This window comes from Micrasema longulum, unplaced genomic scaffold, assembly GCF_059751315.1.
Source record: "Micrasema longulum isolate JH-2025_06_02 unplaced genomic scaffold, ASM5975131v1 h1tg000500l, whole genome shotgun sequence".
In the NCBI taxonomy this organism is placed as follows: domain Eukaryota; kingdom Metazoa; phylum Arthropoda; class Insecta; order Trichoptera; family Brachycentridae; genus Micrasema; species Micrasema longulum.
Genome location: NW_028277697.1, coordinates 61,081 through 128,996, shown reverse-complemented (window position 1 = coordinate 128,996; position 67,916 = coordinate 61,081). Strand labels below are relative to the sequence as shown.

General features: G+C 31.7%; 3 protein-coding genes across 5 annotated transcripts; 1 reads left to right on the top strand and 2 right to left on the bottom strand.

Annotated features, from left to right (window-relative positions):
• The first annotated feature begins 11,712 nt into the window (after positions 1-11,712).
• LOC148281078 (zinc metalloproteinase nas-13-like) lies at positions 11,713-20,619 on the top strand. Its single transcript, XM_088227343.1, has 6 exons — positions 11,713-11,841; positions 14,469-14,663; positions 16,510-16,619; positions 17,394-17,583; positions 19,068-19,204; positions 20,593-20,619. The coding sequence occupies exons 1-6, from the start codon at positions 11,769-11,771 to the stop codon at positions 20,617-20,619; spliced, it is 732 nt and encodes a 243-aa protein (XP_088083469.1). The 5' UTR covers positions 11,713-11,768.
• A 12,638-nt stretch (positions 20,620-33,257) lies between these two features.
• Positions 33,258-51,404, bottom strand: LOC148281077 (zinc metalloproteinase nas-4-like). 3 transcript variants are annotated; one of them, XM_088227347.1, is made up of 8 exons: positions 50,949-51,404; positions 44,449-44,495; positions 41,527-41,666; positions 39,521-39,715; positions 36,908-37,014; positions 35,047-35,236; positions 34,638-34,774; positions 33,258-34,319 (listed from the first exon to the last, which is right to left on the bottom strand). In XM_088227347.1, exons 3-8 carry the CDS (start codon positions 41,657-41,659, stop codon positions 34,227-34,229), a joined length of 855 nt encoding a protein of 284 aa, XP_088083473.1. In that variant the 5' UTR covers positions 41,660-41,666; positions 44,449-44,495; positions 50,949-51,404; the 3' UTR covers positions 33,258-34,226. The 3 variants fall into 3 exon arrangements, with proteins under 3 accessions (XP_088083473.1, XP_088083472.1, XP_088083470.1); XM_088227346.1 differs by lacking the exons at positions 44,449-44,495; positions 50,949-51,404 and adding an exon at positions 43,151-43,246; XM_088227344.1 differs by lacking the exons at positions 44,449-44,495; positions 50,949-51,404 and adding an exon at positions 43,104-43,235.
• A 153-nt stretch (positions 51,405-51,557) lies between these two features.
• LOC148281076 (hatching enzyme 1.2-like) lies at positions 51,558-65,392 on the bottom strand. The gene is made up of 7 exons (XM_088227348.1): positions 65,276-65,392; positions 63,098-63,238; positions 60,542-60,736; positions 59,190-59,296; positions 55,708-55,897; positions 54,420-54,556; positions 51,558-52,683 (listed from the first exon to the last, which is right to left on the bottom strand). The coding sequence occupies exons 2-7, from the start codon at positions 63,228-63,230 to the stop codon at positions 52,591-52,593; spliced, it is 855 nt and encodes a 284-aa protein (XP_088083474.1). The 5' UTR covers positions 63,231-63,238; positions 65,276-65,392; the 3' UTR covers positions 51,558-52,590.
• Between the last annotated feature and the right edge of the window lie 2,524 nt (positions 65,393-67,916).

The window sequence follows — 67,916 nt, the reverse complement described above, 5'->3', positions numbered from 1 at the left end:
TAGAAGGTAATATAGAAATCTAGGCATTTACAAACAAACTAACAAGTACCTAAATTTTCAACTAGGTACTTGTTTGTGATTTAATTCCATAACTTAAAATTTTTTATATTAAACAAATATTGAATTTAAGTATTTTTATTTATTTATTTGACACTTTTAATACATATACAATATATATACATATAAGGGCGGGCATATTGCCCTAAGACAATTTTTTCCTATCTACCCAAACCGTTCAGTTTGAGAAAATTATAAATACACGGACATATTGAATCTTACAATTTTATACAAAAATTAAAAACAAAGATTAATTAAAGAATTAAAAATAAACACTTTACTGTGAAGAGGGGAGAGAGGTTGGGAAGGAAAGAAGAAGGATAAAGGAACAATTTAAATATTTGGATAGTGACTTTTTAATCTTGATTTAAATGTAAATAAAGAAGGTATGTACTTGTTTATGGTTAAATTCCAAAACATATATATATATTTTTTTTAATGTGACATTTTTTTTACAAACGTCAAGCTCCCCAAACAAAGGAGTGTACTTATATAAGAATACGATTTTTTTAAATATATTGAATTTAATATTTTTTTAGTGTTACTAAAAATCCAATAAAAATATATAAATGGGTAGAAATTATACGGAATTAAAGGAAAGAATCTGATTGAAATCTACAAAAAACCGAATGCTGTTTGTAATCATTCAAAAACAAACTTTTTTATACACAAAAAAACAACATCTTTTCATTTTTTTACAAATGCATTATCCTCAAATGCAACCCTGGTAGATCGATGAATACAACATTAATGCTCCTAACTTATCTAACTCCTTACATTTTCGATTGAAGATTTTAATATCTACGAATACGCACGGCGTAAAGATCAATATTTCTCAGAAAACCGCACGTAAATCGGTTAAGCCGTCTAGGAGGAGTACGGTGACATCACACGTACAGAGGAATTATATATATTAAGAAAAGAAACAAAATATAAAATATATATGGCTCAACAATATGGTTAACAACAAACTCAAACATTCGGAAAATCACAAATAAGTTCCGTACACAAATCCCTCCCACTAAGGAAAATCCAATCATCATCTCTTTTCCTGAAAACAGTATATTAAATGTTTTTAAATATTTTTTAATAAAACAATGCTTACTTCTCAAAATTCAATGAATGTCAATGGTACTCGTTGCTAAATTATACCATTTCTTATTTAGATAAAATATTTTTTTTTATTTCTGCATGCTCTTCCAATAAACAGAATATGTTTTTTTTTATTTACGGCCTCTTGATGTAATAATCAGCGTGTTCGCTTACTATGCAAGAGGTCTCGGGTTCGTTTCCCGACATGATTGACATGAAATATTTATTTAAAACGGTGTTTTCACTCCAGAATATTTCATAATGCCTGGACTGGTACCTGAAGCGTAAAACTGATCATCTCACCTTCATGTGACAAACATGATCAAGATACACTGTGATTCCAATGCAGTCCCCTATGCACTATTAGGTGCGGAAAGGTAATGATGTTGATAAAAAGTACATGTTCATTAGGGTGGGTCGATATTTTTTTTTCTGAATTTTTAAATGAAAGGGGTGTAAAAAGTTGCCTTTTGGATTACCCAGAATGCAAAAAATATTTTTTTAAATGTTTGATACTACTTTTGGCCTTCAACCATTGCTTGAAGTTTTTGAAAAAGTTAATTTTTTGCCCCAAACCGGCTGTCATTTCGTATTTAATTCAGATAATCCGTCCAATTATTTTTTTTAATGTGCATTAAACCTTATTAAATAAGCATCTAAGGGCGTGAGTTGCACTATGTTTTGTAATAAATAATCGGCGCTCAACGGAATCAGTTCCGCGGAGTGTAAACTTTTTGCGTTTCGGGAGTTTTAAAACGTTTTTAAATTGGTAATGTGATAGAGTTTTATTTTTACTAGCAAAAAAAAATATTTTATGAATGTAGATAATTAACAAAATATTCCTACAGTTATAAACTTAAAACCTCAGTTGGGGGCCAAACGTAGTATGGAATATTTTTTTAGATAATTTCTACGTTCAATAAGATCCAAAATGCAACTTTTTAGACCCTTTTCATTTTGATGTCTAAAAAAATAAAAAACTTAATACATCATCGGCCCATTCCAATGTTCATGGTGAGGAAATTTTTATCATATCCAAAATTGCAATAAAAAAATCTTCTCTTGTATATTATTGATTTTAACAAATGAAAAAAAATCTAAATCTTATACATATACGTTGATGGTTAAGAGCTTTTTTAGCACTGATCATGATCACCCTTAATTACGATTAGAACGCAGCGTGTTTTAGATAAATTTATTATTTACATTAATATTTTTGTCGATATAAAATAGTGCCATCCCTGTATAAAAGCGACCCTCATAAAGTTTTCAATGATTCTCGGATGACCTTAATACTGTGTACTTTCTATAATTTTTGTTTTTTTTATTTTGAAATTTCTATACACTGAAAATCTGTGAAAAAAGTTTTATTAATTAGGCAATAAAAATCACAATGACGAAACTAACCCGTTTTCGTAAAAATAAAATGATTTCAAAAAAGTATTTAATTTTTTTGAAACAGATTTTTTGGAAGTCTAGGCATTTACAGGGCCTATGACCACCTGTTATTTGCTTTTTTTTGTTTGTTTGTTAACGATAATTTGGTAAGTCCGAAATAAAATACTTTTATTGGATTAAATTCCACTTTGTTTTTTTTTTAATATACCAGGGGGTATAATGTGAAGTGTTTCGTCTTGTAAGGACATTATATCACTAAATTAAATATTTACAAAGTTTCCTTATATACTAACTATAATTCTGTTCAATGATATCATCATAATCATTCCCTTTCCGTTCCTAATGGTGCAAAGGGCATTGCATTGGAACACAAATCGCAGCGTATCTTTTTTGTCGTATCGTATTTATTGTTACACAAAGGTAAGTCGATTAGTCTTACGATTTAGGTACCAGTCTAGGGACTGTGAAATATTCTAGTAAAAAAACAAATTTTTCAATTGTATTTAACTAACCATGGCGGGAATTAAACCCGAGACCTCTTGCGTGGTAGGCAAATGCACTGACCGATACACCACGAGGCAGAAGTTTAATAATATATGTAGGTGCATAATAGTGTATTTAACAAGCATTGAGGATTTTTATATAGACCAAAAAATGTATATTTATTAAAATTAGTCCACTAGATATAGAGTTATTCAGTCAAAAATTAAATATAATAAAAACTTTAGCACAAAATAATGGTTTTAACAATAAAATTACTGATAATATATACGAAATTAATGTACATACAAAAACCTAAAATTAATTCTGTGTTGAGTTAAGTTGATTCTGTTTGAATATATTTTATTTATTCGTTCACTTATTTTCCCTTATATTATCAAAAACGAATTTACCCTAAAGATTCTAATAATTTAGATGAAAAATGAGGCTTTTTGATTATCTGGGAAAAGTTTCGAAAAAAAATGTAAAAATCTTCCGAAATAATAATACAAGCGTTGCCTTTAAAACAAATAATAACAGAGGGGAAAAAAATGAAAAATTCTATAGATGATATTAGTATTTTGGATAAAAGTGGAATTTACAAATTAACATGTGAGGAATGTGATGCCAGGCAGATCTTTTATTATTAGATTCTTCCATATTGATTTCCAAAATCAATATTGATATTGTAAAGAAATGTTTTTAAGCATAATATTTAGAATAAAATTGTTAAAAATAATGTCTCCACAAAAACGCAACATCTTTGGCTTTGACGTCAAGATTCGTGAGGATGCTATATTTGAATTTCAACGATCACAAACAAATTTCAAAATGTAACCGCATCGTGGCGTATTAAGGGCGTGGCCAACGCAATAAACATTTTGTTATTTTTTTCTGTTTATTAAGTTTTCTTTGGTAATTCTCAAATGTAAACACATTAAAAAAAAAGTATTTTGTTAAGTGACGAGAACGACGAAGAAAGACGTGGCATGATTAGATAAATCAAAATCTTGGTCATGTCAAAAGCAGGCAGAACCAAAGGGCATGTTTTGACAAGATATATGAATGTGGAAGAAGCTAGAAATGTATGTAGTAAAAAAACAAATATGGATTACGCATGAGTGGATCAGGCCAAATGGATAAAAAAATACGTACATATTTGTAATTTTTAACATGATTTTAATATGTTTCAAAATAATGTTAAACGATTCCCAAGGAAATAGACACCCCAATGAGACAATACTGTCATTCATGTCATAAAATATATTCTGTAAAATAATAAATAAATATTTTTACGAATAATTTCAATCGCCTTTTTGTTGCTACATGTCCCTAACCCTAAATGTCTCTACGAGACCCTAGCCAAATATGACAACCCTGTGCGTGAACTTTAAATATTTTCAAAAAAAAATACGAGCTCTTGGGCTTGAAGAGGAACAAACACTTTTGCTGATTGAAATAAACGATCAAGATTTTTGGTGAAAATTCATTGTGGGTTTCATCGTAATCGATTTAAGAAATTAAGGACAACTGATGCTCAAATCCTCAAAATCAAGGACGCCATCCTTATCTTTTTTTTCAATTATAAATTAATTAAACGTCATTGTTATCGTTTCCTCAACCGCATTTAATGGTGCATATGGCACTGCATGAAATAAACGCAGTGTTTTTTAATAATTTGTTTAATGTAGGTACACTTATGCTAATGAAATATTATAATACAAAATCGTCGCCTTAAACGATTGATTGGTCAGCTCAATACCTTTCAGGATTTGTACACTGATAATAGAAGGAATCGGTGGACTGCATAAAAATCGTACTCCCTTTTTAATTCTTCCGTTTGTTTATATAATGAAGCACTTCATTTTTACTATTGTACACATACCGGTATCGTGTAGATATTGATGAGAAGATGATGTGTCACTAATTACCCTTTGTCAAAAGTATGCAGATGCAGGTTTATGATAAAGATTTATCAGAGTATCACTTTTCACAATGAGACTTACTCTCAGGACGGTAGGACAAAAACTTTATTTTTTCATACTTATATTATTTACATATTTATTTATTTTTGCACCACAACAGGCCAGGAGGCCCAATTACAGTTGTGAATTACATCACAGAACACCCAGGCTTGAGAAAAATCACATTTTAATTTGTGTGTTCTCACCGGAAATCGAACCCGGAACCTTTCGTGTGTGAGTCAAGCGTCTTGACCACTACACCACGGAAGCCGCACATATTAATAGAATTACAAAAATACACTTTAGAAAATACATCTTAAAATTAAGCTATCACATAATTTGGAAAAAATGCCCACAAAGACTTAAGCGTCTAAGCGTGGGCCATTCTTTTTTTAATTATTAAAAAATTTACACCATATAAATATGGTATGTCATGAAAAGAAAAGAAAAGAAAAATAAAAGAAAAACTAAATTAACACATGCTGATTTATTTGCAGTATATTTTTAATTTTATTTTTTTTTTTTTTTTAAGAATGTAAAGAAGGATGTGGGTAGGATCGGAATATTTACAATCTTATGAGTTACAAGTATAAAAAATGTAAACTTAGTACTTATCAATTATCATTTTATGTAAACTTAAATAGTCAATTTCCTTTTCCGCACTTTAAGGCACTAGTTTTTTGCAGTCTCAATTTCAGGGCCCCGATTACAATGGAAAGTTAATGGAGTTATCTTCGCAAAGTCTAAGAACAATGGCGCGTGATAACTACTATTAATGACTATGTAAATATCTGCTAAGGATATTCTATCTTTTCTGCATTCTGCTTCAAGATTATGGCGTTGTAAACTAAATAACTGGCAGTGAAATAACATATGTTCTGATACTCTGTGAAGAAATATTATTGCATTGACAATTTAAACCTATTTGGGTAACTGCTCGTAGCTCCGTATCCGGTAAAGATTTAAGTCGTTTCGAAAGTACTTTGGTGATGACGACGGAAGTTTGCTGCATCAGCTTCATCAAACTTCGTCATTGGTGATGTGGTGACTTCAGGAAATTCTTCTAAAGCGTCACATCTCAAAGATCTGTAGTATTTTTCGATCTCTTTTGGTAAGACACTGTGTCTTACAGCCGTACATCAATATGTTCCGTACATATGTCTTGGCAAGTTGCTTACTAAGCTTTGGGTCTATGTCGTTTGATTGGAAAACCTTTTTTTGTTTAACGCAAGCCTTGCTTGATGTCTGTGGCTGTCGATTTCTCTTTTTGTTTTACCCTCCCGGGTGATCCTGCTTCCAAGGTACACAAACTCTTCGCGTTTTTTAATGTTGCTCTTTACATGACTAAATTCATTTGGTGCTCATCAGGGCCCATTTTCATTACTTAGGTTTTGTTTCTGTTGATTTTGAATACAAAATAAATACTGTGGCACAAAACAAATTTGAAAAAAGTGCAGATTGAAGAACAGATGAAAGAATTGTGAATGGTGAATGTTACACAGCGTGTAAAGTGGCCACTTAAACCAGCCATTTACAGGTAATAATCCCTGTAGATGCCTAGACTTCTTTATTACCTTCTTTTAAATGTTGCGTCTCATAAAACGAAATAATACGGACCAAAATGGAAACCGAGTCATTGGAACAAAAGGCATAATAGTACTACACACGTGCGTTTCCAGAAACTATCTACCAGCCAGCGGGCCACATGGCGACGATATCTACCTACTGTCTACAAAAGATTATCTTCGGACATCTATCTCCCTTTGTTAACCATGGAGTTGAAACAGTGTTTGATTTATTTAGTTTTTTATTGCTCACTTCTTGGCATGAACACTTGACCAATTTACTACTTTACTCTATTTTTTATAAATTTATTGATAATGTTTTAACTTTACTGGAATTCCTCTCGTCCATGCGCTTTGTAGCTGCACGATGATTGGTTATCTAGCTTTCATATATCAACTTAAAAATACCTAAATTTTGTAAACGGGGTCTAGAATTCTAATCGTCTATGCGCTTAGTAGCTGCAAGACGTGTTGTTATCTTACTTCTTTTTATTATTCATATTATTTTATTTTTTTTTAAACACTAAATTTATTTGTCAATTTTTAAAATGTGTAAATGGGGGCTAAATTTCTAACTGTCTATGCGCTCTGTAGCTGCAAGACGTCCTGTAATCTAGCTCCTATCTGTTATAATTTTTGATTGATCTTAATTGAAAACGAGGAACTAGAATCCCAACCGTAGCTGCAAGACGTACTGGGATATTTATTAATTGTACAGCGCCCTTGAGGTGATTTTCACAAAAATGGCGCTTTATAAATTATCCAACTATATATATTTATATATTAAATGTTCTTCACCTCTGTTGTTTTATGAGAATGCAGATTTATTTTGATTATCGAAAATTGTATTCCAGTGTGTACCCATTACTGGAACTTTTATTTTTCTAAACCTGGAACATCACTGCAGAAAATAAATTCGAGGCAGGCGCTTAATACTGAGAAACTCTCATTAAAATTTAGAAAATATTTTATTAATTTTCAGCCTGAAAAGATTAAACTGCATTATTTCCTTATTCAATAAATTTTCAATTTAGTATAAATACGATGAGTGGATCAACATTTTCATCATACCAGTTTGTTCTCCGGAAAAGTAAGTTATTTCTAATATTTTTTAATTTATTTGATTTAATCATTACCCTAAAAATTCACCTTTTAATGAGATTAATTTATTATTAACAGTAGTTACGGAAGGTTTTAAAAAGTCAAAGAATTATTGAAACAGTTTTCGCATGTTTTTCTTTGCTAAGAATTTTTGCAATTCAATTTATTTATTCAATTATTTCATTATTTTTCCTTTTATATTTTTCTGTTCATGGTTTCCCTTCTTAAATAAAAATAAATACAAAAAAAAATTCAACATTTTTTCTTAACATATATTCAATGTTTAAAATATATATTTAAGAACCAAAATTTATTTACAAGTAATTCAAATAGATCAAGTCAAAGAAGGAATCGTGTGTTAGAAATACCACCTTGTAAAATGAGGCTCGCACAGAGACATGTATATTTTATCGGCCCAAAAATTTTTAATTATTTTTTTACTGATAATATTTCATTGATTACAAACATAAAAAATTTTCCTTCTTTTAAAAAACAAGCACTATCCTGGATTCAAACTAAAGATATGAACTCTTTTTTTCTATGATTTATTTTGTTGCCCTTTAATAATAAGGAATATTTTTGTGTTTTTTTAATATTTTTTATTTCCTTTTTTAATTACAAAAAAAATACTATATGATCTTTTACATAATATTTTATTTCTTCTTTCTTATGTTACATAGAAATATTATAACTGTCCATTATTTATTATAGCAGCAAAAATTCATTGACATTTTCTTGTATACCCACGAACAGGCCATGCCTTAGTGGGATTTTTTTGTTGACTATTTTTACTATTAATATGTTTTTCATTGCTATGTAATTATACTTTATTTTTTTAATACTCTGTTTTATCACTGATGTTTATTGTAAAAAAATAATAAAAAAAGGCAAATACAAAGAAAATTAACAATACAATATTTGAATGTGAACAATCGTAGAACGCAAATATCAAATAGTTATATTAAAATCTAAAATGGAGTTATATCGTCTGAAGCGTTTGCAGAACGAAAGCTGTATCTTTATTTTCAACCACAAGAAATATGACCATGTATTACCTTTTCGTACCAAACTCAAGTAGCTTTGTTTTGAACGATGCATAAACTTTCAAATTTTAAACGTATTTGCGCACCAAAATATCTTGCTAAGAATATCATCAACTTTTCAGATCATTTCAGATCACATCTCTCTTCTCAAGAGAGGGCACTTTCTTTTCTTTGACATACCACATCATTTTTCAGCTTTTCCTTTTTTGTTCAAACTACCAGACATCAATAACACAATCACAAATAACTATTGACGTGCCAATAAACGACGTGATAACAATTTCTCACCATGGTTGTTTATCGTATTCGCGATCACAATGGAACATCCGTGAACACCTAATATTAAATGCCAAAATATTTACGTTTCGCGACTTACAATCCTGCTGCGCAATCACAAATTTGAATTTCACCGATGTAAATATGAAAAAAATTCCAAAACTTCTATTTTTATTTATTTATTCATTATTGATCATGCTATTTATTGCATTTACCTGGCGATTGGCAAGCCAAATGTTAAGAAAAGTAGTCGCCATAGTAATTAAAATTTAATTTTCACATTTTTGCATTAGATACTCCTTTTTATTACAAATACAATATATTGTATTATTTTTTATAGTAAACGCCGATTTTTTGCCAGAAAACTGTATTTATTTACGAGAATAACAAAAAACAAACCGACCCGAGCGTTGATTTAGAGGTTACACACGCGTCGACTTATGACTGCGAAACTTAAGCATGTTCATTATTTAAATTTATTTCAACAGAGAGGGAAAAAGTTTTCGAGAAGGCAATATGGAAGTCTAGGCATTTACAGGGCTTATGACCTGTCATTAGCTGGTTTAAGTGGCCACTTTACACACTGTGTAACATAAATTTAAATACGAACAACTCCCTAGGGAGGAAATCCAGCCAGTCTGCAAGCATTTGGACATAATCAAACATTGTTGAATTACTACCTGGTAAAAGAAGAAGTATAAAAATTGGAAAATTGTTTCCAGGCGTTGCCTAGTAGGTGATTTGGTTCAGCCGGATGAATCTCACCCACGTGATAAAGGTTTCAGCTCTTTTACTTCACAAAAGTCAACAGATGGAAGAGTTGAGGAAATGTGGGTGTTCAAACATGGGCAGAATGGTGAATGTTACACAGTGTGTAAAGTGGCCACTTAAACCAGCCAATGACAGGTCATAAGCCCTGTAAATGCCTAGACTTCCATATTCCCTTCTTGAAAACTTTTTCACACTTATGTATGGAAGTGAAACATGGAACTGGCAGAAGAAGGATGAAAGCCGAGTGAACGCGGTTGAAATGCGATCTCTTAGACGAATGTGTGGGCAATCAATGTATGACAGGGTTACGAATGATGAAATCAGGCGAGAGTGTAAATCTGAGACAAGTATAATTGATAAGATTAAGAAAGGGTCTCTGAGATGGTTTGGTCACGTAGAACGAATGGACGACGAGAGAATGGTAAAACAAGTATATATGGCAAAAATGAACGGCAACGTTAGACGAGGACGACCAAGGAAGACGTGGCATGATCAGATAAACCAAAATCTTAAGTCTGGTCATGTCAAAAGCAGACAGAACCGAAGGGCATGTATGACAAGATGTATGAATGTGGAAGAGGCTAGGAGTGTATGCCAGGATAGACGTGTGTGGCGGTCCATTCTCTCTGCCTACCCCTACGGGGAAATGGCGTGATGGTAGTAGTAGTAGTAGTAGTAGAAAACTTTTTCCCTCTCTGTTGAAATAAATTTAAATACGAACAACTCCCTAGGGAGGAAATCCAGCCAGTCTGCTAGCATTTGGACATAATAAAACATTGATGTTCATTATTGTTCATTGTGATCGCTCAAATGCTTAGCATGTTTAAACACGTTGATAGTTATTTGTGATTGAGCTACTAAATGAGTTACTTTTTCATATAAAAAATGCACATTCATTGTCCAATTTTTTAGAAATGCCTGCAACATTATTATACATTATTTTATCCTTAGAACTGCAGCTTCCTACATTTTTTTAATAACCGTTCTTTCCAGGATTCTCTTTCTGTCTCCTTCCAAACTCTTCATATAATTTGTATAATATAAGCAGTTGCATCGATAAGTTTACATGTTACTGATCTAGAAACTTCTGTAGGTAACTCAAAAATACTGATTTTAAGGTTACCTAGTTGAAGTCATGACCCCACGATATAACGCTGGTTAGACTGGTCAGATAGTCTTAAAATTTTCGATAGACGTTGATAGTGTTAATTAATCAAAACATTTTTTATTTTCAAATTATATTTAAATACTAGTGGACCCGACAGACGTTATCCTGCCCGACGTTAGCTTGCCTGCTATTATCTTAGAAAAATACTTTTCATTGATTAGTGGGTACCTAGGTACTTGTTTGTGATTAAATTCCAAAATTAAAAATTGTTAATATTCAAATGTTGAATTAAAGTAAGTAGCTAGGTTATGGGTTGAAATCCAAAACATAAAATATTTATTTTTTTAAATATGGCATACCTTTTTCGAATGTCAAACTCCAGTCTTCTCACCAACAGAGGGGTGTATTTATGTAGGAATACGATTTAAAAAAATGTATTGAATTTAATATTATTTTAGTACAACGAAAAATCCAGTAAAAAGAAATGTATGGGTAAAAATTATAAGGAATTTAAGGAAAGAATCTGACTGAGATTCACAAAAAACTAATTCTGTTTGTAAACATTCATTCAACAAAAAATAACAACTTTCCATTTTTTCGTGAATGTATTCTCTTCAAACGCAACCCTGGTAGATGGATGAATAAAACGTTTGTTTCTTACTTTTTTTTACAATTTAGATTGAAGATTTTAAGATCTACGAACACGCACAGCGCAAAGATCTATATTTTTCTGAAAACCGCAAATAAATCGGTTAAGCCGTTTAGGAGTACGGTGACATCACACGTACAGAATAATTATATATATGAAGATAAGTTTTTTTATAATAATTGCGATGTTTTCAGAAAATTCAGGATGTTTTGCCTAAGGTATTTGGTCGTTTTGTTGATTGGCGTATCCAGTGGGTTCGCAGCAATGCCAAACATAGGGGGGGATCCTGAGCTGTACAGGAACTTCTTGCTTTCCACAGTCAACGGAAAAGCTACTCGTAAGTTTTTCAATGTATTTATTAAGTTCCATGCTTAACATAGTATCATACAAAATTTACTTCTAAACTGATCATAACATTATTTATCACCATTGTACATCTATTACCCTTATTAATAATATTTAAACCTAACAGTTTAAAAAAAATATATTTATGAAATACTATAAAAGTAAAATATTTAACTGTGTACCGCCTTGTGATGTAGTGGTCAGCGCGTTTGCCTACCATGCAGAGGTCTTGGATTCGATTCCTAACATGATTGACATGAAATATTTATTTAAAATGGTGTTTTTTACGATATAATATTTCATAGTCCCTGGATTGGTACCAGAGACTATGTAATATTATATCACATCAACCATGTCGGGAATTGAACTCGAGACTTCTCGCACGCTAGGCAAATGCACTGACCATTACACGACGAGGCTGATGACGAAAATTATAACCAGTTATAAAATGACTCAAAAAATAATAATTTGATATTAGAAATACTTTGAGCCAGTAAAAAATAAAAACTAAGAAAACATCAAGTTTATATTTGAACACTAACTTTATGGTTATTCATTATAATAAAATAAATAAAACAACTTTGAATAACACTAAACGATAAAAAAAAAATATTACATGTAATAATACTTAGAAAAATAGTATATATTTATGTAAAAAAATATACAATGATATAAAAATTCTCAGATAAATCTATTCAGATACCTTATACAAGAGAGAGAGCACGAAGATAAAAATCATAACAAGGAAAACAGAGACGCTATTCTGTGGCGGGTGTTGTTTAAAACAGATTCAGTCTTCAGCCGGTTGATGACAGTTATCGGGGACGCACGCGCGTAATTTGAGCGGCGTATTTGTGATTTTTAATTTATTTTGCAATAACAGGGCTAAATTATATGTTTTTTTTGCATAAATTATGAATAAAGATTTATTATAAAGTATGTCATTATGGATTGTAGTAAATGGAGATAGTTTGAAACAGGTCGAAGAATTTGTATATCTGGGTAGTATGTTTACTAGAGATGGAAATATGGACAAGGATATTGAAAGGAGGGTTAGTGCCGGTAACAGAGTTAATGGTGCCTTAAAGTCTGTCGTAGCAAATAAGTGTCTATCGCAAGAGGCTAAATTAGCAGTTCATAATGGAGTTCTGGTACCAACCCTAATGTATGGAAGCGAAGCATGGAGTTGGAAGAAAAGGGACGAAAGTAGACTAAATGCTGTTGAAATGCGATCCCTCAGGCGAATGTGCGGAAAAATAATGTATGATATGTGCCCTAATGTCGAAATTAGAGCAGAATGCAAGGCTGAGTTAAGCATTATCGACAAAATTAAGAAAGGTCTTTTGCGATGGTTCGGTCATGTGGAGCGAATGAATGATGAAAGAACGGCTAAAAAGATTTATGATGCGAATGTGTCTGGTTGTAGAAGTCGAGGAAGGCCGAGAAAGACATGGCATGATCAAGTACAACAAATTCTTGAAAGTGGTCATGTGAAAAGTCGGAATAATCGACGTGCGTGCATGAGAAGATGTATGAATGTGAAGGAAGCAAAGGAAGTGTGCCAGGACAGAGTGGTGTGGCGTTCTATCCTCTCTGCCTACCCCTCTAGGGAAATGGCGTGATGGTTAGTTAGTTAGTTAGTTATGTCATTATGTATTTTTTTTTCAAATGTTTAAACTTTAGAATATTCCATCTTTTACTAGTGGTAACACGATGTTACAACACCGCGCGCAAAGGGTTTATTTACCACAGTCCTTTAAGAGTTAAAGCAAAATTGTGTAATTTCAATGATTATTTAAAATACAATGCTTAAAAAAATAAAAATCACAAAACATATATTGCTGGCGCAACGAATATGTGACAGATTCAAGTGTAACTGCACAGTTTATAAATATTTATTTAAATAATATATGTGTTGTTATCAATTTAGAAGCCTCTGACTCGAGCAAGCAGAAGAATTTGTGTATCTGTAAGCATGTTTTCAAGAGATGAAAGAGTAGAAAAAGATGTTGAAAGAAGAGTGAATGCGGGCAACAAAATGAACGGAGCACTAAGCACAGTAATTTCTAATAAAAATATGTCAATCGAAGCTAAACTGGCAGAGTTTCAGTCCCAACACTTATGTATGGAAGTGAAACATGGAACTGGCAGAGGAAGGATGAAAGCCCAGTGAACGCGGTTGAAATGCGATCTGTTAGACGAATGTGTGGGAAATCAATGTATGACAGGGTTACGAATGATGAAATCAGGCGAGAGTGTAAATCTGAGTCAAGTTTAATTGATAAGATTAAGAAAGGGTCTCTGAGATGGTTTAGTCACGTAGAACGAATGAACGACGAAAAAATGGTAAAACAAGTATATATGGCAAATATAAACGGCAACATGAGACGATGACGAGCAAGGAAGACGTGGCATGACCAGATAAACCAAAATCTTAAGTCTGGTCATGTCAAAAGCAGACAGAACCGGAGGGCTAGGATTTTATGCCAGCATAGACGTGTGTGGCGGTCCATTCTCTCTGCCTACCCCTACGGGAAATGGCGTGATGGTAGTAATAGTAGTAGTAGTAGTAGTGAGGGCATTTAAACGTAAAACTAAATAAATGATTTTTTGTTTTAGCACCGTTAAACAATTTCTTAGCGGAAAATCAAAATGTCTGGGAAAGGAGCGGGAAGTTTGAGGGAGACATCGTCTTAACCCCAGAGCAGATTCAGGCCAGAGTGGATAGTTTTTCTGGGATGAGAAACGCCATACTTAACACTGCTGGACTTTGGCCAAAAAAAAAAGTGTACTATACCGTTAGCAATACTTTCAGTAAGTTTAACAATTCAATGTTACCATTTAATTAATTATATTTGCATAGTATAGATCAGGAAAACAAATATAAAAAACGGAATATACGAGTTGACATGTAATTTATGGTCCTGGTTCATATTTAAGACAAAGTGGGAGAGAAATTAAATATAAACTGAATGTACATTTAGCTTCACGTGGATTAAATAACGATATATCAAACTATCCATTACAATGAAATGAATTAAAACATAATTTTGACGAATCAAAAGACAATATTTAACATGTAGGACTTAAAGGTCCAAAGTGAGATAAATTAGAAAATGAAGAAATTAGTAGGATAAAAAATAATTGCGATAGAATTTTAATTGAATGAGGTGACATTAATTTTCATGAAATTTTGAAAACATAGAATTTTTAGGTGATTTTACAGTTTTTTGTAAGAAAGCGGCTTGGCTATTTTAAGCAAAACATAGAATTGACCTGCTTGAACTTGATAACACCAATATTTCTATTTTTCGAATTTTTCGAACAGCGTTTATTTAATAATTAAAAAATACATATAAGAATTTGCTACCCACTAAGTCCAAAGACTTTTCGGTGGGACACATTTTTTTTATGACAGGTGGATATTACATTTATTTTATTTTTATTTTACAAATTCATTTATAAACAGGCACTATAAAGCATCTAGAAGATATTTCTTCAGTTCTTTTTTTTTCATTTGAAGATCTTTCATGTTAACGATGGTTTGTGGGAGATCATTGAACAATCTTGAAACAACGCAATTTAATGTTTGCTCTCCGAAGTAATTTGTAATTCGGGAACAAACAGGGAGCCCTTAGTTTTTAATCTAGTGTTGTGAGTATGGGACACTCTTTTTTTATATTCCGGATCAACAAAGTGATCTACAATCAATTTGTAGTCACAAAGTCGTTTTACCGGCAGGACATTAAAGAATTTAAAAAAAAAAAAAAAAAAAAAAAAATATACACCTTCGCCCATATGTTTCGCCTCACGAATTATGCTATCCGGTACAATCCCCCTCAACAGTCTCACCTGAATATCATAAATTTTATCCAGTTGAGACTGGAAAGGGAGACCCCAGACACGCACTCCGTAAGATATAATGGATTCAATGAGCGAGGTATATACGTGTCTTAATGTTTTGAAAGGTAGCATGCTTTTGATTTCATAAATCACCTTAAGCCAGTATCTTAATCTGTCGCAGATTCCATCAATATGAACACTCCAGCTAAATTTAGAATCAATAATTAATCCTAAATATTCATGATTATTTACAACATCTATAATAGGACAATTACGTTTATCTGGTTCGATATTTGAATTTGAATTAAGGAAAAAATTTATATGAGCTGGTATTTCTCTTTAAAATTCACATTTAGTAATATATGGTGAGGAGACATGTACAATTTAAGTTTAAGGTGAGGAGACATGTACAATTTATTACTATGCCGTAGCCATGCGCCTATTTAATGAGATTTGAAAAATCTTCTTGAAGTATTTTTTGGGCAGGTTTTACATTTAAATGGCGTATTACAAGGGCAGTATTGTCTGCGAATTGGAAGCAATTCAAAAATTTTACATGATTTTCCATTGAACCACAATATATTAAGTAATGAATCGGTCCGAAAGCTGATCCTTGAGCTGTTCCCATAGACACAACTCTTTCATTACTAAAATTTTCTCCAACTTTTACTTTCATGCCACGATTTGTGTTGCTTTCTGCAAAACTACGTTCAATTAAATGTTAGTTAGGAAATACATATTTAGGCAGTTGGAAATATTTGAACGGACTATAATAAGGATTAAGTTATATTTTTACAAATTTTATTTGTTCTTGTAGCATCTGCACAAAAAGCAGCCATCAAAGCAGCTTTGGACGATATTTCTAAAGTATCTTGTGTTAGATTCTATAAGAGGTGGTTCTGGAATCCCAACTATATCAACGTCATCGTAAGTTTTGTTTTTTTTTTTTAATTTACTATTTTAATTATAGTAACATCAAAAAATAATAAAGGTTATATCAAAAATATACCGTTGAAAAAAATACTTTTAAAAGTGTCCTCGGCACCGGTATGCCTGTATCAAAAAGCTTCATTAGCTTACACCCCGGGCGACGACAAACTGATGAAGCATTTACAGGTGTTAAAGCATCAAGAGCCTTACTTTTAAACCTGGTATAAAGTTACTAATTATGGTATTCCCATCTTTATTCTACTATTATGTCTAGGCGCAACTTCAAACCGAGTTTATAATTATTTAAAGTCCCTTAAAACTAACTACGTTACAACACAATTAAATAGTTATGTTCATGTGAACTTGTGGCGTTAAAAGTTATTCATTTTCAATAAAACCAATTTTTCATCTTTTAAGAAACTTTGCTGTAAAATTAATTGATTTAATTTTTACCGCGTCTGAAAAAAAAAAATCAAATTTCCCATAGCGCTAAACTTTTTCACTTTGGAAAATTGAATTTATCGCTGAACAGGCACCGTAGCGCAGTTGGTTAGACGGCCAACTGTGAAACTGGCGTCACGAGTTTGATTCCTGCCAGTTGCAAGAAGAAAATCCAAGAAATATTTTTTTCTCAATTTGTCTGTGTGTTGCGGTGTATTTTTTATTACCTCCTTCCATATCCCCTCTATGCCTCCAGCTGACAAGCCTCTAAATAAAATAAATTAATAAAAATTAGTACCTTTGATTTACCAAAAGCAAATTTGATTTTAGGGCAATAATTCAGGTTGCTATTCTTATATTGGAATGACCAAAGGAGCTCAGGTCCTCAATTTGGAAGCTGGTTGCTTCGTCCATGGAATCATTGTCCACGAGTTCTTGCATGCTCTCGGCTTCGTCCACATGCAGAGCACCCACAACAGAGACGACTGGGTTACCATCAACTGGCCTAAAATCATTCCAGGTACAACTATTAATATTTTTACATTTAAATTTAAAAACAAATTAGTGTGAAGTGAATAATTCCTGTTGAAGTACATCCTCAATGCATGCCACTTTTCCCACCGCGCTTCAAAAATGGAATTTGGAATTGGTTAACATATTGCAGTAAATATATTTATTAGTCTTGTATTTTAATTTGCTGCAAACAGAGGGAAAACATTTTCAAGAAGGGAAAACTCCCTAACAAGGAAATCAAGTCAGTCTGCAAGCATTGGGACATAGTCAAAACATTGTTGAATAAGCATTGTACACAATCAAGATAAAACAATAAGCAACTCCGATTTTAAAAAGGGAAAACACTGAACTTTACTTACTCTGATTGACAAAATTATGCTCTTTCCAACATGTGTAGATTAGTCAATTCGTCACAAAACTTGGAATTCTTCGAGATAGATCTTCCGGATTTTCGTAGATCTCTTTGCCTTTAAAATAGTGTGAGATAAATATAGATTGACATGGGTTGGCTCGAAGTCTTATATATGGATTGCGTTTTTTAATATATTGTAAACTTTAATTATTTTTCTGATTGCGTCACTTACCAGTTGGCAGATGAACGCTCGAATTGGCCCAGTTTGCGGAGTACGTTATCTTTATTTACTGTGCCACTGAACCCTAATACAATGAATGCAATTATCTACCTTGTGTTGGAGTTTTGGTACCTTGTTCGGAACTTCTCTGGTGGCAGGCAGGATCAGATCTTGTGGTCAGAAAGAGTGGCATTTGACGTGGTTTCTTGATTATGATATTGAATATTATATGCGATTACATGAAACAGAAACCGAAAATAAGTTACTGATCGCAAAAATTACTTATTCGTGATTGCAGTGAGGATATTAAGAACACATGCACACACCATTAAAGTTCAGTCGTTATTATTGGGTCGTGAGACAATGTTAACATCTTAACCAGGGTCCAGTAGGTAGCAAATAAATTTGAACGCCTCAGCATGGTAAATATGATACACACACATATAGTAAATGTGGCGAAACCGATTGCTCTTTTTTGTCTTTGCTACATAACTTTATGTTGATCACTGTTTTTAAGAAGACCAACAAAACCAGTAGCCAAATGCCTTTTTTTAAAGTTCGATTTGCACATTTAACTTAAAATGAATAATCCCACTGCCTCATGTTATACTACGGACAAGATGCGAATTTAACTCAATAGAAATATTACTTTTGCTGCTGGTTTTGTTGTTCTTTCCAAAAACAGTGATCATGGACAGTGGCGGTTTTGCATTTTATACGCGTTAGACATGACTAAGCGCATGAATTAAGTGTCATTATTTTTAAGGGCTCAGGACAATAATATGTCAATGTGTAAAGCATGTAATTTTTAATAAACCCGCCAAGTTTAAAGTATGAATGTTTTGATCTATTGTAAACGTTATTATGATGGTACTTGTTTAAAAATTAAAATCGTGTTTATTTAATCTTGTTTTTACAGGCAGGGAAAATAACTTCGTAAAATACACAACTGATCAAGTTACAAACTTCAATGTTACATACGACTACGGGAGTGTTCTTCACTATTCACAATACGCTTTTAGCGTTGATGGGTCTCCAACAATAACCCCATTGAAGGTAATTGATTTATTTATTTAATTTATTATTATTACTCTCACAGATAGGATTTAAATGGGTTTTTTTTAGTTTTGATGATAAATATTATTTTCTATATGAATATGTCATGTTAATTTTAAAATATATGACAAAAAAAATCAATTTATATTTTTTTTAATGTCCAAAAGTCCGCTAAGAGATTTTAAAAGATCGGATTTTTTAAAATCTACAGATTTTTTAGCCACTTCTATTGATTTCAATGCCCTAAATAGTCTTCATTTTCACCTTAGCAAGCAAAATATACATTCGCTCAAACTAATTAAAAGATTTGATCACTTTGGTGATGCAGATTAAGTGATACGTATCCTCTCAGTGACAGGGTTTTACCCACGTCTACTTTTCAATATGATTGACGTAGTTTCTTAGGTTAAATTTCTAAGTCGGAAATTGCTATCGTTATACGATCTGCATGCACCGATCAAAAAAGTGTATACTAAACACCCTCCAACCCCTTGGTTTACGCCAGTATTTTTTCATGTAGAAACAAAATAGGGCTCACATTGGGAAACCTACAGGACCCTGAGAAATAGATGAAATCAGATGTGTCGTAGTTGCAAACGTAGATTATTTCATGAATCCTGAATAACGCTGGTCCTCACGAATCCTGGAAGTTTTTAAAGAAACTAGGATTTTTAAAATCTAAAAATTCTTCAGATACTTCTATTTATTTAAATGTCTTAAATAGTCATTTTTCCAAGCCTCCTATCCAGCTCGATAGCCTTTTAAAGTCGACCACTTCAGCTCAAATAAAACCTCTCTCGCTACCTGATTGTCAACCATTTTCTTTCATTTGAGTCACGGAAACAGAAAAAAACAAAGTTCTTCCAATTCCAATTCTTGTGACTGTTACGCAATTAGTATTTCTATGATTAGCTTGATAATTGACTCTATTCTACCCGTTATTACTCACATCATCAACTACTGCTTGACTTTACAATTCATCTCGTCAAAAGTTTATGTATATATTTATGGTTTTTTAGCACAAAATTTTGACCAATCTCTTTTTTTTACCCGTCTGATTTTTGGTTGGCTGGAAGATATTATTTTTAGCAATAAGTCCGCCGAATTACTTATTCTTTATTCCTGAAGTTTAAAATACATAAATACAATAAATTAAACATTATTTCTGAAAAAAATGCAGCTTTAACGGGATACGCATCATTGTAAAAAATATAAAGAACTAGCAATACCAATTTTCGAATCTAACTTATTAACCCTGCGTTGCCAACCCTCATTAAGGAAAAATCAGTAGATTCTGAAAAATCTGAAGATTTTGGTAGGGAGAGTTTACATTATAAAACACCAAATATGTAGATGTATGTGTTCGTTTGTCCGTTTGTTCGTTACAGCATCTCCTCCAAAACGGCAAGTCGTAACGACGTGAAATTTGGGCACCTTATTAAGATCAAATTTTTAGATCAACTGAAATATTTTCTAGTCAAAATTGACTTGATTTTGAGTCGATTACGACTCAATTTTTTAACTGTAAGTTACAGAGACGTAAAATTTAGAACGAAAATATAAAATACCATTTTCAGGTCAACCTTGCTGTTTTTGAATCAAGTTTGTATTGGCCGTCCTCCCTATTATTTATTTTTATTTGAAATTCTTACTTTTTAACGGTCAGTCGTAGCGACGTGAAATTTAGAAACAGCACTTGAAATGCTATTTATAGATTGACAATACTATTTTCGATACTTAATTTACCCGGCCGTCCTCGCTTAACTCACCTTATAGACGGTGAGTTAAGACTCATCTCTAATAAATTTAGAACATAAATGTAAAATGCAATTTATAGATCAATCGCACTATTGCCATCAACCGCAAGCCAAGCAAGACCCTTCTCGATACAAACTCGATTTTTTAACTGATAAAATTTTTACTAGTTCTATATATATATAATTTAACTTAAAAATGTCTTTCTTGCTTACCGTAACACTTTATTTATTGTTTGCCTTACAGAATTTATTTCATTAGCTTATATCTTTGCATTTTTTGTTTATATGCTTACTGTTTTTTCTTGCATACCTTTGTTATTATTGTTTTTTTTTTTTTTTTACTTTGTAAAACTTTTTATCATATTCTTTCTAACTAATTTCACATATTTGTTCTGTATATTCTGTTTATTATTTAGTATGTTAGCATGTAATTCATTTTTATTTTTTGTAAATGCCTTTTGGGCGTTAATGAACAAAATAAATAAATAAAAATAAATAAATATCGGAATATGCATACCTACATGTCAATGTTTAAAAATCTGTAGAATTTCAATCGAATTCGGTAGATCGGTAGATTTCTTCAAAATGTGTAGATCTACCGAAAAGTTGGTAGGGCTGGCAACGCTGAATTAAGAAGTATTTTTTCAATTCACTTGTTTTAACTTTACTGCGTTGTGACTCCACTACATTCAATTTTAAGCCCGGCACTTTCGTTGAAACATTTGAAATTGGTCGTGGCATGAAATTGGAAATGAGATGAGTTGAGTTGGATTTTAAAAAATTAATAATCTTTATTTTTCAGCCCACAACTTTGACATTGGGTCAACGTGTTGCAATGAGTGCAGGAGACATTATGAAACTCAACATGCTGTACTCCTGCCCAGGGTTTGTCTAAAGAAGATATTATTATCAAAGTTATATCAAAATACATAATATACACATATATAAAGGATAAACAAAAAAACAAGTTCGCCAAATCCAACAAAAAAATAAGAATGCATTGTACACGACACTGTTAAAATTCAAACATCATACTGATTATCAAAATTCAAACTAGAAAAAAACACATGATCGTAAATATCTTTGTTTGAACTAGAAAAAATAATACATTGAACTGATTGTCAAAAGTGTACTGGTTGCCGAAATTTTGACTACGAAACGAATAAATTAAATGTACAAATTTTCAATAGAAAAATTATACATTCTACCTGTTGCAAAAATTCACGACGTTTTTATTACTTTCCAAAAAAATTTAAGTTTGTAAGTGAAAATTCTTGATAGAAGTTCATTGTAATTTAATATATAAATAAAAGACAAGTGATACTTTAATCTACTTCACTAAAAATTACTGCTAAAGGGCACTTAAAATAAAATACTTAAACTCATTAAACTAGCATTATATCAACTCATTAGTTACAAAAAATTAAATATTTTTGATAGTAATCCTTAAGATAAAAATAACTTTATTTAATTTACTTTCATTAAATTTTGAATTATCTATCCTTACCTCTGTATTGTATAAATACATTGAACTCCTCAATAAAGATACCAGTCTCGAAGATGTCGCGAAAGCGATGAAACCGGTCACGGGATATTCCAAATTTGTGGATTAAAGTATTAATATTTATACAATAAATTCCAAATAAATTTAATATCTTAAAAATAAATTTATTTGTATTCTGTCTTTTTTTCGTGATATACATAAAGATTCCAACGGACAAAGTAAAATTGTGTGTGAAAAAAAATTAACAAATATGAATGATGGTTATAAATTTCGAATGAATACAAAAATCTGATGAAACAATGCATTGATATGATGTTTTTTACACGATTTATTGTCTTTGTTATTTTTTGTTTGCATGTATGTTTTGAAATTTTGAAATATAACTGATTGTTAAAAAAAAAAGAACTTGCTTATTTATTTACTTTCGATATATTTTTGCGCATAGAAAAATTTGTTCAGGGTTGCAAAAGGTTGGACTGAAATCAAATCGGCGCGACACTGCCTTACCTGTGCATACAATAGGTAATATTATAAAGTATGGCAAAGAATTCAAAAAAAGACATTTAGTTACAAACTTTCGTTAAATCAAGTAAAATATATCACTATAGTGAAAACATTTTCAAAAGATCCTCCAAATAAACAAACTAAATGCGTGACCTTCGCGTGATCATTAGGAGCCAGTTTTTCAATCCCAATAATCTCAGAAAGTAAACATGAACAGAAAATATAAAAGGAAAAATAATGAAACCCACTAAACCGCGAAACCGGCTACAAATACAAAAACAATGTAAAAGATGCGAGAATATTAAATTACGTATTGATTTAAGTAAGTGAGTAGATACACGTACAATGCGTAATGTTTTAGATCATTAAATATACCATTCCAAAACAGAGATTCAATTCAATTTCAATTTTATTTTTTCATATACAAGTATATGTTCATTACAAAATAGAATATCTTAATTCATACATATAGAAATTATTGAAATAAATAATTGAAATTGGGTATATATAAAAAACGCATACATAATATCCAGAGAATAATATTGTTAAAAAAGTAAGAGAATCTAGTAACGAAAAACTCCCTCAGAGACGTGAAAAATGTCAATGTCCAAAGTAATATTGTTCAACACAGAGATAGCCCTTCCAACAGGTAAACCCATTGGCAGGCTGCTCCTATATATTGGAATGTGAAAGTCTATGCTGACGCAGTCTATGGTAATTTTCTGGAACATAAAAGCTAATGCTCCGCATAGTTTCATGATTGTCAATAATACCGCGCAACAATCGAAAGAAGTGCGTGGTTAAACACACGTTCCTTCTAGTTTTCAAACTGCTGTAACCAAGCATACCCTGGAGGAACTCAGTGGGATAAAGCCATGGATAATATCCGCACTCCCTCATGTAGAGAAACCGAAGAAATTTCTTCTGAACCTTCTCCATCATAAGAAGGTACTTCAACTCACACGGCTTCCAAATCATCGAGCCACTCTTCGTACCAACGAGTTATAAAGAATTCTCAGTACTCGTGTACTACCAAAAACCCTGGCAGTACGCAAGACGAATCCTAACATCTTCAACGAACTACTACAAACTGTTTCGATCTGAGCATGAAATGTCAGAGAACTCACAAAAGTGATGCCTAGTGATGATAAATCCTTATTTATTTATTTTGTTCATTAACGCCCAAAAGGCATTAACAAAAAATAAAAATAAGATACATGCTAACATACTAAATAATAAACAGAATATAAAGAAAAAATATAGGAAATTAGTTAGAAAGAATATGATAAAAAGTTTTACAAAGTAAAAAAAAAAAAAAAAAACAATAATAACAATGGTATGCAAGAAAAAACAGTAAGCATATAAACAAAAGATGCAAAGATATAAGCTTATGAAATAAATTATGTAAGGCAAACAATAAATAAAGTGTTACGGTAAGCAAGAAAGACATTTTTAAGTTAAATTAATAAACAAGCAAGCATATATTATCACGAAAAAATAAGAAATAAAAATATGCATCTATGAAATGCGTATTTGCCAATACTACAGTGCAATTTGATATAATGGCAAAAAATAAAAAACAAGTATAAGGTAATAAAAATAAACAAGTATTTTTTTTTAATTTATGAAATTGAATTGTCAATAATGGTTTGACGAGCAGCTACAAATAAACTTGACATTGTGGACTTATAAGATGGTAAAGAATTGGACAGAATGTCTGCAGCCGTTCCATAAGTGTTACCTAGCCTATGCAGTCTCGGTATCAATGAATTGTTTTGTTGGTTGGAAGAAGTACTGGAGCAATGAAACAATAAAGTACTCCTAGTGTTGACAGCAGGTACTCTAAAATTAATCAATTCAAGTATTTTTAGTGCGTCAAAAAGAGAGTTTACAATTTTATACAGTACGATGAGATCATTAATAGTTCTTCTTTCAGAAAGTGTTGTTAGGTTAAGCAGTGTTAATAAATAGTCGTAATTCAAATTTTGAATTGAAATGTTTAGTTATGGGTGAATTAATAAGGAGTGATATAAGTGAGTGATTTATTTTTCTATAAATACTATTAGAATAAATTATTAATATCGAGAATAAAATATAATAGTAAGCTGAGCATAATCGCTCATATGGACCATTCGCCATTGGATAGAAGCCCCGGGTTGAGTTCCTGGGATGGTCAACATGAAACAATTGTTTAATGGGTCGTATCACACGGTAATATTTAACCATTCCTAAACTAGCACCTGAAGCGTGAGTTCGATCGCCTTACTTTATAGTAAATAGATCAGCTGAATTTATTTTATCTTACAGCAGCTTAGGTTTTATCTGGGTACGTATTTTGATGAGAAATTAAAATTTATCTTCAATTTTATATACAAAGTAAAATTAGGTTTTCGGTATGAATTTTTTTTAAATTTTTTAATCTGAACATGTTCAATTACCGGTTATATAAGTTTATACCGTCTCAGTATATACCGATAAAGAAATCCGTTCATATTATAATAATCAGCCCAGATGCGGATAAGGCTTTGAATATGATAATTCTAGTAAAAAAATACGTTCAAAATCAACAGATTGCCGCTGATTTTTAATTTCAATTAAGTATATGTAGAAAAGATGCACGAATCATCATAATGATTATTCCTTTTCCACACCTAATGATACATAGGGCACTGCATTTGTACACTAATCGCAGCGTATCTTGAACGAGCGAATGCTGCATGAATACACAAAAAAAAAGCGGTGTGGCGTTCTATCCTCTGCCTACTCTTTCGTAGAAATAGCATAATGGGAATATCCTATATTTGTTGTAAGAGCCTTATTTTTAATAATATGTATTCGTAGGTATTATTAAATATTGTTTTTTTTTAATGATCAAAAATGTAGGTATGCAGTTATTGCACACAATGTTTTTGGGGAATAGGGTAATTGAACGAGTTTTAAAAGACGATATCTTCGTAAGTCGATTTTCGGAAAATGTTAAATTCTTTTTATGGTTAAGTTGTAAACTTCAGAGGAACGTTCTTTTCAAAATATTCTACCAAAGATTTTTTTTCAGTTTCCTCCTTGATCGACGGTTGTATTAATTACTTTTTTTGCAGCATCAGGGTGGAATATTTAGTAACTTTTTTATTTGTAACGGAAGGTAGAGAATAATGTTTATGTGCGTATAGTAACAGAGCTTTTACATAAAGTTGTTATATAGATTTTACATTAAGATTTTCGATATACCGAGGAAGCTAGTTCTGATAGGGACTCTTAAGATACATTTTATCAAAGCTTTTTGGGCAATTATTATTTGTTTAATTAGTGTATCATTTGCACATCCCCATCCAATTATTCCATATTCCAAAACTGATTAAGTTATTGCGTAAAAAGTAAATTTGCTTTTTCAATTTATTTTGAATATGTTCGATTTGATAAGTCCATCTTAAATTCCCATCTATATAAATGCCTTAATATTTCATTGAATCTACTCTGTCCAACGACTTACAAATGTCCAACCAACTGGTCCAAGAAGAAGTTTAAAAATTGAAAAATTATTTTCAGGCGTTGCCTAGTATTTGAAATAATTCAGTCAGATGAATCCCTACACAACAATAAAGGTTTCAGCTCTTTAACTTCACTAAAATCAACAAATGGAAGAATTGAAGAAATATGGATGTTTAAACATGACAAAATGGTGAATGTTGCACAGTGTGTAAAGTGGCCACTTAAACCAGCCAATGACAGGTCATAAACCCTGTAAATGCCTAGACTTCCAAATTCCCTTATTTTAGGTATTCTCCACCCCTGTTGTAATTTGTTAGACTTACAAATACATTTAATATTTGAAATTTGGATATTGTAATCACAGCTTTTTTTTTTATATAAAAAGAAATATTTGCGTTTTTATGATTTACCCAAATATTTAATTTTGAGGGCCATTTTCAACGAGTTGTAAATAACTCACTATTAGAAAATGGAATCAAGTTGGAGTAAAGTGGGATTCGAACCACAGACTTTTGGTCCGTGAGTCCGAGACACTAGCCACAGGACCACAACCCAATCGAACCCAATTTAAATAGTTAAGGAAAGATTTGGATTATAGAAAGTTTTATTATTAATTTTAAATATTATGTATTTTGTTTTCGAGTGATTTAGTGTTAGATAATTTGAGTCTAACCATTTTTTGACAAAGTTTAAGTCATTTTCAGCCTTTCCAAATACAATTTCCCATGAGTTTCCTTGAGATTTGAGCACAGTATTGTCAGCGAAGCTAATTATAAAGCCTATTTATAGATAAATTGCAAAGATCATTTATATAGATAAGAAACAAAATTGATCCAAGTATGCTTTCTTTACGCCACATGATATTTCAGTTACGTCACTAGATTTGCTAATAATCTTTACTATTTGCTTTCTGTTTTTCATATTACTTTGGAACAGTTCCAACTCCTTATTAAATTTTCCTATATTCCTAAGTTTTTCAAAAAGTGTGTCGTAATTAATAGTATCGAAAGCCTTGCATAAATCGAGGAAAATACCCATACATTTTTCTCCTTGGTCAAGTTTATCATTTATGTAGCTCGTTATTTTAGCTATTGCATCTGAAGTTGTGTTTTCTCTGAAGCCAAATTGTTTAGTAGATAATATGGAATTTTTTTCAAGATTGGTAATTAATTGTTGTTTTAAAACTTTTTACACTATTTTGGATAGGGTGTTTAATAAGGTTATTGGTCTATAATTTATTATTTAAATCTTATAACCCGCTTTGAATACTGGTACATTTGATCCTAGTTTTAGATTATCTAGGAATTTACCTTCTTTGATACATTTGTTTATTAAAAAGTTTATTAAAATATATCGCATATTTTAATGAAAAAATAAAATACGTAAATTTAGATACAACCGTATTTGACCAACGAACCGATGCGCACCGTCCTCGGAAAGGGGAAGCGAATTCGTAGAAGAGGAGTTTGTGGAAATAATATTTGTCCAAAAAAATCATAATTTACTCGATTTTTTTATTTGAATTTTTTTTTTTAAATCTTTGAAAAAATAAATTTTTGGAAAAATATTAGGTTTTTTAAAAACTTACTTTATGAGGAATGTGTTTATTATGATATAAAATCCCTAAGGGCGTTTATAAATACATAAATACCTATCTTAAGGCAAAATAATAAGCCTTACGCTTGAGGCGCCAGTCCAGGAATAAATAAATGCCTCATGTTTGACGAAAAAGTTGATTTCTAAAGCCACATCAACCAAATTACTTCTTAAAGTATGAAAACTTCGAGTTTCATTCTTACTTAGGATTTTGAATCAGTTAAAATAATGAAACTCTTGTATACACGGATTTTCATGGCAAGACTGCAAAATTTCAGAGGTACATTCCCCATGGTAAGCTTTAAAAATTTTTTTCTTAAAAGTCATTTAGAAAATAATAAAATAAAAATTGTGATCTCAAAATGTGGTAAATCCTTAATTTTTCGGACAAACAGTCCCTCCACAAACCCTTACCCATCTCCTACCCAGCCGCTTCTCTTGTCCGCGTCTGGCGCGTATCGTTTCGTTGGTCAAATACGTTTATATCGCCTTTTTTGTCAGGGAGGGGTAAGAGTTTGCGGAAGGGATGCTTGTCCGAGAAATTGTAGATTTACTCCATTTTGAAATCATAAATAAAAAAAATAAAATGACTTTTTGGAAAAATTTTATGATGAGGAACCATGAGGAATTTTCCTCTAAGGTTTCGCGGTCTTAGAAGGTTAGAAGGTTAGGTTAGGTCTTAGTTAGTTATAAGAGTACAACTCTACTTTATGGTCCCCTTTTTACAAAATTCATATAAATAATGTTGAAAGAGTCCAACGAAAAATTTTAAGATTCATTCACTGAATATTCCTATGGAACACATTAACTACATGTTTTCGTATTTTTTTTAAATATACCTTCTCTGGAGGATCACACGACAATAATTGACCTAATATTTTTGTATAAAATCATAAATTCTAAATTCGATTGTTGCAAACTCCTGGATGTAATAAATATTAATATACCAACACGTAGAGCTAGACAAAATACTTTATATTATTGTCACTCTTCTCAAACCAACTATCTTTGTCACTTCACCTATAACCTTTCCAGAAATTCTCCAGCAGCCTAGTGGACCACATGGTGACGATATCTACCTACTGTCTACAAAAGATTCTCTTCGGACATCTATCTCCCTTTGTTAACCATGGAGTTGATACAGTGCTTTATTTATTTAGTTTTTTATTGCTTAGTTCTTGGCATGAACACTTGACAAACTTACTACTATGCTCTATTTTTTATAAATTTATTGAAATCATTCTAACTTTGCTAGAATTCCACTCGACCATGCGCTTTGTAGCTGCACGATGATTGGTTATCTAGCTTTCATATACCAACTTAAAAATGCCTAAATTTTATAAATGGGGTCTAGAATTCCAATCGTCTATGCGCTTAGTAGCTGCAACTCCTTTTTATTATCATATAATTTTATTTTTTTTAGTATCATTAATACACTAAATTTATTTGTCAATTTTTTAAATGTGTAAATAGGGGCTAAATTTCTAACTGTCTATGCGCTCTGTAGCTGCAAGACGTCCTGTAATCTAGCTCCTATCTGTTATAATTTTTTATTGATCTTAATTGAAGACGAGGAACTAGAATCCCAACCGTCCATGCGCTCTGTAGCTGCAAGACGTACTGGGATATTTATTAATTGTACAGCGCCCTTGAGGTGATTTTCACAAAAATGGCGCTATATAAATTATCTAACTATATATATATAACGCATATACACAGACTAGGAAATGAACGTATCTCTCATATCGACATTTTTAACTCGAGTCTCTGTGAATTCAAACCATCCCTTCATAAATATTTTATGATGTTCTATAGTAACGATTAAGGATTTATTACAAAAGTTTCTTATGCCAACAACCTGGTGTTAACTCATTTTATATTCAAATAAACGGACTTTTTGAAATATCTTTTGTATGCTGACATACTTACTTTTATATGATGTAACAAAACGTTTTCAAAATTCTCGTCAAGGATTCTGGTTATATTTCAAACACAGAAATGCGTTATATATCCGCCCGGACAAGGATAAAATCATAAATAGGTTAAATCAGAATCGAGTTGTGGTCCCGTGGCTAGTTCTGTGGACTCGCGGATCATAGGTCCAAAATTCGAACCCGAACTTAATTTCCATTTTCTAATAGTGAGTTATTTACAACTCAAATGGCCTTAGAATTGAATTATTTGGGTGAATCACGAGGATGCGAATATTTTTTTTAATATGTAAAAATAATATAAAAACATATTTCATACGTTTAAGACATAAAAAAACATTTACAACGTAAATAAAAATATTAATATTAAAACCAATAAAATTGTCAATAAACTAATGAAATGCAAATCAAAATATATTATACGCAATAAAAGCTAATGAAAACGTGTATAATGTTATCGTAATATTTTCATTTTTTTTCTTTTAGGATTTTTATTTTTTTTTAATCATATAATTTGTATAAAAAATATGTTTTTTACGACCAAATTTAAACATTTGTACCAGCTCTATCTGCATACTAAGAAACAACTGAAATTTATTTCAACAGAGAGGGAAAACATTTGTGAGAAGGGAATATGGAATCTAGGCATTTACAGGGCTTAAGACCTGTCATTGGCTGGTTCAAGTGGTTACTTTTACACACTGTGTAACATTTACCACTTTGCCCATGTTTGAACATCCACATTTCCTTAACCCCTCCATCTGTTGACTTTTGAATGTTTTTGTATATTTGGATACGTGTATTTATGTGAATTGTTTGTGAAAATATTTTTTTTGAATAAAAAAAAACAGAGGCATTGAGGGGATCCTGAAGGGTGGGGACGACGTGTTGGCCTCTGTCCATACGTCCTCCTCCCCCTCCTTAATCTGCATAGAGTTTGTATTCCTTAGGAATATTTATAATAACTTTCCTCTAATCGCAGCTGACAGAGAGTCCCCCAGGACTCTATAACAGCTGCGGGTGGATGGTGGGCTTAAGGGTCTCCCCTCAATGTTGACTTTTGAAGTAAAAGAGCTCGACTTTCATGGCCTAGACGATCCTAGGCTTCCATATTCCCTTCTCTAAAATGTTTTCTCTCTGTGTCGAAATAAATTTAAATATAAATAACTCCCTAGGGGGGAAATCCAGCCAGTCTGCAAGCATTTGGACATAATTTTAGTAGAAATTATAACGGACTCAGTATTGATGTAGACATTTTTAACTGGACGTTGCATTTGTACAGAAAATTTCTTCGGGGTCGATTATTTGGGATAGTTGCTAAATGTGCATCTTGAGTGGTTTATGCTATGTATGTGTGCCGCATGTAATGTATATGTTTGTGTATGTTTTATATGTGCGTTCATGTGTGTGCGTGGATGGCTCGGAGTGTACATTCGGTATTTTTATTTATTTTAATTTATTACCTCCATGGAAAACGCAAATGTCAACAATTATTCTTTTCTCACTTAAAATTCTTATTTATTTTTTATTTTTTGTCACATTTAATGTTAATATCTTTTTAATTTATGAAAACTTAATTCGTATTTTTATGTTAAAAAAATAGTTTTAGTACTTGTTTTGTATGACTGTATGTTTTCTGAATAAAATAAAAAAAATAAAAAAATAAAAAAAATAATCAAACATTGTTGAATTTTTTAAAATTTAAATTAACCACGAATTTCGACTTATTATTCACCATTCACGAAAACCTAAGAACTGTAATTATTGTTCACCAATCTGTTTTTAGGCAAAATCCTGGTAAAATCCTTTAAATGCTTTTTTGCCTTTTCCAAATTCAACCAATTTAAATGATTCCTTTTTTATGTTTATTTTATTTAGGAAACCAACTGTTCCGCATACATATCATGCGCGGTCCGTCCATATAACAGATGGAACCAACGAATCGCTGAAAATTTGTAAAAAAAACTCCTAAACAATCAATATCAATTTTTTTTTATTTAATAAAATAAATAACTATAAAAATATTTTTTAATTGGTTTGTTGTTTTGATCGAAGCCATCTGAGATGGATTTGATGCTCATTCATCAATAACTTCCAAAAAATTGCGACAACCCCATCCCACAACCTTTCGACTGAGCGAACTTGTATAAAATACACCGCGCTCTGTCTGATTCTGGATTATGGAACTGCTTAAGTGTTTTAGTTTCTTTAAGGCGGGAATTTTACAAGTCCGCGCATGAGCAAATAGAGTTTTTTAATATCTGTGGAACCAATTCTAACAAACACATCCAAGTATATTTTCTATGTAATGTGACGGTTTAATAACAAATTTAGCATTTGAAATGGTTGACACGATGGTATTATAATATAAAAGTATGATATATGGCTATTGTTTTAATTATTTTATTTTTTAATTAATAATATTTATTTTAATTTCTCTGTTAGAAGTAGAAACTACGTATGTATGTACCTAGTGCTAAATAACTGCTTTCCTAATCGGAAACTTTATCGCACGCTCCTAATACATATTTATTTATTTATTTATTTACAGACATTGTCCATTTATACAAACAGTAAATATCAGATATTTATCATGGTAGATCGCACAAATAACAGGTTTCCACAAAAGGTAAATTTCAAAAATTAATTGTATATTCATAATGTCAACATGGACATTGAAAAATTTTTTTTTCATTAGTAATTTAAAAATTAAATTGTTGTGAAAACGCAATATATTTGAACTTGACAATTGTGACGTCAAGCTTTGTGACGACGTTCTGGTTAAATTTAAATGGTCACGAAAAAAGTCAAAATTCAACTGAATCGTGACGTACTTGAGGCCAATGCCATGAATTGAAAATCATAAATTTTAAAATGTTTATTTTGCTACTAAGAACAAAAAAATACTCGATGGTATTTCTTATTAATTTATAATTGTAAAAAAATCCAATTGTATTTCCCTATTGGCCTCGTGGTCTAATGGTCAGCGCGTTTGCCTACCATGCAAGAGGTCTCGGGTTCGATTCCCGACATGGTTGATATAAAGTATTTATTTAAAAGGTATTTTTACACTAGAATATTTCATAGTCCCTGGACTGGCACCTGAATCGTAAGCGGTAAAACTGATCATCTTACCTTCATGTAACAAAAATTATCAAGATACGCTGCAATTATTGCACCACTGCTGTGCTTTTTTGCACCATTAGGTGTGGAAAGGAAATGATGATGATAATCTCCTTCTTTTCCGTCATTTAAAAAACAATGAATTAATATTTCAAATATATTTATCATACTTTTAACAATACTGGCAAAAAAATTACATTTGATTACAAAAGACATATTTAAAAACGTACAAAAAATACGCAAGTAACAAAATAGGTAATACCCATTTTTGTTCGTCTGTACTTGTTCATAATGATATTGCTCACTAACGTTTTTCTCAATAGCATTTTTTTAAACATCGCTGTGAGATGTATTATTAAGAAATAATGCAACAAAATACATACGTATCTAACGATATATTACGTTTTTTTGTTCGTGTGTGTACACGAAGTGAACAAGTGTTTGTTCACGGTGGTATTAAACAAACGCATTTTATTTTTCTTTTTTAAAGTGAAGTTTATCTCAGTTGCTGAAAAATATTATATTTTAGAATTTTCGTAACATCGCAACATCTTCTAAAAAACATCATGTATCCAGGCGGCTAACGAATACAGTAAAAATCCTGAAAAGAAAATACAGTAAAGTTAAGTCTGCCTAGTAGTTTAGTGGTTGGTACATTCCCAGGTAAGGTCCCAGGTTTGATTCTTTGTAGGGTCGATAAGAAATACCGGGTATAAAAGTAATTTTTCACTGTTGCTGTCCTTGGACTGGCACTTAAAGCGTTATACTGATTATCTTATCTTCCGTGTAATTAAAATAATCAGAATACTCTATAGTTAGAGTGTTAATGCTGTGCGCTATGCAACACTGAGTGCGGACAGGAAAAATTGTTGTTATTACAAATTGTAAAAATGTTACATGTTTTTGTTCATGTACACTTCTTTATGATAGTATTTACTGCCTTGATCATCAATTTGATGTGATTTTTTCGTCTACTTTGTTTATTTTTGTGATTAGATAAACTCCATTTTAAGATCGTGATGTTTTCTGTTATCTCTTGTTTGTAGATCCATGACTTCTAAGTAATTTAGTTTTCCAGTATTTGTTCAATATAATATTTTCAAATGGTAGAAACCTCTTTACACATAGCCTTTACAAGAATACAGCTTGTTGAGTTTCATTTTGTCCCCTGCGCTCATTGCTACGCGCTGACCAATAGTTGCATTTGTTGCCTAAAAAAAACAAATATTACAGTTCAATGCAAGCAAATCCGTGGTGAAAAGTCAAGTTAGTACGTCGCGTCGATCATTCAGTTTATTAGTCAAATTTAAGTTGTGTATATTAAGGCTGTAGTTTGATTAAAGAATGGAAATCAAATGATTCTGCTATTTAAAACCCCGCCTATTAAAAATCGTGCAATTAAAAATCATTCTTAAAAGATTTATGTAGCTTTCGAAAATACATATAAAACCGAACCAAATATGCCAAATGTGAATAATTACCGAATATTCGGCGAATCTCTAGTGTAAAGCAAACGAAATAAATTTTACCTGGAGAGGGGTGATTGTTTTGTTTCCATCGATGCTGAAGGCGTATTGAGAATAATGAAGGACGCTACCATAGTCATATGTGACATTAAAGTTTGTAACTTCGTTCACCGAGTATTTGATGAAATTATTTTCCTTGCCTAAAAACACAATAATTTTAATATCTTTGTAAGTAGGAGCGTAGATTTTCACAGTGACTGTTTTTTTTTATTTTACTTTTACTGTTATCAATATGTGTCGTTTTTAGGTGATTCCATTTAAGTTGAATTCATTCCGACATTTCGGCTGCCATTGCAGGAGCCATCTTCTGGGTTAAGTGTATAATTTGTGCCGTGTCGCAATCGGCAGCAGACACAAACACCTAAATAACATAAACAATAACGACGGACTGAAATTAAACTCAATATGGTACCTGCTAAAATTTTTGCCCAATTGATCGAAACCCAGTCGTCTCGATTATGGGTGCTCTGCATGTGGTAAAAGCCGAGAGAGTGCAAGAGCTCGTGGACGATTATCCCATGAACAAAGCAACCAGCTTCTAAATTAAGAATCTGAGCTCCTTGGACCATTCCAATGGATGAATAACATCCTGTATTGTTTCCCTGCGAACATTTAGAAAAATAAATTCGTTGATAAATAAACTTATTGCATACCTATATTTTTTATTTTATTTAATTTTGTTCAGAAAACATACAGTCATACATAATAAGTATTAAAAACAAAAAAAAATTAACATGAAAAGGTCAATTCAGTTTTCATAAATTATGCAAAAGATATAAACATTAAATGTGACATAAAAATAAATAAATAAGAATTTTAAGTGAGAAAAGAATAATTGTTTACATTTGCGTTTTCAGTGGAGGTAATAAATAAAAATACATAAAAATACCGAATGCACACTCCGAGCCATCCACGCACACACACATGAACGCACATATAAAACACACTCAAACATATATACATTAAAATATTTGAGTTTGTCCAAATGTTCGTTGACAAAAGACTGGATTTCACCCCCTCTTCTTAGTTTCTCTCCCTGTTGTAATTTGTTGATCTTAATGACTCCCGAGGAACAAACTTCAAACATGGGAAAATGGTGAATGTTACACAGTGTGTAAAGTGGCCACTTAAACCAGCCAATGACAGGTCATAAGCCCTGTAAATGCCTAGACTTCCATATTCCCTTAGTTAAGGTATTCTCCATCCCTGTTGTAATTTGTTAAGTTTCATTAGGCCTAATGGGCCTGCCACCCACTCAACGAATGACATGGTAAGTAGCGAGGAAAGGAGGCAGAGACGTAGTGTGGCAACATTACTCGTCATGCCGCACGTCATGCTCCTTGTCGTGCCCACCGCCCCCAATTTTGTCGGTTTTTGAGCGCAAAACAAAGGACCGGCAATATGAGCGCAAGTGGCTGGCCACATAATTGCGCGGTTGCAGTGCGCATCGAGCGCTCACACAAGACGCAAGCGTCATTTTTAAACGATGTGTATCTCTTTGTATGACTTTTTTTTTTTACCATATACATAAGAGGTAAATCAGAGTATTAAAAAATAAAGGATAATAATATCAAAACGAAATACATATTAACAGTAAAAAAAGTAAACAAAAATCCACAAAGGCATGGCCTCTGTTCGTGGGTATACAAAAAATATTTATGAATTTTTGCTCCTATAATAAAAAAACAGATATCATATTTTTATGTAATATAATAGAAATAAATTTAAATACCATTGTGTCTTTCTACTTTGCTTTATAATAATTTTCTATGTAAACATACGTCCTCAAAATGCCCATTGGGCGTATAAATAAATAAATAAATAATAGATGTAATATATTATATATCTTACAATGCAATGGTTTAAAATGTGCATGTTTTGTAATCAAAAGGTTAATACCTGGGCCCTGATTACAATGAGAAGTTAACGTTTATCTTCAATTTTATCTACAAAGTAAAGTTAAGTTTTTAAAATGCCAATTGATCGTTTATACAAATGAATAAATAAATAACCAAACAACGACTGATAATTAAAGGTTGTTAAATGCTTATCTTTTCAGAAATAATATTGTTTAGATTAAGTGGTTTTCTGTGGATGGGTTAAGTTGTATTAGATAGGTATGTATTTAAGTTCGTATATGGAACTACCCACAGAGACTTGATATAGCGGAGAAAATTGTGTCTCGCGCTCTTACTGCAATTTGTCTTGGTAGACTAGCTTCTGAAATAGTATTCTTAATAGAAAAAAATACATAATAAAAGCATTATACTCACAACAATACTGATGTAATTTTTAGAAAATAACCTTTGACGAAATTTGACACAAGAGCTATTGGAGATATCGTTCATTGCTGCTTTGATCATTGTTTTTTGTGCTGCAGCTAAAAAAAAGTGTTTGGAAGTAACGTTCATAATGCTGTTATTATATCTTCAAAGACTGTGGTAAATATTCCCTTGTAACATCGTGTTACCACTAGTAAAAGAAAGATTATTCTATAGTTCAGACATTTAGAAGAAAAAAACACCGAGACAATCTGTTAAATAATTATTTTTACATAATTTGTGCGAATAAACATGTTATTTAGCCCTGTTATAGCAAAATAAATTAAAAATCACAACTACGCCGCTCATGTGACTGTCATCCACCAACTGAAGACTGAATCTGTTTTAGACAACACCCACCGCAGAACAGCGTCTCTGTCTTCTTTATTATGACTTATATCTTCATGCTCTCTCTTGTATAAGGTATATGTATAGATGTGTTGCTGAATTAGCGGACATTCATTCTTTGCGTAGCAAGGATAATTTTTTTTTAATTTTATTTATTTAACTTTTTGTACATAATGATTATTTGTACATTGGCGGGCTTATTGCCAAATGGCAATTTCTTCCAACCAACCAATAAAATAAAAGTTTAATTTTTATAATTCAAGTTACAGTACATATTCAATAGAAAAAAAAGATTAAAAATTTAAATATATATAAAAATAGAAATAAACGTATTTGTTTATAAATTACCTTAAATCGAAACTATTACTCAATGGGAAAAAGGAAAAAAGAGGAAAGAGGAAAGAGGAAAAAGGAAAGGAGGAGAGATTAAGGAAGAGAAAGGAGATGTTTCTTCAGACGTGATTTAAACAGAGATAATGTAGTAACATCTTTGATGGTGGATGGGAGATGATTCCACAGTCGAGCCGCATGGACACTATATGAGTTAGAGAAGAAAGAGGAATTGTGTATGGGTATTAAGAGAGCAAGATAATTACATAGTAAGAAGATAATTACATAGAATTAAGAATAGTCCAGAAACCGCATACGCACATCAAACAGAAGGCGACTCAACTACTCATAAATGAGTAGGTTTTCGTTTTGCCCCATTAGTTTCTTTGTAGACGTCGCTCAGTACGCAACACCTGATTTGAATTTGACTATGCCGTGTTGTGTCTTTTTAAAATGTAGAAATACTGCTAGGATCTTAAAGAAACAGGATGGCATTACATTTCATGTGTAATTAACAAACGAATGTTTAAGTAGCAAATGAATTACTTAAAAATCGAATTATTTTTCCATCTGTCAGATTGTCGAAGAAACAAAATGGAAATTTCGTTAGTATTGTCAGGGTAGAATTTTTTTTACCCTACTTTGCTCATTTAATAAAAAACCTAATGGAAATTAGACCTCGTATTAAACAACGCCGTGGGGGACATTTGAACGACATTATCTTTGTTACATCAAATATTATTTAACATTATCTAAAAATATCCGTTTTGTGTCAAATAAAATTTGTTTTATATTTTAAGTTCAATTTTCATAAATTCAATTGCTCTTATTAAATGACCCTTTATTTATCTAATATGTTGTGTCAATCAATGTTTCCGCATGCACAATAAAATTTAAGAGAAATTAACAGATTGTTTTTTTTTACCTTACATTTGTGTTATGATTAATTTTTTTTCCCATCAAGCAACATTTATTTATTTATTTATTTATGTATTTCACAGTTTTAAAATGTACAGAGTTTATTTGTTTCAGGTCTCAACTAGCTAGGAAATTCCTGTGTTTAGGAAGGACCTTTTTTTATGTGTTTTTTTTTATTTTTAATATCATTAAGTGATGCTTAATAAATTCAAAGAATAATGATAACATTAGAAAAAATCAATAAAAATATAAATTAGAAAACATGCAAGTAATAATAATAAAAATTGAATCATAAAAATAAATTTGAAAATATGCCATTAATAGTAAATACATGAGACATAATTACTATAAATTATAAAACATACCGATAATAATAAAAATTGAACCACAAATACACATTATAAAATATAAAATTAGTAATAAAAAAATTAATCAAAAATATAAATTGGAAAACATACCGATAATAATAAAAATTTAAGCTTAAATACAAATTTGAAAATATATCGTTAGTAATTAAAAATTGAAGAACAAAAATAAGTTACAGAATAAACCATTTATAATTTTAAAAAATTAAGATACGTGTAAAATACTAGTATTAAAAAGAAAAATTAATATTACATTACCCGGCGACTTAACGTATGCGCGCGGCGAAAGTGTGTCTAAGTGGGGGAATTATTGGACACAGTTCGATGTATTCAAATATGATTCTACGCTCCTTCAGGACTATTCTTAATTCTTGGATAAATATTTTTTTTGGATTAACATTTCGCAGAGTTATACAAATTTTACTTTCAAGAGAAATTAAATAATACGAATTCATAATTTTAAAAATAAAAGAGATATGTCAAGTCTTGTATCCTATGTCGACCAGTGTGACATCACAGCCACACAAGATTGTGATTTTGATTTTTTTAAATTAAAAATAGTGAAGCAATAAAATGAGAGAAGGTTATAAAATTTTTGACTTACTAAAACTTGAACTTATCACGTATCGAACCACCTTGTTAGTCCAAAGTCGGGCAGTATTAAGAATGGCATTATTCATTCCTGAAACATCGTTCACTCGGGATTCTATCTGCTCTGGAGTCAGAACAATGTCTCCTTCAAACTTTCCACTTCTTTCCCAAAGATTCTGCTTCTCAGCCAATACTTTGTTTAGCGGTGCTGGAAACATACAAAAAACGATCTTAATTAAAGTATTATGTCAATGAAGAAATTCAATGCTACGATAAATTGTATGAAAAAATGATTTCTGACATGCGATAAAAATTAAAGCATTTAATTGAATGCCGAAGTTTTGATAAAAATTCATTGCTTAAAAACGTCATAGGTTCTATCAAATAGTTGTTTAGGATAGCCAATCAATTATGCGTTGAACAATATTTTGGCCTCCGTGGTGTAGCGGTCAAGACTCACACACGGAAGGTTCCGGGTTCGATTCCCGGTGTGAACACAAAAAAAATAAAATGTGATTTTTCTCAAGCCTGGGTTTCTGTGATGTAATTCACCACTGTAATTAGGCCTCCTGGCCTGTTGTGGTGCAAATTTTTTTTTATATATTTTGAGTTTGTCCAAATTTTTGTAGACAAGGACGGGATTCAACTAAATCTAATGATTCAACTAAATCCACCTGTAGCTCAATCACAAATAATTATCGACGTGCTAATAAGCGACGCGATAACAATTTCTCACCATGGTTGTTTATCGTATTCACAATGGAACACAATGCAACATCCGTGAACACCTAATATTAAGTGTCGAAATATTTACGTTTCGCGACGTATAATCCTGCTGCGCAATCACATATTTTATTTTATTTAATTAACATAAATGGCAAATCTGCCTTTTACAAACATTTATAATATTAACATATTTTGCTTGATATTTATTTTTTAAAACATGAATTTTAAAAACAAGATTAAAAAAAAAAAAAAAACAAAAATTGTAAAAGATGTATATTTTTTAAAAAATAACCTAAAAATTATACAGCATATTCGGTAGAAAGTTTTAATAATAAAACATTATACTGTTAAACAACAAGAAAATCATAAGTACTGTTTCACACAGCTAGGCAAAGTGAACAAAAAACTGTAAATGAAATGCATGAATAAATAAATATAATTACCATCTTTGAAAAAGTTCAAAAGGTTTGTTCTATAGGAACAATACCCTACACTAAATATATCAGATACGTGGGAATAACTATTGCCGAGTTCATGAAGTATATTTAATACGGCATTACAAACATACACTGTCCATGAATTGTTGCTACAAAACGGTGGCACCTGTCTAGTCATTCTTCCAGGCACCCTAAAGTTGATGAGAGATAAAAGTTCAGGGCAATCACATATTGAATTTACAATTTTAAATAAATTTAAAACGTCTATAATTTTTCTTCTACATATTTCAATTTACCGGTGTAATTATGGAAAATATTCCAAAACTGCTATTTTTATTTATTTGTTTATTATTTATCACTTGCATTTTTGAAAAATTAATAAAATAAAATAAAATAAAATAAAAATAAAATATATGGTTATTTTTTTTTTTAAATTGATAAAAAAACAATAACAAATTTACAGATATGATTTAAAGCCGTAACGATCAGTAATACACTTGTAGGGGTTTAATTCGAAACCGCTACTATGCATGATCACTATTTAAGATCAACAAAATCACTAAAGAAATGAATTTTTCTTTTAAGTTCAATGTGCACATTCAACTTAAAATTATTAGTATTTTTGCGTCCTGTTATACCACGCACAAGGTACATATTGAACATAAAAGAAATTGTATTTTTGCTGGTTAAGTTGGTCTTCCGAAAAACAGTGATCATGGACAGTGGCGATTTTGCATTTAACTACAAGTGTATTACTGATCTTTCCGGCTTTTAATTACATCTATAAATTCATTGTTTTTTAAAATCTCAAACAACGTTATATAAGTTACGTTATTACTTCAAAAGGTTAACTTACGTGTGGCTTTTCCATTTACAGACGCAATCAAGAAATTTCGATAGCTTTCCGGATTCTTTGCTATATTAAGTTCTACAGGGTATACGCAAGATACCCCAAACAGCAGGAAGACAAAAACACTAAGGCAAGACATCTTTAATCTGAAAATAAAATAAACAGAACAATAAGGATATGTAAATAAAACTACTTAATAAAACTAGTCCGGGTAGCAGTATCAGCTTAACTAATTTATTCGGATTTGGATTTGATAATTGGAATTTGTTCCACGGTACACCAAATAAAAATGCCTTAAAAGGGAAATTTACCTTAACAATATGCATAAAAGAAATCATAGTGAAAGTAACAATTTTTTTTTAATCAACATATGTCAAAAGGTGGTTATTATTTTAATGGTCAGAAGGATGCAATTGATTTTAAGGAATAATTCTGTCAATACGCGGTTCTCAATTATATTACTTGGGTTTAAAATCTTGTCCTTATATTGCTTTTTCAAATTTAAAATACTACCTATACCTGTTATACTTTCTTTGTTTTCTGCTGCAACATGTCAATGTTTTTATACTTTTAAACTACTTTTAATTACTTATATTGTATATGTATATAAAATCAATATATTTCTGCTCTTACTATGTGTCATTAATTTTAAAGGTGTTTTTAAATTGACTTAAATTAATTTTCTTATTTAAAGATTCTTTAAAGATTCGTCTCATCGTTTCTTTGAATCCCTTAAAATATTTTTGTGTATATTTATGTTTTTCCTTATTAAAAAAATGTTATTCTTATTTTATTTTTACATCTGAGCATGTTTTTCATTCTTTATTTTAATTCATAACTTTTAATTACTTTTACAAATTTTCTTAATTTTTTTTACCTTAATTTTAATTTTGAAATAACTTCTATTTATGTTTTTTTTCCCCTCTTTTTAATTAATAACCTTACATTTAATTACTCTATAATATGGAAACTTCGCTGGTCCATAAGATTTAAGTCAAACTGTGTAAAATATAAAACTTAGTAACTGTACTGTATGTTTCCTAAATAAAAGAAAATAAAAAAAAAAATATATAAAAAAATAATAATAAAAATAATAAAAAAAATATTAAAAAAATATAAGAGTTTAGGCCAGAGCGTTCTTGATAATTTCACATCGATCGATAAGATGGTTGATAGTTTTCCTGATAGAGAAAGTTCGCATACTACGATTACAGATAAATATATGTGAAATGGATTTGCAAAAATTAGTTTTAGTTTCTAAACAAACATGGATATTGTGAATAAATGTTTTCATAAATAACTTCAAAAAATAAATTATAAAAAAATGTGTCCTCAGAAAAACACATGTTGTGCGGCATTGATAATTGAGACGTCAATATTCGTGACGATGATCTATAAAAAAATTAATGGTTTTAAAAGATTTGCAAAATTTACATGTATCGTGACGCCCTTTTTTGCGAGTTTTAAAAATTATATATTATTTTAAAAATGCTTCTAATAAGTAATAAAAAAAAAAATCTACTCGACAGTATTTCATGGATCCTAATTAAAAAATTTTAATTGTAAAAAAAAGTGAAATTTACCTATTATTATATTCACTACACATTGTCACATACATACTTATACTCACCCCCACATACACATAAACGCACACCTGTATACATTAATCTCTAAGATGAACTATAATATCACTGATACACTACTCAAACACTTAGCATAAATATTATTATGTTGCAATAAACGTTATACTCATAAACTCTATCCAGTGGCGTGCGTTCCATATAAGCTCATAAACAGTGCCTACCCTTCTAAAATTTTACTAAAACAATAACTGGCTATATTTCTTCCCTAGGGAGTTACTCATATTTACATTTATTTCAACAGAGAGGGAAAACATTTTTGAGAAGGGTATATGGAAGTCTAGGCATTTACAGGGCTTATGACTTGTCATTGATTGGTTTAAGTGACCACTTTACAAACATTGTTCAATTAACTACCTGGTAAAAGAAGAAGTTTAAAAATTGAAAAATGGTTTTCAGGCGTTGCCTAGTAGGTGATTTGGTTCAGCCGGATGAGTCACACCCGCGTGATAAAGGTTCCAGCTCTTTTAAATCACAAAAGTCAACAAATGGAAGAGTTGAGGAAATGTGGATGTTTAAACATGGACAGAATGGTGAATGTTACACAGTGTGTAAAGTGGCCACTTAAACCAGCCAACGACAGGTCATAAGCCCTGTCTAGACTTCCATATACCCTTCTCAAAAATGTTTTCCCTCTCTGTTAAAATAAATTTTTAAAAATAAAAAGTTAGATAAACGAATACAATTAAAACATGATATTCATCTTTTAGAATATTACACTACCATTAAAACATAATATTTATTTTTATTTGAAATGCAACAAATATGCAGGAGTCAATCAATTCTTAGTCTCAACTAACTTACCATCGTATTAAGGACACGCAGAAAAGAAATCACACATTCCTTGTATGTAAACAATTTATTATCAAATCATTCAATCGACTTATGAAAAACTGCTGATACGAGCGGATGTAAAATCGCTAAGTAACACGGAATTTGTACACAGCCTCAAAATCTTGTCAAGAAATAAAATGAACACTCGACAATAAATGAAAACATTCTCAGTTACAATATGCAGTTCATACGATGCAATTACAAAATAAAGTTTGGACAGAATAGTCAGTTCATTCAGTGAGTTCCAACATGTAGCCCAGTTCAGTGTTCAGTGATTCAATATAAAAAGTCAGTTTAGTAGGAATTGCTAATATTATATACAAACTTAAAAATTATTTTAAAAAGGTAATTTTACAAATATTTTTTCAAAATTTAACGAATAATAAAATTAAACTGTTATAAAATTATTGACCAAATATAATTTATTTTTCAAGTATTAAAATTATCGACTTACCTTTAGAACTGATGAAATATCTATGATTTTTGTAAAGCCGTTTCATCCTATTTATATACAAAAACACATGTTATATAAAAATAAAAAATGCTTTCAAAATATTTAACCTTTTCGTTCATAATTTGTTTATTGAAAATAATTTCACGAAAAATTCATTAGATAAGTTTGATATTGTTAATATTTTAAACATTAACTTTGTAGTCAAACATTTTACTTAATGTTATTAAATATTTGTATTTAACTACTTGCCGAATTTTCTATGTCTACCAGTTTCGAGACGTACCCGTCTCTTTATCAGGACACCAATTAAACCAACATGCAAACCCTCTTAACACCTTCTCCATATTTGTTACACAAAAAATATAAAACCAACACGACATGCATTTTAATAAGCACATGCACTGATAAGATAAACATGCACTGATTAAATTATGAAAATATTGTTTGAGAAATTTATATTTGTTTAATATGTTGTTTGAGACATAAATGAAAAAAGGTAGAGGGGATGGAGGGAGGGGGTGAACTTAATAGGTTTAGGGTGATCATTACAGTGGAACATCCTATAAATGACTATATTGAAGGTATGTTTGATTGTTGATCAAAGGAACATTATATTTCAAAGTTTTCCTAATTTAAAATATTTCCATATTATTTACTTTTAACCCTTCAGCCAATGATCATTGGCTACGAAGTTAGCTACAGATTACAGCAATACAATGGACCTTAGGTACTTGGGTTGAAAATTGCAAGCGAAACCGTCCGTCACACGTTTGCTGTTAAACTTATAACCAAAATAAAACAATAATAAAATTAAACGCTTTTGTTCTATGAAATAGAGCTTAAGGACTTAAAGAATTATTCTGAGGTTTATATACTTATTGTAATATAAGATAAATTAAGAATGAAATAAAAAATAATAATACTGTGGCGTTCGATTTTGGGGTAGGCTGCACGTAAAATATTAGTATTAGTAGTTTTAAAACGCAGTATTTTTTTTCTAGGGTGATCAACTTACCTTCTTTGCAAAAAATAAAACAAAATTTGCTGCAATAAGAGTGTAAATGCAGTTCCTTATGCGCCACTAGATGTGGATATGGAAACGATGATAATGTTTGTTAATATTATATAATTATTTTTTTTTGTAAATTTAGATCCCAGAGGGTTAAAAGGTAAGTAATTAAAAAAATATTTTTCCAAACTCATGATTTATGACTATTGGAGCAATATTGTATTATTTAGGGACATTTTTTACCATTCAAAATTGTTTAATTTATTGTTGACGTCTTTTACTAAAAAAACATGAAAAAGTTTATATGGGTCGTATAAAATGAATTTTTAAAATATTTTTTTGGACCTGTGCTATAACATACTGTTGACATCTTTTAAAAAAGAAATAAATATTTGTTGCAACAGAGAGGTAGAACATTTTTGAGAAGGGAATATAGAAGTCTAGGCATTTACAGTGCTTATTGGGCCTGCCACACACTCGACGAGTGGCATGGGAAGTAGCGAGGAAAGGAGGCAGAGACGTAGTGTGGCAACATAACTCAACATGCCGCACGTCATTCTCGTCGTCGTGCCCACCGCTACCTATTTTGTCAGTCGTTTGAGCGCGAGTCAAAGGACCGGCAATATGAGCGCGAGTGGCCAGCCACATAATCGCGCGGTCGCAGTACGCATCGAATGCTTACAAGAGACGCACGCGTCATTTTTGAAAAATGTATATTTTTTTGTATGACATTGATATAATTAGCTATACTTAAATCCATGGCGCGCACGCTGCCACAGTTTCATCGTTCATTGTAAAGAAAGACCAATGACAAGTGCAGAGCGGCGATTGATTGCGCGAGTAGAGCAGTGGGAGAGAGAGAATAGAGAGTGTGGGCAGAGAGAGCAACAGCGGGCAAGAGAACGGCAGCGCGAGGAGCAAAGTAATGAGCAGCGCAAAAAACATATAAGAAACATTGGCTGGTTTAAGTGGCCACTTTTCACACTGTGTAACATTCACCATTCTGCTTATATTTGAACAGCTACATTCCTTTGATTCTGTTTTGAAGTTACGACGTTTGTGAAGTTAAAGAGCTGAAACCTTTATTGTTGAGATTCTTTTGATTGAATTATATCACCTACATACTAGCGAATGACGTAAATGTCTAGACTTCCATATTCCCACCTAAATAAAAAATTACTTGTTTGTTACAACAAATTTAGATCAAAATAGAAAAGTTTATTTTCAAATCTGATTTAATGACGTGAAAAATAATGAAAACGAATACATTGTATCTATTTCTTATTAATGTTATTATTATTGTACTTCTATCTACACCCAATAGTGCATAGGGCACTGCAACACCAAACTACGCTAATCTCTATCATCAATTTCATAAAGGTGAGATTATCTTACGCAACTATGAAGTGTTACAACTTGCCTACCACATACCGTATCTAAGGACATAAGTCTCCTTGGCAGTGCCCACAAACACGGAAAATTTACTCGTTGTCGAACGAGAAAAGCTGCCCGAAGGAGCTCTCTGTAATTTGTAAACCTTTGCATCTTTGCGCTGAAAGAAATTAATCCAGAAGTACATTATATGTACTTCATTGGATGGAGAAAAGGGGAAAGTGAATTATTTACTATCTTTGATTAAATTGATTGGACATAATCAATTCGCCATAATGATTACAAAACTTTTTTTTTTCATTGAAATTATTTTTGGAAGCCCCCAGATCTGTGTATCCGACAAGATCCATAACAGGGCCACGGATAGTAGCGAGAAGCTCTTTTCAGTTATCATAAACAGGGGAAAAGGGACAAGACCACAGGATGTGTTTAGAAGATTGATTAGGATATCCGCAGCAGCACAAAGGGGAATCAACAATATTGAAAACAAATAATTTGTCATTAAATTTAGCATGACCTGACAAAAACTGGGTAGTCCAGTGATCAGGAATAACCCAAAAAGATTTAAAGAACTGACAGATTGGAGGAAAAAAAATAAAAGTAGCCCTCCCCGAAGGGAAGATTTCCATCGCAATTGCCAAGCATCAAGAATAGCATTTAAAGACATTTTTTAATATTCGATTGAGTCATTCCTTCAGTTAGGAGTAGGCGGACGCCACAAATAATAGAAGAACGCTTTCTTTTTAGGTGAAAATTTGCAGATCGTCGCTGAACCTCCAGATCCAAAGGAAACAAGCCCGTTAGAACCAGGAGAGCATCCGTCGAGCATGTCCTATATGGTCTAGCAAGAGCCAGAAGAGGTTGCCTTTGTCCGCCTAAAATAATTCACATCGGTGTGACCAACAGCTAGCTGCATAGCATACGATGCCTAAGAAAATGGATTTATGAAGTGTTACAGCAAAAAAACATATTTTAGAAAATGAATCAACAATAACGCAATTTTTTTTCTGGGTTTTCATGCCGTGTGTCATTTGTACCCTTTTCTAAGGTATACATCAGGCAGACTGATAGAAAAAAAATCCTTAGTTCGTAAAGATCACAAAAAGACAGATTGTGCAAAAGTCATTGGAGGGGAAGGGGGTAGCACAAGATTTTTAAAAATCTGGGAAAAAACTCTCCCCCGGACGCCAGTTAGCCCGCGACCCACATGTTGTAAAGCACTGGCCTGTTCAAATAAACCAACCTTAATAATTAACGCTGAAATGCGGTCAAAAACGTTGGATTAGAAAACGAACGACACACGGCATAATAACTCAGAAAAACTCATTGTGCAAACAACACTCTAAAAGTTGGGTGTCATAATTTCGCAGAATCTCACCATCATCAATAAAGGTTTTGGGGTACGAAAATTCACAGATTTTTATTATATTTCTGCATACCCTTTATCAGTCACGTTTTTTTTATAGTCAGCGCGTTTGCCTACCATCAATTTTTTTTATTCTATGGTAGGCGAATCAGGAACTTCTCAGTATTTGGTCCAGTGAAGAGGAAATCACTTAAAACTCTTCAGCAGAAGCCGGCCTTTTGACAGTCATCAAAAGGCTTTCCGTTCCACTAGAAGAGTGTTCGGCAGTTTATTTATTTATTTAAAACTTCAAGAACAAATAATAAGTACTTTTGCGGACTTATTGCTAAAAGCAATATCTTCCAGCCAACCAAAAAACAGATTGGTTGAAAGAAGAGATTGGTCAAAATTTCGTACTAAAAAACCATAAATATATATCAAAAGATGCATACATGTGTTAAAAAAAAAAAAAAACCTGATTAATTAAAAATTACAGCATTTTTTTAATTGGGAGCTAAAACTCTCACATATTAGCATGAATAAAAAAAATTAAAGTACACACCAGTTTGACATAAACTACTTGACTAAAATTGAGACCTTAAAAATTGTGCACAAAATAACACTGGGAAACATACAAGACGACGACATAATATTAGTCAAAAATGCTGACATACATAAATATAACGGCGGCCTCCGTGGTGTAGTGGTCAAGACGCTTGACTCACGCACGGAAGGTTCCGGGTTCGATTCCCGGTGAGAACGCAAAAATTAAAATGTGATTTTTCTCAAGCCTGGGTGCTCTGTGATGTAATTCACCACTGTAATTAGGCCTCCTGGCCTGTTGTGGTGCAAAAAAAAAATGTAAAAAAATGTAAAAAAAATGTAAAAATAACACCAGACAACAAAAACACTATCATATTGAAAAAGCAAAGACAAACACAGGACAGTCAAAAATACTACATAATGGACTTAAACACTACAACGACCTACCTTACTACTTGAAACTACTTTTACTGGAGACAAATTTAAAATCAATCTGGAAAAGCACATGATGACTGAACTAACTAGACTAGACGAGACATAAAATGACTAGACAATATTAAATTTCTAATGTAACCCTAACGGGTTTTTAAAAATTATGAATAAATAAAAAAAAGTAAAAAAAAAAATGTTACACATATTAATAATTAGGAATGAGGGATCGGATTATCAGTTTGGAAGGAGAGAGAAAGAGGAACCAATGAAAAGAAAAAAGGGATAAAAAATTGTATTTGAGAAAAAAAAAGCAGTAATAACTCAGGAAGTTCAGGATTCTGGGCATATATAGAAGGTGCATTTTTTATATGAAGAGGTAGCTCATTCTAAAGTCTAGCAGGTGGGGCGGAAAAAAAATAGCGGAAAAATGATGTGCTATGTCAAGGAATGGAAAGTGTTCACTCCTGAGAAGAGCGAAGCTAAAGACAATGATCAGAAAGGTAAATTAAATTCGCAGCAAGATATATTTTGGAGCGCAAGCGTAGTAAAGAATATTACAAAGAAGTGAGAGAGATTGAAAGTTTATGCGCTGATAAAAATGAATAAGTTTTGTGCCCCACTTCGGTTTATTTTACCGATTTTCTACACTAACTTGACCATGTAAGGTACTACCTTTCGTGCGAGTTCTTTGTGAAGTATCACCGATCCGGTATCACATAGGTCTTCACCCAGACTCCTGCATCGGATGCAAGTAACTCATGAACCCACCGTGACCCATGAGGATTTGGGTTTGCTCAAAGCCAACACTCTGCATTCACGCAACTTGGGTTAAGGCTCTTCTAAGGCATTCGTAACTAACATTTAAGTTCGAGAAGGAACGAAGCAGCCTCCTATATTGAGCGATTTGAGGGTGCGGCGGTGGACGTGGCTTGGACACATGTTGCGGATACCTTAGACGTTTATGAGAGCGTAAACCCAAGTTACCTCCTCTAAACACCTGCGGGCTCCCGCCGGCGCCGTAGGCGTATGTGCAATAATTAGGATAAATCTCGCGCATAGCAATAAAACTTTTAACTCTTTGAAATCACAAATATCAACGAGTGGAGGGATTAAACCTCAAACTTTTGATCTGCGGGTCGAAACATAACCACAGGACCACAACCCGTTCTGTTATTTTAGAATCATTTATTCCGGGTAAAAACATAAAATTACGATATCAAAGCATTGTAAAATGACAAATAAAACATCACGCCGTTTCCCCGTAGGGGTGGGCAGAGAGGATAGAACGCCATATCACTCTATCTTTGCATACAGACCTCGCTTCCTCTACATTCATACATCTTCTCATGCACGCACGCCGATTATTCCTACTTTTGACACGTCCACCTTCAAGTATTTGATGGACTTCTCGGTTTCCCGGTCTTTCCAACCCTAGTAAACATACTTCCCAGATACACAAATTCTTCTACCTGATTTAGAAAATCTCCGTTCACACTAATCTCACATTTAATTATATTTTCATCCCTTTCAAAACCCATCACTTTCGACTTATCAACATTCATAAGCAAACCGCTTTTCTTGCATACATCGTAGACTTTTGTTACCAAGAATTGCAGGTCTTCTTTGCTGCTAGCAAGAAGCACGGCATCATCCATAAAATTTTACGATATTCAAGCATTGTAAAAAATGATGTTATGCAAAAATGTACAATTCGAAATGTGTAATAATTATATTTTCAGCCTTGACGTAATTTATTTATATATTCAATAAATACAATACACAATTTTATTATGGCACAATATTTTTTATTGGGTCCTGACTTGTCGAAAAATTCCATGTTAAGTCGAGACTCTTCTATACTTAAGAGTTATTTTTTATTTGTGGTTTATTAAGTTAGTTCATCTTAGAAACGAATTTTTTATCAAAATTTCTCAAGAACATATTTTTCAAATTAATTTTTAATATTTCAATACTTTATATTTCTTTTATTTCTTCAGATTACTAATTGTACAGTACTTACTATCACACAATCCTTTGTACAATGAGTACAAAGTCTATTTTTACGCAACAAGCCCACGGGAAAAGTTATATTTGTACGCAACAAACTATTAGAAGGAAGTGGTGTTTCGGAAAAAAACTTAAAACGTTTGAATAAATCTAAAGCATGCAATGAAAAAATGAATTGAATTGCTTTTCTAATCAGTTTTACTTAAATTTTATGTCAAATAAAAATAATTATTGGTAGAACTATTTTTTAAAGCACCCTTGAAGTATTACATAACGGAAATGGCGCTATATAATTTATCCATAACAATAATAATACTCACTCATACATCGCAAAATGATTATCTTCCACCTCTCTTTCACCGTTATTTAAAAAACGTTGAATAAAAATTTCAAATATGTTTATTATCCAACAATACTGGTGAAATTTACATGTTATTTTACAAAAGAAATATTTCAACACAAATACAACACGTACAGAAAAATACAAAGGTAACAATTACATTCATTAAAATAAGTACTACTTATTTTTGTTCTCGTATACTTGTTCATTAAAATATTGTTCATTAAAATATTGTCCATTAATTATGTACCAACATTTTCGAAGGATCGCGATGACTTGCGTTTTTAAGAAATAATTTAACAAAAATACAAACGTAGATATCAATCGACTACAATTCTTTGTTGATGTTCGCTTGTTAACAATGGTATTGAAAATTAGATATTTATTTATTGTATTTGAAACGAAGTTTACCAACTGAAAGTAAAAGTATATTTGGAACGTTGCATCTTGTGGTTTAAAATAAAATCATTTTAAAGAACTATTCAACTCATTCTCTGTATCTAGGCTGATGAAGAATACAGATCTATGTAAAATAGAACAAGAACCCTGTGACAAGAAGTGTTTTCCGCTCGCCGGATGCTCTCAGATAAAAATCCTTAAAATAGTTATCGAGTGCAGATCGAGCCGCGGTGTGTAGTAGTTAACATTTGACGTTCTGGCAGGGTGGAGTAAAATATCGGTTTTAAACGTTCCTGACTGGAGTTTGACGCGTGAGACTGATCGCCTTACTTTAGTGTAGCAGGTGATCGAACTAAGCTGCTTTTGGGTTACCAATGCAAGGCCCTATGCACCACTGGATGCGGAAAAGGGAATTATGATAAAGACGTTTCAATTAATTCGAAAAATTATTGTATGTTTTTGTTCACGTACACTTGTTCATGATAGTAGTGTGCACCTACTCGCATATTCTTGGTCTATTCGACGTTATGTTTCAGTTCACGTGACGTGATGAAACTCTATTTTTAGAAATTTGTGATGTTTTGTGTTATCTCTTGTATGTAGATCAATGGACTCTTCTTTGACTAATTTTCCAGTACTTGTTCAATGAAACATTTTCGTGCAGCGTGAACTCCTTTACACATATCCTGGACAAGAGTACAGCTTGTTCAGTTTCATTTTGTCCCCTGCGCTCATTTTTACGCGTTGACCGATGGTCGCAGTTGTTGTCTGGAAAAAATAACAAGATATTAGGTTCTGCTAAATGCAAACAAATCAGGGTAAAATCAGGTGATCAGTTCCCAGATTACAGATAAAAGCAAGTGGTAATGCACCAAATGGTGACTCTGCCAGTTTCGTCTCAGAAGCTGAAGATACCTCGACAGCAAAACTGTAACGGGACAGAACAATGGCAGGCGTGGTCCCAAAACTATTTAATTTGAAAGCAAAGAATATTAACCAAGGAAAAAATATTTAAAAAAAAAACATAAATAGTAACATTTACAATTAGGCGGGGTTGTGAAACATAAAAAACTGGTCTGCACGAAAATCGGTACTGACATCGTCTCTTCAGATTCTTGTGTAAAATGATCCCTCGATGAAAACTTTTAAAAACCATAGCAATGATATCACTTTTGTTTTTTTTTTTTTTTGGCTTAGCCACAAATATGCTGAATTGTAAAACCACTTAACTTCTTCATTAAGGGTCTTACTATTTCTTCGAACACTGATTTGAGTCACCATATAGATAATATTTGATGAATATGTTTTCGCTAAAATGCTCCGTTCATAGAAATTATTTACTCCTTATAAAAGTATAATTTCTTTCTGACATTTTCATCTTTTTGGAACAATAAACACCCTCCTTTACTTGTCAACAGTTTTTGTATTTACAAATCTTTTGAAACTAATATTAATAATATAAAATAATAACCCAAATAAGACTCTTTCCCTTTATTGTTTCCCATTTCTTAATATTTCTATTTATGCCTCAAATTTTCAACTTTCATTCTGAGTTAAAAGCCACTTTCAGCCACGGTGTAAATTCAACTAAATTTGGTCATTTAAATGGATAGGTTAGAAAATTATTTTCACTGATGAATTTCGGTCAAATTCGCCAACATTTACAGGTGCAGCCGTATATTGTAAAGACAGTAACTTCCAAATTTTGTACAAATTACATAATAATGCGGGCGTATTTACAATGCGGAATGTATCGCAATTTGGAGGTCTGTCAAGTATGCTTTCAGTTCTTAATATAGCAAGTTTATTAATCTGTTGGATTTCCAGAGTGCTCTACAAAAGGTCAAATATCCTCCATCCTCTTATCCTGAGGATGGACTCGGCGTGGAAACTCGATTCCTTTTTTCATTATCAGCGACATCCAATAAATGTATTGTTTTATTTTGGATCCCTCTGTGGCATTCCAAGTAACAAAAAAGACGCGTTAGCAAAGGAGACTTGTCCATTCTGGAGATCCTGTCCAAAGTATTTATTACCACTGGTGAAGGAGAAGCTACTTCGCCCACGCCAAGAATTTGGAGTAGCCTCTTTCTAAGCCAAAGGTAGACATCCAACTAAAACCAAATGTAACAGAAAACCCTTGGTTTTCCAAAGTCATTTTGAACAAGTTTATGACATCCTCAATATGCACGCATTAGGCACTGCTGTAATGGTTCGCACCTGTTTAGAAACCATGTCCGGTATTCTGCCATGTTCAAATCTCAGCTTAAGGAAGAAGATTTAACCATGTTTATTGGGTGCCTCATAAATGATTGTTATCCTGAGTTCCCATCCGACCTCTCCAATAATAACATTTTGGTGAAAGGGCTAAATGACAAAGAGTCTCAGTGTTTTATGTTTTTTTTAAATTATTATATTAGAGCATTTTAAATTCATGTAAAGATTGAGTAGACTGAAGATCCTCATGTACAGTTCTGTATAAAAATAAATCAAATAAATTTTACCTGAAGAGGGGTGATTGTTTTGTTTCCATCAATGCTGAAGGCATATTGCGAATAATGAAGAACGCTTCCATAGTCGTAGGTGACATTAAAGTTTGTGACTTCATTCACTGAATATTTGACGAAATTACCTTCCTTGCCTAAAAACATAATCACTTCATTATCCTACATATTTGTAATTGATTTCAATAACATCTTAATGATGAATCAATCGATGATGGCGTAGAAATATGTTGAACATGGAATGTTAAAATACATATTTGTACATTGACAGGTTTATTGCTAAATGACATTTTTCCAACCAACTAATAAACTAATCTATATTGTTTATTAATATCATTTTAGTTTCAAAACGTTTGCAAGAAAAACAATGAATGTATACAAATGAATTGATATTGATGCAAGTCTTCAATCGGAAAAAAAGGATTAAAGAGGTGATAAAAGTGGAGAGATTAAGGATAAGCCAAAAAATGTTTCTTCGAGCGTGATTTAAGCGCAGCTATACAATTTGTCCCGGGCTCAAGTGACCAGCTGATATCATTTGAAAATATGTATAAAAGTGGAGACACGTTGGGTATTACCGAAGCCGCCCGAGATCCTCAAGCACGCTTGCCTGCTTTTCAAGGAATCAGGTTCTTACGGTCCTGGACGTCAACGGCTGGCGGTTCCTCGGCAGTTCACGTCTAAATCACGGAACGTGGATTTGACTTAAGAGGACACACTGGAGTTGGTCGCAGACGGACATTTTGTAGTGATTTTATTGCCTACATTTCGTTGATCGTATGATCGTAGAACAACGACGGATTTGCGAAAAATGTGACTCTGACTTTCTTTATATTCGATCTTGAAAAGGTTACATGAAGGCTTTATTTTCCATGTTAAAACAATTAATTACATATTTTTAACCCAAGTATCAAATGATATAGTTTTGTATCTTTAAACTTGTGACAATGTTTAAAAATAATAATTAAACCGCTCTCAGATAAAGTTGAAAAAAATCACATGCGTCGTTATTCTACGATCATGACAATATGCTCCACCTCGGGAAAAATAATCTCTGTCCGTGCGGATGAAGAAAACATTTATGTATAAGAAATAAAACCAGAACCCTGGACAAGTATTTTTGACTTGATGTCTGCTCTAAGGTAAAAGTCCTTAACAAGGACATCGATTGGAGTGCGTAGTGATTGACGCATGCACCTTCTCATTCTCGAGGTCTTATGTTCAATTCCTGATGATGATGACGACGACGATAATGATGATGATGAAGATTAATTTGTGCTATGGATACCTGGTATAATTTTGGCCCAATTGATTTTAACCCAGCTGTCTCTATTGTGGGTGCTTTGCATGTGGTAGAAACCAAGAGAATGCAATAACTCGTGGACGATTGTTCCGTGGACGAAGCAACCAGCTTCTAAATTAACGATCTGAGCTCCTTTGACCATCCCAACGCTTGAGTAACATCCTGGATTATTTCCCTGCAAATAATATGTTTTAAGAGAGACCTCTTGCATGGTTGGCAAACGCGCTGACCACTATACCACGAGGCCGACATTTACGAATTTGTTTTATTTATTTGGGATTTTTACAGCTTTTTATATTTAAAAAATAAGTAGAAATATATTAACAATACGCCAATTTAAAAAACCAATTTTAATCTAATAATACATACTATTTGATGATACACATTTTTTTTGCACCACAACAGGCCAAGAAGCCCAATTCCAGTGATGAATTACATCACAGAACACCCAGGCTTGAGAAAAATCACAATTATTTTTTTGTGTTCTCTCCGGGAATCGAACCCGGAACCTTCCGTGTAAGAGTCAAGCGTCTTGACCACTACACCACAGAGGCCACTGATGCACACTCCTGAACACTTACTCCCACACTTATACGCATAAACACACATCTACACTTACTCTCATACAAATACACATAAACGCACACTATTTAATAATATGTACGATTTTTATTTAGAAACGTTGCTGGTCTGTCTTTAAACTGTATTTTTTTTTAATGTTTTTATATCATTATCGATTGTGTGTTTCTTTAGTGCGACGTTTGTATTCATGTATGTCTATATGAATGTGTGTGAATGAATGTGTGAGGATGTGTTTGAAATGGTGCGTAAATAAAAAAAGTTATTTAAAACGTGTATAGGAGAGAACTAGGCAAGTTGTTTGACCTATTTTCGAAACCGTTTAGAAAATAGTTTTTCTTTGTAATGTTATGTTTCGATTGTATTTTTAAAAATTAAAATTAAAGTAAGTGTCAAAATCATATTCTGAATAAAACATTTGAATTTGAAATTTAATTGGTATATATTGAATGAATAATATGCAACGAGGATATGTAGGATCAGTGTTGGTAAACTAGCAGGATCAAAATAAAATGTCACAACAATGTTGATAAAATTACAAATTCGTAACCTTATTAATTTTTTTATACAGTAAATAAAAAAAAATTATGTAGTAAAAATAAATTATAATAACTGATCGAAAATGTAAATACGAAATTCAAAGGATTTAAAAATACTCCCAAGACTCATTTTTAAATTTTGTCAGAAAATAATCAATTTTGTAGAAAGAATGTTATTTTCGAGTAGTGAATACCTGTGTGCTAAGTAAAAAGACTCAACACACAGAGCAAAAAAATTGACGACATTTCAACTTTTCGACTTGTTGTTTTACATTATCATCTCTCAGCTTAACGGCGACAAATTACGAAGAAATAAATGCACCCGAATCAGAAGGTGAAAACTAAAACTGGAAGGAAACGTATAAAAAAATTATTTTTGCATTATTTTTGATGATATTTTTGCGGATTCGCTCGTAACGAGTCGTCGCGTGTTCATTTTTATAGCGTTCACGCGTGGCTTCGTCTATGGCCGAATTTCCGTACTGTCCAAGTGTCTGGTCCTGCGCGGTCGAGGCTATTCACGGAGCTGGGACAAAACAGTATTGTCCTAGTGTGTTCCTAGATGTAATTTGTTGATTTTCGTATGTTAAAGATAATGTAAAAATTAAAACATTATATTTTGTTGAGTTAACTTATTAAACAGATTGTAAAACTCATCTGAGTAATAAATAAAGTGAAGTCTCATCTGGATAAAATTTATGATATTCTGGTGAGACTGCTAAATGGTAATGTACCGAATAGTATAATCCGTGAGGCGAAACGTATGGGCAAAGATCCATATTATGAATTCTGTAATGTCCTGCCGGTAAAACAACTTTGTGACTAAAAATTGATTGTAGATCCGGATTGTAGATTCGTTGATCCGGAATTAAAAAAAAAGAGTTTCCCATACTCACAATACTAGATTAAAAACTAAAAATTCCCTGGCCATTCCCTGAATTACAAATAACTTCGGGGAACGAATATTCAATTGCGTTATTCCAAGGTTATTCGATGATCTCCCCCAAACCATAATTTAGATGAAAGATCTTCAATTGAAAATTAAAAAGAACTGAAGAAATATCTTTTAAATAATGTCTGTTAAATGTGTCTGTGTCAACTAATTGCTCGTCCCATCTTAACACAGGACTTTTAGTCTCATGGAGTTGGGACTTACGTCTCAAATACCTTATGTGCAATAAACTTATTAATGTGAATAAATAAATATGTATAATATAAATGAAATAATGTAAAAAAAATATGTCCCACCGCAAAGTCTTTAAATCGTTAATTCAGTATTGGACAGCCCTGAAATTTTGGCCCTCATTGGTTTTAAAGTGCCAGTTAGAGTGACTAGGCTAGTTCGACTTTATCACTGCAACAATCATATCTCAATATATTCTAGCACTTCAGTACTGAATCGTCTACATGCGCTGGGTAATAAACATTCGGATTTAGGTGACATATTTTTATTGGAATTTCCAGCTTATAAACAATTACTTGTAAAACATTTTAGTGTGGAATCAATATTTTAATTATGTTCTTTCTAAGTAAGCATTGAAAAAGTTGTTACTGTATATACTCCACTGTAAATACTTTTTTTTTATTTATTTAACTTTTTGTACATAATGATTATTTGTACATTGGCGGGCTTATTGCCAAATGGCAATTTCTTCCAACCAACCAATAAAATAAAAGTTTTATTTTTATAATTCAAGTTACAGAACATATTCAATAGAAAAAAAGATTAAAAATTTAAAGATATATGAAAATAGAAATAAACGTATTTGTTTATAAATTACCTTAAATCGAAACTATTACTCAATGGGAAAAAGGAAAAAAGAGGAAAGAGGAAAGAGGAAAAAGGAAAGGAGGAGAGATTAAGGAAGAGAAAGGAGATATTTCTTCAGACGTGATTTAAACAGAGATAATGTAGTAACATCTTTGATGGTGGATGGGAGATGATTCCACAGTCGAGCCGCATGGACACTATATGAGTTAGAGAAGAAAGAGGAATTGTGTATGGGTATTAAGAGAGTGCCTTGAGAATGAGAACGAAGAGGTAAACCATGAACTGATAAGCGTTGAAATTTTTCTACTATTTCTACTTTCTTTTTTTCTAATTTTTCTACTTTTTCTACTTCTATACTTATGTACGTATGTAATGTAAAAGGTACTTGTACCGTTAATTCTTGAAAAAAAAAATATACAGTGGGTACCAATTTTTAATATGTATTTAAAAAATATCAAATAAACGCTGATCTGTAGCTCTGAAATTAAAACTATGAAATGTTAGATTATAAAGGTAAATGTTTTCCTTTTTAAGTCTTTTATGTTTAAGTAGGTTAAAAAATCATGCATTATACTTACAACGATATTAATGTAATTTGCTTGCAATCCCCTTGCAAGGAATCTCACACAGGAATTATTGGCGATATCGCTCATTGCTGCAGTGATCATTTTTTTTTGTGCAGTAGCTAAAAAAATAATTAAAAATCTTTTATGCTTTTTCTAGAAAAAATAATTTAAAACTTTTACTAGTAGCGTTTATAATTTTCCAATTAACCAACGCCATTGACGTGTCATAAAAATCGGTCTTAATAAAATGGACGCAAAAAAACCGATCACTAGTTATTTTAAAAATGAACTCAAATTCGTATTAGCTGTCTTTAATTTCAATAAAAATACATTTAATTTTTCATGATCTAAGAATTTTCATTTACAAAATTGTACAGTTGTCCGGATTAATGAGTTCCAAACGTTATCCGGCTACGCAGAAATTTGGATAATTGAATAAGCCATTGAATTAAGGAAACGTTTTGAAAGAAAACGCCAAATTTACTCTACGATCAGCGAAATGGGAAAACATTTTTGAGAAAGGAATATGGAAGTCAAGGCATTTATAGGGCTTATAACCTGTCATTGGCTGGTTTAAGTGGCCACTTTACACACCGTGTAACATTCACCATTCTGACCATGTCAAAACATCCTCATTTCCTCAAATCTTCAATTTGTTGACTTTTCTCATCCCTTAACCTTCTTAAGAGCTCTTTTTTCTCATGTCTTATATAATATATTATTTTTCTCTTTACTGTGTAACATGTTCTCTCATTATATTTGTGAAAAACTTTAACTGGATGTGTGTACTATTTTTTATATTTTGTATTCTTATAAAACAACTGTTGTTTTTCCTTAATAAATAAAAATAAAAATAATAAAATAAAGAAGCTGAGCTAATGTGGGTGAGATTCATCCGGTTGAACCAATTCACATACAAGGCAACGCCTTAAACCAATTTTTATACTTCTTCTCACACCAGTTAATATAATCAACAATGTTTTGAGTATGTCATAATATTTGTAGACAAGCTGGATCCATCTACTGAAATAAAACGTGTCCAGCACAGTTAAAAGCCCTTTTTTCATTTGTTTTTATATAGTGTCGTAGCTAGGGGGTAGCCAGACGGAGCGCATTTTTGCAGACCTACAACCTTCTGTTCTTTTTCTCTTCCTAGAAAATTAGTCTTGGGGGCTCGAAATTCGAATCTGGCCAGAGGCACTTATGACGTTACTATAACACCACTTCCTGAAAATAACCTGGGTATTTGGAAACCCGGATAGCTGGAGTATGGATTAACGGAGTTCTACCGTATTTACATCAAATTTTAAATAGTCTCAATATAAACGCACAAGACGAAGTAAATAATATTTTTTTTTACTTACTGAAATTTGAACTTATCACGTATCGTACCACTTTACCAGTCCAAAGTTTTGCAGTGTTAAGAATGGCATTTTCCATTCCGAAAATAACGTTCACTCGGGATTGTATCTGCTCTTTAGTTAGGACAATGTCTCCTTCAAACTTTCCACTTCTTTCCCAAATGTTCTGTTTCTCAGCCAATAATGCGTTTAGCGGTGCTAAAACCAAACAAAAAATCGTATTAATAATAATAATAATAATAATGTTTGGATAATTTATATAGCGCCATTTTTTGAAAATCACCTCAAAGGCGCTGTACAATAAATAAATATCCCAACACGTCTTGCAGCTACAGAGCGCATGGACGGTTGGTATTCTAGTTCCTCGTCTCCAATTATGATATATTACAATAATGATATATATGAGCTAGATAACAGAACGTCTTGCAGCTACAGAGCGCATGGACAATAAGAAATCTAGCCCCTATTTACATTTTTATTTTTAAAAATTTTATTTGACAATGAAGTTTAGAGTTTAAGTGATATTTTACGAAATAAAAAGCAAATTTATAAAATTGGAAGTTAGATAACAACAAGTCTTGCAGCTACTGAGCGCATGGACGGTTGAAATTCTAGACCCCATTACTAAATTTAGATATTTGATAGTTGATAACATTTACATAATATGATAAAAATAATATGATAGTTAACATCACAAAAAGTCTTGCAGCTTCAAAACGCATCGACAAATGGAATTTCAACAACATAAGAATGATTTTAAAAATAAATAATAAAAAACAATTTTTAAAAACGCAATAATAATACATTGAGCAAAGAACTAGTAAGTATGGCAATTAAGTGAACATATAACAGCACAAAAAGTAAAATATAAAAAACTAAACAAAGATAGATTTCCTTAATTTATTATTAAGGTTAACAATACAATAGACGATACTCAAACTCAAACTCGTCCCTGCTTTATTTTAGTATGCAGTAAACAGGATCTATTGTCTTTTTCCTAGTAAATAACTGTAAAAACACTTGGTTCACATTTGGCTGTTCCCTGGAAGATGATAGTAGAAATGCATCTGTGTGCGTAGTGTAGAGTGTAGGTACCAAGGAATCTATCCGCTTGTTAATTTTGTTTGTTGTTATTATTATACGCATATTTTCCGCTTAAAATTTCTGATTATTATTATTTTACTTTGATTACTTTCAATCATCGAGCCTTTCCTTTTCTCAAACCTCCACCCCTACCCATTCTCTAACTATTTAGCAGAACCCACAGGAAATGGGTCAAACCGTAACCTACTCATTTATGAGTAGTTTAGTCGCCTTCTGTTTTATGTGCGAATGCGGTTTCTGGACTATTCTAAATTCTATGCCAGGGACTAAAATTTAGAATAAACTACCAAATAAAACTAAACAAAAGGCTCAGATAACCTTTACAAAACATGTTAAAAACATTATCATTAACGGTAGAATGTGCATTAAAAAAATTAATTATTCCGTCAAATTAATGTAATCCGTAAGGGGTAAGATATTTATTTTATTTTTATTTAAAAATAATTTGGAATTCTTTATAAATTTTTCAAATTTACTGCATTTGGTTGAAATTTATGTTTTCGTCTTTAAATATCAGGGGTAAATTGTTCTTAAATAATAAAAATAAATATTTACTTTTTATAATTAAAACACAAATTCAATCTGCCTAGTTTTATTGTATTTATTGTGCGTTAGGGTGGACCAGTATTTTTTTCTCCAAATTTTAAAATAAAAGGGGTCAAAAATGTTGCCTTTTGGATTACTTGGAATGCAAAAAATATTCGATATTACTTTTGACCCTCAACGAAAACTTGAAGTTTTCAAAAAAGTCGATTTTTTGCGCTAAACCGGCTGTCATTTCTCATTTATGTAATCAAATCAATCCAATTTAATTTCATAATGTGCATCAAATCTTATTAAATAAGAACCTAAACAGTACAATGTACTTTGTTTTGATATAAATGGGTAGCATTGTATCCATGAGCCATTGTTTTCGTCAATATTTGCCAGGCGCTCAACGAAATCAGTTCCGCGGAGTGCATATTTTTTGCATTTCGGTAGATTTAAACCGTGTTCGAATTTGTAATGTGGTTAATCTTTACTAACAAAAAATAGTTTTATCAATACAGATAATGAACAAAATGTTGAGACAGTGATAAACTTCAAACCTCGGTTGATGTCCAAAATTATTATGGAATATTTTTTTTAATAATTTTTCCGTTCAATATGATCCAAAATGCAACTTTTTCACCTCTTTCAATTTGATGTATAAAAAAATAAAAAAAACTCCACACATCATCGGCCCAATCTATTGTGCATGTATTCCTGATATTAAACATTTATTAATAAGGGTTGCAAATGAACAGTCATCTTTTGAAACCGGTAGCAGAATATATTTTTGTAGTGATTCTATACAAATATAATATTCATTTATATCATTATGAAAAAAAAAATTAGTGTCCTAAATATTTGGTTTGAAAATTTGTATTTCCAAAAAAAATGTTAATAAATTAAAAATAGATAGAGTTGACTTACGTGTGGCTTTTCCATTTACGGAATTAATCAAAAAACTTTCATAACTATCTGGATCTCCTGCAATGTTCAGTTCTTCCGGATATACACAGAACACCCCAATCATCAAGAAGACAAAAATATTAACAAACAACATCTTAGATTCTGAAAAAAAAAACAGAAAAATTGATGTAAACTCATATTTAAATATAAACCATAAATTAAAAATACTTGGTACAATTTTACTTATTTGTTTGACCAATTGGCGCTTTCACCCTCTAATAGGCATCTTTAGGCTGGTAAAAATTACGCAGTGTTAAATCATTAATAAAAAACTAAATGCATAATTATTTTTTTTTATTCTTCATACGAATACATATATTTTACAAAAAAAAATAACGTATTCCTAACTCTAAGAGGCCAAGAGCCCTGTGGTCCCATTATCTTAAGTGCAGGTACATTTTAAAAATACATCGAAAGAGTACACATGTTTTCAATAACTTTAACCAACTCTGTTTTATTGAAATATTATGTATTGAAACTCTTCCGAATTTTAATTGAATATATTTTTTTATTTATTTATTTACGGTTCCATGAACTTTTTTCATAATTACAATAATACTAGTGAAAAAAATAGCATATTATTAAAAAATAACAAAAACATCGAGAAAAGTATACAATGGTAAACAGTATTTTTATGTAAATAAAGAAATATTACATCTGTAACGTAATCATAATCTGTGTTAAGATAATAGCAGTTTTTAAAAAGAGGAAGAGAAGAAAAAAAAAGAGAAAAAAAGTAATAGAAAGTGCTTTAAAGGGAAAGTTAAAAAGTTTACTTCATGGTTTATATGAATATTAATACTAAACAATAATAAAATTAAAGTACAATTTTACCCACAAGAGTCAAGAGCTAAAACAAAGTAAAGAACCAATCATTATTTGAATTTTTAATTGTTAACTCTTTTTCAAAACACAGGACTTGATCATCAGCGGCGTGGTATAAAATAAATCTAAAGCATTACTGTATTGTATCCCTATGGCTAAAAATTAATTCAAGTACCCAGTCCAGGGACTATGAAATATTCTGGTGTAAAAACACCCCTTTAAATAAATATTTCATACCAACCATGTCGGAAATCAAACCCGAGACCTCTTCCTAGGTAGGTAAATGCGCTGACTATTACACTACGAAGCTGACATAGTCCCTGGACTGGTACCTGAAGCTTAAGACTGATTATCTTATCTTTTTGTAACAAAAAATGATCAAGATACACCAAATGCAGTGTCATATGCACTATTAGGTGCGGAAAGGGAATGGTTAAAAAAATATTAATTAAAGTTAAATATAAGAAAACAAAACATATTTTTACAGGAAACAAAAAAATAGAAGAAACGCCGTCAATTGTAGTAGATAATGAAAAAACTAATGAAATATAATGAAATGAAATATTTGGGTGTAATGATGGATTCCAAACTTATATTTCATCGAAATACTAAGATGGTATTGAAAAAGATTGCTAAATTACGATTCTGGAAATAATCAGAAGATTTATTGATAAGAATTGATGCAAAACTATTTATAAAACAATTATTGAATCACACATTAACTACTGTAGCAGCATATTATCTTAAGCAAACGAAGAAAATTTAAACTTTAAAGAAGAAAAAAATTATACATTCCCAACGATAAAACGAAACTTTAATTTTTAAAAAAGTCTAAAATCAACACAAAAATGAATTTGACGTAAAATAAATTTAAAGTACCACATATAAGCAAATAATATTTTACAATACGATGATATTTGGGTAAAATTATATTAATTTTCAAAAAAAACACAGAATTTTGGAAACAATTTTTTTCAAAGCAAACATGAACATAATGACAATACCAGAGAAAAGATTCTCACCTTGTAGAAAAACGGGGAAGTCACGAAATTTGATTTTATGAATGGCAGTAAAAAAAAATTATGATATGGGAAAAAACATTTATAAAGAAGAAAAAAAATCAAAATTCTAACAGAAGGTAAAAAAATATATGTTAAACAACTTAAATATGAAATAAATGTACATTTTTATTATTAAGCACACAAGAATACATTATGTTTGCCCTATTTCAAGATTCAAAATAAAAATATATATTTGAACAAATTGAATATAATTTACCTATTTAAAAATGTTGCAATATAAGAATTAACTTACCCTTTTATCTGAAGAAATGGCTATGATTCGCTTAAAGCCATTCTATCATATTTATATACAAGAGTTAATCTTTAAAAAATGGTTTCAAAGTTTTAACGTGTTCATGACTAATTTTTTCTGAAAATAATTTCACAAAATATTAACTTATTTTAATTAATTAATTATTTTAACTAATAACAATAGCAGATTTAAAATTAAATTAAACAACAATCACTACTGTCACTGCCGTAATTATTAATTAAACGCAAATAGGGCATTTATTTTATTTCAAATATGCAACAATAAAATAATACAATTAATGTATTAATATAATTTACAAACATATTTATATTACGTTGTCAAAAGTCGGAATAATCAGCGCGCGTGCATGAGAAGATGTATGAATGTAGAGGAAGCGAGATATATATGCAAATATAGAGTAATGTGGCGTTCTATCCTCTCTACTTACCTTAACGGGGAATCGGCGTGATGGTTTGTTGTTGTTATTTAGAACATATTATACATGTTTTAAATAATATTCCGTGGGGTTTTTTGGAAAAACTCGTTAAGGGACAAGCATACTCGTACTGTGATAGTGTATTCGTTTTTTACTATTATAAGGTGCCAAGACATATGTATGGAGCATATTGATGTACGGTTGTGAGACATGGTGCCTTATCTTGACTAGAGGCCTTCGAGATGTAGTGCTACAGAAAAATATTAGGAATTTTCTGGAGAGACCACATCACTTATGACGAGGTTCTCAACAGAATCGAAGAAGGCACGCACCTAATCAAAATCATCTCAGAGAGGCGAGCCCGATGGATCGGCCACATTATGCGCCATGAGGGTGTCCTGCACGACATCATAGAGGGAATGGCTCAGGGGACAAATTATAGAGGGCGCTTCCGACGGGAATATTTGGAGCAAGTGTGCGAAGATTTTAACTGCGCCTTTTATGTCGAGCTAACGAGGGCTGCAGAAAATAAAGACCAATGGAGGACGAGATGCGGGACTTCGCTGCAAACCAATCCCCAGGATTGAGACTGCAAAGAAAAGAAGGTGCATAAATAATAGGCCGGATCGAGGTCCCGTGGGTAATGTTGCGGGCTCACAGATCAGAGGGCTCGGGTTCGAAAACCACTTCACCGCAACTGAATGGTCATTTTCTAATAGTAAATTACTTGTAACTCGTTGAAATGACCCACAAAATTGAAATAATTGAGCACATCGCCAACGAGTGCTATGAGAGTATTGTTTTTTCTGAATGTTCATAATGACTAACTTAGACATCGGCGGCTGTTTTATCTTCCTGTTTGCAGAATCAGTCTGCCGATGGTGATGCCAGTAGGAAAAGCAATGTCTTTACTCAAACGTATCTCTTCAGATATCGACGTATTTCGTTGTACTGAAAGAAAATTCAGAGAGGGTAGCTTCCTTTTACTCTAATTACTCTAATTACTATAATTTTATTTTACCGTTATAACATAAAAATTATGTTTTGATTATTCTTTGTTTTATTTATGCCTTGAAATAAATATAATTTGTAATGTTGGGGAAAAGTGTACAAAATTATTCCTCGAGGTAAAACGATCGAGGTAGAACGAAAAGTATATATACATCAACAATATTTTGAGTTTGTCTAAATTTTTGTAGGCAAGGACTGGATTCAACTGTTATATACTGGATTCAACTGTTATAGACTGGATTCAACTGGGGAGCTGTTGAACTGATTCAACTGTTATTGACTGGATTCAACTGGGAAGCTGTTATATATGTTAATATAAACAGCTCCCCTGGGAGTTGAATCCAGTCCTGGCCTACAAAAATTTGGACAAACTCAAAATATTGTTTATTAATCTACCTGGTCTATGAAGAATATAAATAGAAATTGAAAAAATAACATTTTCAGGCGTTGCCTAGTATGTAGGTGAAATAATTCAATGAAATAAATCTCACCCGCATAATTTAAGGTTTCAGCTCTTTAACTTTACAAATATCAACAGATGAAAGAATTGAAGGAATATTGATGTTTAAATATGAGCAGAATGGTGAATGTTACACAGTGTGTAAAGTGGCCACATAAACCAGCCATTGACAGGTCATAATCCCTGTAGATGCCTAGACTTCTATATCACCTTCTCTTAAATGTTCTTCATCTCTGTTGTAATATGTTAGTATATATACATGTTTTTTTTTGCTGGTGGTTCATCTAAACTACCTAACTAGGGATAGCTTCCCAGTTCTAAGGCAGTAAATAAATAATGAATCTTGTACTATTTTTTTTTTTTTTATCAATAACAATTTTTTTATTATGTAAGCCCCACTTACAGATTTAAAACTAAATAATAAATAAACCATGAACACTTAAATAATACCTAAATCTCGAAATTCTAAATCATCACCAGTAAAACTTGAAATCAGCTTACGTTTTTCTCCATCGGACAACAATTTCTCTGACTTCCTCCGACCAATCAGATCAAAATTGCAGTCAACACCTTCCTCAGCCTGGCAATCCCACCACATTTCCATGAATCTTGGATAAGGTTATATATCCTCGGGCCTATATAGTGTTGCTGCCTTTGAGCCAAAAAATTATTAACTCCTCTCTGTAGAATCAGATTCTTATTGGAGTGTCTAGTATTATGAGCATAGCCAACCA

Bases quoted from the DNA above. Each gene is read 5' to 3' on its own strand.
- LOC148281076 (XM_088227348.1), bottom strand. From the start codon at position 63,230: ATGTTGTTTGTTAATATTTTTGTCTTCTTGATGATTGGGGTGTTCTGT. The intron at 55,898-59,189 runs GTAAGTATAATG...TATTATTTGCAG, and splicing joins CAAATTACATTAATATCGTT to GGAAATAATCCAGGATGTTA. The intron at 54,557-55,707 runs GTATCCATAGCA...TTATGTTTTTAG, and splicing joins TTGGGCCAAAATTATACCAG to GCAAGGAAGGTAATTTCGTC.
- LOC148281078 (XM_088227343.1), top strand. From the start codon at position 11,769: ATGCCAAACATAGGGGGGGATCCTGAGCTGTACAGGAACTTCTTGCTT. The intron at 11,842-14,468 runs GTAAGTTTTTCA...TTTTTGTTTTAG, and splicing joins AGTCAACGGAAAAGCTACTC to CACCGTTAAACAATTTCTTA. The intron at 17,584-19,067 runs GTACAACTATTA...TTGTTTTTACAG, and splicing joins CTGGCCTAAAATCATTCCAG to GCAGGGAAAATAACTTCGTA.
- LOC148281077 (XM_088227344.1), bottom strand. From the start codon at position 43,138: ATGTATGTGACAATGTGTAGTGAATATAATAATAG. The intron at 41,667-43,103 runs GTAAATTTCACT...TTTTATTTTCAG, and splicing joins TGTAGTGAATATAATAATAG to ATTAAAGATGTCTTGCCTTA. The intron at 39,716-41,526 runs GTAAGTTAACCT...GTATGTTTCCAG, and splicing joins TGTAAATGGAAAAGCCACAC to CACCGCTAAACAAAGTATTG.